Here is a 70,149-nt window from a genome sequence, read left to right as displayed (position 1 = left end):
GATGGAATGCCCAAGGAATGGGATAAGCTCATGGAAGCTGCAAAGATAGTCGCGCAAACTGAAGAGTCATTGGCCGGTCACAAGAACTCTTACACTGAAGACAGATTTTCCAAAGGAAGCTCGCGCGATAACAACAGGCGCAACAAAGGCAAAAACCCTGGATAGAAAGCCAGCCATTCCAGCGGTTATGACGAACGACCTCGATACAGAGAGGATGCGCGAGACACTATCGATCGCATTGGTTATCGAAAAGCAGTCAGGAATGAGAATCGAGAAAAGCACTGGACTCCGCTCATCAAGACACCAAACGAGGTGCTCATGACGGAGAACCATGATTTCAAGGCTCCTAGGCCTATGACGAACAAGAAGGGGCAGGACCCCAACCTGTACTATGACTTTCACAAGGATACAGGTCATCTGATAGATGACTGTATCAGCTTAAGACAAGAAATCAAAAAAGCGCTGAAAAGCGAAAAGCTAAGCCATCTAGTAAAGAACGTGCGCAAAGAAACGCACCAGATTCAGCGCAACGATGATGGAAGAGAGAAAAGGTTAGACGCTTGGAAACGCACATGGTCAACGGACCAAGATAGAGCGCAAGAGATAAAGGCAAGCGACCATTCGAACCTGCATGGCAAGAGAAACAGGTCATCTTCCCGGTAGTACGCGAGGGTCCACGCGCCACGCGCCCCGTCGTCATTACCGGCATTATCGGTCATTACGAGACAGAATACGTATTCATTGACCCGGGAAGTACAGCAGATATCATCTATGAGCAATGCTTTAATCAGTTTGACGACGAAGATAAAGCGAGACTCGAGCCAGTCGACTACCCTCTGTCAGGATTCTGCAACAAAATGGTCTTCCCACTAGGCCAAATCAGCTTCCCCGTCACGCTGTCTGACGGGAAGCATTCAAGAACCACAACTGTCAACTTCATTGTGATGCCTGTCAAATCAAGGCATGATGTTTTGATTTGGAGAGAAACCCAAGGAGAGCTAAACATGATAACTTCCACACCCCACTCAGCGATCGGGTTCCCAACCGAGACGGAGGTGGCAATTATATATGCAAAGAAGGAAGTAACGTCAGCAGAGGATGTGCGCCCGAACAAAGCGGCGAAAGTTTCAACGACCGAGCCAGAAAAGTGGGTTTTAAACCGCAAATACCCAGAGCAAACGGTGACGATAGGCCACGCAATCTCACCAAACATCAGAACGCACCTCAAACAACTCTTGTTCAGAAACATGGACATTTTTTCCTGGACCCCGGTAGATATGACCGGCGTCCCACGCGATGTTACTGAACATTGTTTGAACACTTATCCCTCTGTTGAACCAAAAGTGCAAAGAAGGCGCATCTTAGGGGTGGATAAGACGAAAGCAATGAATGAGCAAGTGTGTGAGTTGTTAAAAGCAGGAATCTTACGAGAGGTGCGCTATCAGAGTTGGGTCGCGAACCCTGTCATGGTTGAGAAGTCAAATGGAGGATGGCGAATGTGCGTCGATTACACCGATCTCAACAAGGCATGCCCGAAAGACTGTTATTCATTGCCAGAAATCGACAAAAAGATAGACTCTCTCGCACCATACAGGTGGAAATGTTTTCTGGACTGTTACAAAGGTTACCATCAAGTCCAGATGAAGCTGGAGGATGAAGACAAGACAGCTTTTCGAACCGATCTCGGAATCTTCTGTTACACAAAGATGTCGTTCGGTCTCAAAAACGTTGGCGCAACATACCAGCGCCAGATGGATAAAATCTTTGCCGAAGATATTGGGAAACACATCAAGGTTTACATTGATGATCTCATAATCAAAAGTCCCAAGGAAGACCAGATGTTAAAGGATATAGAGAAGACTTTTCAATCCTTGCGAAGCGTGAATATGAAATTAAATCCAGCCAAATGTTCCTTTGGTATGGAAGAGGGAAAATTCTTGGGTTTCGTGGTCACAAATGGCGGCTTTAAAGTTAATCCAGAGAAAGTGCAAGCCATCGAGCGGATGCCGCCAACCCGAACAATCAAAGAGATGCAACGATTGGCCGGCCGCCAAGCCGCGCTTAATCGATTTCTATCAAACCATGCTGCAAAATCATATCCTTTTATCAGCACCCTGCGCAACTGTGTTAAGAAGCAAGAATTCAAATGGACGCAAGAAGCAGAAACCGCATTCCAGCAGATGAAAGAATGTCTGATAAAGCTCCCTACTCTGACCGCGTCGTTTGAAAAAGAGCCACTCTGTATTTGTCATCTTCGGACAAGGTAGTGGGGTCGGTATTATTGGTGGAGAGAAATGGAGTTCAGACTCCAATTTATTACGTCAGTAGGGTGCTTACTCATCCAGAAACGAGATATTCCACAATGGAAAAGTTGGTACTTGCGCTGCTACACGCCTCCAGAAGGCTGCGCAAATATTTTACAGGGCATGTGGTCACACTACTCACCAACTTTCACATCGGCACCATATTACAAAAGCCAGAAACGTCAGGTTACCTAGCGAAGTGGGAAATCGAACTGGGGGCCACAACATTCTTTATAGGTCGTGCCCAGCGATCAAGGGTCAAGTCCTAACGGACTTCATCACCGAAGTCCCAGAGGACAAAATCAAAGATTGTGAGATTGTCGAGACTCCCAGAGAAGACAAGTCCGATGGGTTATGGTTGCTATACACTGATGGGGCCTCAAACGAGGATGGCGCGAGAGCTGGATTGCGCCTGGTTAGCCCTAAGAAACATGAATTTACATACGCCATCAAGTTGGATTTTAAGAATACCAACAATGAGGCGGAATATGAAGCATTTTTGGCAGGCCTGCGCCTCGCCATCAAAATGGGAGCTCAAAACTTCCAAGCGCATGTCGACTCACTCTTGGTTTCCAGTCAAATCAACGGATTTTATGAAAGGGCGAAGTTATGGCCTTGTACTTAGACCAAGCAAAAGAGTTGCTTCAAAAATTCAAGTCATACAAGGTAGTGAACATCAATCGCTCAGAGAACAAACCAGCGGACACCTTGAGCAAGCTCGCTTCAACTTCTTTCCAACATCTCGCCAAAGATGTAAGAGTCAAAGTACTAAAAAACCCATCGGTTTTACTGCGTCAAGTAAACGTGATTGAGATAGGGCAGCCATCTTGGATGACCCCTATAATCCAATATTTGCAACAAGGAGTACTCCCCGACAACAAAGCAGAGGCAAGGAAGGTACAGAACAAGCCCCTGCATTATGAGATGAATGGCGGTATCTTGTACCGAAGATCCTTCTTGGGGCCACTTCTGCGGTGTGTGGACCCCCAAGATGCAAAATACTTGATCAGGGAGATTCACGAAGGAATCTGTGGCATCCATGCAGGCCCACGCATGGTTGTCGCAAAAATAATGAACGCTGGTTACTATTGTCCAGGGATGCACATTGACGCTCTAAAGGAATTGCGCAAATGCGACTCCTGTCAAAGGCACGCCCCGAAAACCCTGCGCCCGAAAAATGATCTCATTCCTGTGTCCACTGCATGGCCTTTCCAGCAGTGGGGAATTGATATGGTGGGACCTTTCCCTGAAGCTCCGGGAGCTGTGAAGTTCATAATTGTGGCTGTCGATTATTTCACCAAGTGAGTGGAGGCCAAAGCACTCGCTTCAACAACTGCAATGATGGTGCGCAAGTTTATCTGGGAACACATCATTTGCAGGTTTGGCCTCCCACTCAAAATTGTAACTGATAACGGCACCAACTTTGCTTCTGAAGACCTTCAAAAGTGGATGAAAGAGATGAATATCGAACACACTTTCTCATCTGTTGCGCATCCTCGGGGCAACGGACAAGTCGAAAGTGTTAACAAGAGTATCGTTGAAGGGATAAAAGCCCGACTGGGCCCAAAGAGAAGAGGCTGGGTGGATGAGCTCCCGAGCATCCTGTGGGCTCATCGAACCATGCCGAAAACGAGCACCGACGAAACCCCTTTCAGCCTAGTCTATGGCTCAGAGGCAGCTATACCAGCCGAAATTGGCCTGCCTTCGCCGCACTTGACAGCGGTCAACACAATCGATAACGAGGCAGAACGTCGTCTTGACTTGGATTTACTTGAAGAAAGGCGCGAAATTGCGCGAATTAAAGAAGCCAAGTACAAGACACAGCTGGAAAGGTATTACAATGCAAGAGTGCGCATTTGTACCTTCACTCCAGGAGAGTATGTCTTCAGAGACAATGAAGCTTCAAACGTTGAACGCCCAGGAAAGCTAGCACCCAAATGGGAAGGCCCATACTTAATACACGAGGTGCTAGGGAAAGGGGCATACAAGTTGTGCACTCTGGATGGATACATCATCCCGCGCACGTGGAACGCGCAACAACTGCGCAAGTGCTATATGTAACTACTCTCGGCCTTACGCCTTTACTCACTCATGTTGACCACGCGCCTTTTTTAATTTCCTATGTTGGTTAAACGCCCTTTATGTTACTTACATGCGATGTATGTTGGCCTAAGCGCCTGTTTCTTAATCAATGAAAACATATGCCTTATGTTTTCTTTTATCATGATGACTTCTACGTTACAAATGCATGTTAAACTTTTGATTAGCACGAAAACACTTCAGTAAATTACGAGCTCTTGAGTTATGCCTCCAAGGTCCTCCGCGAACATAGCGCGAGACCGGACAGTTACACTCGCACAAGAGCCACACTTACATTTATTCGCGCTAACTTAACCAAAGTTTCTAACAACAGTGCAATAATTGTAACTGGACAAAGGAAAAGCAAACATAAAGATCATATTCAACAAGCGCAACCGCGCAATGATTACATGACAAAATAACAAAGCATCATTAGTTCAAAACAAAATAAGGCAAAAAGCCTGTCAACGCTATCTACTCATAGCCGTCGCCGCCACCATCATCGTCGTCGTGCTTATCACCATCACCATCGCCATCACCATCATCATCATTGCCCGTTGGTTCCTCTTCATCAGATAATTCAACAGTTTCTGGTGGGTCGAGAATGGCTTTTAGCCGTTGGCACCAATCATCATGCTTCAGTGCCTCCGCAATCAAATCCAACACAGGCAATGATAGATGATCATAAGCCTTTTCAACATGGGCTAACTTAGCATCCGCCTGATTGGTCACTGAGCAATGACTAGTGTCAAACTCTTGTCCAAACGCCTCTTCAACATGCTGCGCACACTCTAGATAACCTCCACGGTGACCAACCGCGCGCGAGGCATCTATGAGAGCAGCAACAACTCCATCCAGTTCTCCAACATTGAGGATAGAGTTGGCCATCTACAGCAAAGGTAATGAATAAGAAATAGGCCTCAACAAATAAAAGCCTAAGTTAAGAAGAGAACCATACCAGAACTACTCCCCAACCACACATCCATTCAGCCATGGCAACCAATGTGTCAATGATGCCTTGAGCCTCGGAATAATTGTTTTGCGCTATGTTGAGGGCGGATGTACTCATGTGTCGCGCCTCCTCAGCCTTTTGCTTGGCCTCCTCAGCAGAAGCAGCTTTTCCCTTCTCAGCTTCAAGGTCGATCTCCAAGGACTCACTTTTGTCAACCTGCTCTTGCAGGCAACGCTTTAACTCTGCAATCTCGAGTCCTTGGCCGCCAGTTCTTTATCCTTACTGGATGCTTGCGCCTTAAGCTCAGCCTACAAAAGGTAAAACTTAGATAATTTGACAAACAAAAAGCATAAGAACGAAGAAGGTCAACACTGTTCGAACCATGAAGAAACACTAGATAAACGACCGGGATCGAAATATCTAGGGGGTTTGGATCTGCATAAAGGGGTTTGTTCTCTCTCACTCGATTCGGTGTTATTGATCTTCTTCTCCGATAAACTCTGCAAAATAAAGCACCGTTAGCCTCGTCAAGGGGAGAAGGGGGTTCTCTCCTTGACCCGACTCCGGCGTGAGAATAAGTATGTGTTTATGAAGAAGAAGAAGTATTGAAGAAGTGTGTGTAACTTGCATTTCATACCTGAATTGTTCTCATATTTATAGCCGGGAGTTTTTGGGCGGGAAAACCTGTTGGTGAAATGCTGACGGAAGATGCTAACTCCGCAAGCGGTTACATTTCCTTCCGTTAAGCTTCTCGATCTGACGTGAGTACACATGGATCGCTGTTTAGATCTATGGCTGGGGGCTTGCCACGTGGAAAGTGTGATCAAGTGGAGGTTTCCTTCCAAACACATGCCATCATCGTGATTTCAGGGATGCCTGAGGTGATGACACGTGTCCAGACGGTTGTAACCGTTTAGTGGTGCACGATTGGGTCATTCTAGAAGGGTACTGCTATAATCCTGTGTGACTCTTTATCGTGTGGCCCCAGTTGGGTAAATAATATCCAAGTCTGGATATTATTAAGCGGAAGTGTTCAACTTAGGATTTTCATCCCTTGTTTATGGAAGAGAGCGCAAGGATTTATGATTTCCTTTTGGGCGCGCGAGTGTTGCCTGCTATCTTTCTTCTAAGTTCTCTTTGTAGGACCAGTGCGCGACCGCGCAAGGTCTAAAGAGAGTTAAGAGATGTGGTTGTGGTATGGTCCTAAGTACTTGTTATGAGGTTTTTGGGACCTTACCCCTTCAAACCTCAACATGCTCCTTAGCAGTTTGCTCATCTTCGACCTTCCTTGTCAGCTTAACAACCTTACCCTCGAGCTCGGTAATCTTGGCGCGCGCTGCATACATACGCTGATTATCTTTCTCACAAATTTTCTTCCATTCAGCCTTCTCCTTCGCTAGAAGATCTTCAGCAGTACGAAGCTTGCCCCTAAGGCCCTCGCGGCCCCATTCCTCCGATTTCTTATCGAACTCGAACTTAGCCTTTTCCTCAGCAAAGGCAGCATTAGCCTTCTTGAACTCCTTAGCTTGCCTCACAAGGTGCTCACTATACTTCTCCCAATCGGCCCGCTCCTTAACCATCGTGCGCCACTCACGTACGATTTGGTGATTGGCGGCGCGAGTATTGGCCTCGCCAACCACATAAGCTTGGTATAGCCCATCGTGACTGCGCGCCCTTTGACGGTTGACCTCACCAGGAGGAAAGGAGTTCAGAAACCAATCACGACATGCACCAAACTCCATGAAAGTATCCCTCTGCTTTAGACCCCAGGGAGCTTGGTGGGGACCGTTACCGCGCGACTCCTCGGTATAAGTCTTATTATAAAGATCACCCACAGTGTCTTTAGGGCAGATGGGAGATTGTGGTAAAAACCCTCCAGCGCCACCAGAACTCGCGCCACCTGCAGCAGTAGTCTTTTCCTTGTGAATAGCAGAACCTGATCCCCCAGTAGTAGAAGTTACTTGAGCACTACGAACGGCGGCATCAGCCTACGCAGGTTTAGTCGGCTCCTCAACCTCAGGACCTTTCCTTTTCTCATGAGCGGGCTGGTCAAGCCCCGTGATATGGATGACCTCTGAACCCTGCGCTTTCTCATGTGCAGTTGTAGCAGCGGCCTCGGTCTCCTTTACATCAGCAGTAGGCTTCTCAGCAACCTTCTTTTTCTCCCCCTCCTTCTCCTTCTCAACAGCCTTGTTAACGGGTTTCCTAGGAGCTTTCTTCTCCTTCTCAGACTCTACCCCAGAAGTCTTGAAAGGTTTGATGGTAACCTTGGGCCTCTTCTGCGCCGGCTCCTAAGGATCTTTAATAACAACACCCTTCTTTTCAGGGGTCTTCTTTTTGGCCTCTGTAGCAAACCAAGTGTTAAAAAGAAGTAACAACAAAAGAAAACAAGGTAGTCAAGAAACTAACCGGGTGAGAATTTATAAAGAGAGCGCAGATTGCTCTGTTTTTCGATCAGAGGAATTCCACCAGCCTTCTACGCAACAGATGCGCCGGCTGTGGTCCCTTCCCTACTTCTTTTTCTGCTGACCAACTTTGCAGCAGGCTCCTCCTCTTATTATTCTTCCTCCTCTACATCTAGCACGATAGAAGACGGAGTGGCTCCAGCATCTGGGTTTCGAGAACCCGCACTCCCCGAACTCTTTGAACCAGCAGCTCCTGTTTTCTTCTCGCCTACGCGCGACAAACCTTCAGGTGAGTCACTGGTAATAACATAATCTTCCAAGTTACTCTGGCGAAAGCGTAGAGTACCTTTATCAGCAGCACCGGTCGTCGCGCGGCTACTCCCACCCTTTTTGCTGGTCACATCAGCATCAATGGTGATAACTTTCTTTTTCTTTGACTTCTTCTTCTCCTCTGGATCAATCCCGAGGTCGCGCAACACACCTGCAAAGATGTTAGACCAGTAACTTAGCTCTCCATTTGAAGATCCCACAGACTCCTCGCTGGAAAGATAGACAATCTCTTTCCCAGCAGAGGTCATAGTGCGCCAAGGCTGGGGGTTAGGTATATGCGCACCTTCGGTGGAAATGGGCGGATTGGCGAAAGCTCTAGTAATCGGATACATAAAATGACCTTTGATTTCTTCATACCAATACTGCTCCCCTGCTTGCAGCGGACGGACCCCCATGGACCCACCAAATGTGGGGAAGGCAACTTGCCACAAATGCGCTTCTACACTCGAAATCATCAAGTTAAGCGCAGAAAGATTACAAAAAAAAAAGAAATTAAAGAAATGACTAACCTCTATCTTCGAACTTCAAAACTGGAACTTCCTTGCTCTATGCTGGCCACTGATCACTCATCCGCGCCGCCACCAGAACGTTTTCACCGAAAACCCGATTAGGTGTAGGATTGAGCTTCAAATACCGACCCTCCTTTTTAGGAATCGCCAGATCCTCCTTCTCAATCACATCAGTCCATAGACGGAAGGTCATGGCAATCGGCGTCACCTCCTCGTGAATGAAGAAGAACTTCTGTTTCTAATCATGGAAACTCTTGAGTGGATTCAGCAAGATCTTCTTAGTTGCTCCCCGATTACCGAAGGAATAGAACCCCATATTTCTGATAAGCTGATAGAAGACCCGGAATTTCTCCATTGTGGGTTCTATATCGTGGGCACGGCATAAAATTCGAAATGGTGAACTCTCACCATTCCAGGTGGACTCATCTGCGAAATATGAAACCCATAATACTGAAGTATATGGGCCATGGAGTTCGTCGCCGGCAACCGGAAGTTGCCCTGTAAAAAGAAGTCCTCAAAAAGCGTGATGTATCCCGGCGGTTCATCAGCAGCGGTCTGGTTTTGACCGGGATATCTGGCATCCCACTCCGGTAGAAACCGGAAGCCTCTTGTAATCTGTTCAAACAAACCCAGGTCCCACTTGAGGACACGGAGGGGACCTTCCTCCCCTGGGTTTTCTTCCTGATGGTGTTCTTCAGCCATTGATATTTAGAGAAGAGACTTCGAAAAAAGCTTGAAGATCTGCTAAAGATCTTGAAGATCTGCTACTACGACTTTGAAGATTTGAAGATATGAAGAAGACAAGGGGAGAGAAAATGGAGCAACAGTAGAAGAAGTAAGGATCCTTCCCCTTCGTCAGATATATACACACATCGCATTTAATGCGATGGGTAAACGTGCCGAGATCACCGCGCACGTGACCAATCAGAAGACGCCACATAAGGCGGGATTCTCGGAGTGACGGTTACCACGCGCACGTGGGCCTCACTCGCCTGACGGAAAGCCGAACCGTCAGGGACAACTTGATGACAGCCGTGTCAGCAGTCAACTCAAACGTCGCCATCAACGACATTTGCACCAACCCATCAGAACTCAAACTTCGAGGGTTTTCCCGCTAAAAATTATTATAAACTCCATGCAGAAGTTACTGAGGGCGCGCAGCCCTGATGCTTACTCAGGCCTGCGCACCTACACCCAACGAACCCGCGCGCTTACAATCGGAAGCGAAGAATCACCAACAAGCAGGCTTAGTAGTCGCGCCATAGCAACTGTTAAACATTTACACGCGCACTCCTACCCAACACAAAGCAAGCATTTTTCGCACTTTTCTTTTTCTAAGTCCAGATCTCCAACCACTTGCCTCGCGCATGGTACAGCACTGGACTGGGGGGACTTGAAGGGGTATGGTCCCAAAAAGCCGCGCAGACCTTCATTCAGGCCGCGCGCAGGACCATACTCCTTATTCATCAGATTGCTTACAGCCAACCTCACGCGGGTTACGTCATCATGTATTGATCTCACGCGAGCTCTCAACAAGAGAAAACACCACATTCAACACTTAGCATTCTGAATAAGAGCCTTCAACCACCCATACCCTGCGCAGGCTAGTAACGTGTTTCAGCAAGGGCCGTGCAGGGCTATGGCGCAGGGCCACTTCAGAAGGTACGAAAGGTATAGGTGGCAGAAGAAAAGAGCCAATCCGCGTCCTCCATGATGTGCTCAATCATGCTCCACGATCGTCTGACGTGCAGGAGACAGACAGTACACAAGGACGCCCATGTGGCACCAATCACAGGGCAGAGACACCTGCCCCACGATCTCCACTTACCTGCTGATGGCAGAGGGACAACAAGGCCGACAACAGTGACACGTGGCTCCATTCATGGTACGCCAGCACCGGAGAACTTCTAGAAGCCACTAACGGTCGATGCCAGAGAGACAAGGAGCATATCCTCTATGTTTTCGCCTTCCGGCCCAAGGCCCATCAGCCCACGTCCTCTTACACCTCTCCGGCTATAAATAGAAACCTCAGTTCACAGGTTAAACATTCTATTCCCTCTACTCTCACTCGTAATGAACCAGGATCTTTTGAAGCTAAACCCTAAGAAATCCCTACTAAGACCTCCCGACCCTTCTCAGGAAGAAACTTGTGAGACTCTACAAGGCTGTTACGACTACCGGTTGTTAGATTTGCTTACAGTCCTCTAACTTCTTGAAAAGTGCCCTAATATGACAATCTACCTTACAGCGTGAAAGTCTAAGGCAACTATGAATTTTAACTTGGTTTAATAGACACGGGATTGATTAGGGAACTAAGACCGATTTCTTACAAAACCTAATCCTAGCTATATACCAAACCGAGACCTATTAATAACCTCAAGCCTTACAGCGACAAGATTAGTAGAACACTTGATCATATAAGATTACCGAATATTACTTCTAAGGTTAGTTACGTAATTTCACCTTAAAGAGTTAAAGATTTATTATGTGATATAAACACTCACCTAAATCTAGAACCCTAGCATGACTCTATTATGTGATAAAGATCGTCACCAAGAATCATACGAAGTAATATTTAATAATCAAACAATATCAAGCAAGCATACACACCAAATTAAAGGTTCCAAAGTTCTTTACTTTTCAAGAAAATCCATAAACCAACGTTATTAATGAATAAAAATCCACACTTTATTAAATATTCATCTTAACCTAAGTAGCATAAAAGAACTAGTCAATAATCATAACCACTAAAAAGAAACAAGTCTCAAATAAATAACAAATCATGTTCATTGGTCCGAATAACATAAAGTAAATTAAAACCAAAGCACTAACTCGTTGTGAACCCGGACTTGAATCTTAATCGCAGCTTTGAATGTTGAACCAATCTTCTTTTTCTTTTGTCTGCGTCACCAAGACTGATGTATCTATAATCTTTCGGCCGTCTGATCGATATTAATTCCCCCCCCCCCAAAAAAAATTGCCGTCTGATGTATATCGAATCCCCAAGATATGCAAATATATATATCGAATCCCCAAGATGTGCATATATATGTGGACGCACTTGGTCGATCAGGGGGATTGGTAAGTATTTGGAATCCATCTCTATTTGAATGTATTGAAGTGATTAGAAATCAAAGATTTTTGGTTGTGAGGGGGAAGCTAAAACCGACTGGGGAAATTATTAATGTGGTTAATGTATATGCTTACAATGCACCGGGTGCTAGGAGGGTGTTATGGGCTGAATTAACGCATCTTAGAAGATCAGTTCAAGGCATGTGGGTTTTTGGTGGTGATTTCAATGATGTAAGGGAACCGGCTGAACGGTGGAATTCTGAATTTGTGGCGTTGAATGCCGCCTATTTTAATGAGTTCATTGAGGAGGCGGAGCTGGTTGAATACCATATGGGGGGTCGAAAGTTTACCTTTCATGCTGACAATGGTATGCACAAGAGTAAACTTGACCGTTTCTTGGTGTGCACGAGTTTTAGAGATAAATGGCCTTCAGCTTCGGTAGTTGCGTTATCAAATGTAGTATCGGATCACTGTCCTATTTTAATGACCACTGTTCCTATAGATTTCGGGCCTATCCCATGTAGGATTTTCAACTCTTGGCTCGAGATTCCGGGTATTCTAGACTTTATTGAGCAAGCAATGGCGTCCTTCAGGTTCGATGGGCCTGCGGATTTACACCTAGCAACAAAATTGAAGTGGATTAAGGGCATGTTTGGGTAAGCTTATTGAAACAACTTATTGACTTATTGGCTTCTTGGAAAAGTCAGGATTTTGTGACTTATTGACTTATTGGCTTTTCCCCCTCACATACACCCTCTTTGCCAAACATCATTTTAGAGCTTATGACTTTTCAAAAAGCCAATAAGTCAATAAGTTGTTTCAAAAAGCTTACCCAAACATGCCCTAAGTTCAAAGTGCGGGCGTGGGTCTATAATTATAAGGCGGTTAAGGAGGAAGAGTATAGAGATAAAATGGCAAAGCTAGAACAATTGGAAGTAGAGGCTGAGGAAAGAACATTGACCCCTACTGAGTTAGACACAAGAGTGGAGTGTAAAAAAGCGATTATGGAGATGGATAGGGTGAAGGTCATGGATTTGAAGCAAAAATCGTGGGTTAAATGGGCCATGGAAGGAGACGAAAATACCGCATTTTTCCATAGTATCGTGAACGCAAATGTTAGCTCTAATCGGATAAACGGGCTATATATTAATGGTGTTTGGGAGACGTCGTCGCCGCTTATAAAAGACACAGTATGTTCCTTTTTCGCGCTTAAATTTCAAGAACCTTTGAGTGTGAGACCGGAACTATTTTGTCCGAATCTGGAGCTACTCACGAATGTGGATGCCGAGCTTCTAGCAGCCTCGTTTTCTCTGACCGAGATAAAGGATGCCGTTTGGGATTGTGCCGGAGACAAGGCCCCCGGACCGGATGGTATAAATTTTCGCTTTATAAAGCGTTGTTGGAGATTTTTGCAGGTTGATTTTGTGAGGATTTTTGAGGAATTCGAGCAGAATGCAACTATTTCTCAGGGTTGCACTTCTTCGTTCATTGCCCTAATACCGAAGTGTAATGACCCGAGTGGCTTGGCGGATTATAGACCAATAAGCCTTATCGGGTGTATTAATAAGGCGATCTCAAAAGTGTTAGCAAACCGGTTGAAATTAGTTATAAACAAACTAATTTCGGAAGAGCAAACCGCTTTCTTGGCGAACAGAAGCATATTGGATGGGCCACTCATTCTAAACGAACTAATACCATGGATGAGGCGCAATAAGAAAGAAGGTTTTATCTTCAAAGCAGACATCGAAAAGGCCTACGATTCGCTTAATTGGGAGTTCATTGTGTCTGTTTTGGGACAAATGAACTTTCTGCAAATTTGGATGAAGTGGGTTATGGCAACGGTTAAAAATGCTAGGGCCTCGGTTCTTGTTAACGGGTCTCCGACGCAAGAGTTTGTTTGCCATAGGGGGTTGAGGCAAGGAGACCCTTTATCACCTTTTCTTTTTATCATCGCCATGGAAGCCTTGACGGGAGTTATGAAGAAAGCATTCTCGGTTGGGCTATACGAAGGAATCCGGTTTACGAACAATGGTTCGATAATCTCACACTTTTTATATGCCGATGATGTGATTTTTATAGGTTCTTGGTCGATGTCAAGTGTCAAAAACCTAAAAAGAATTCTTCGGTGCTTTTATCTTGCCTCGGGGCTTCGGGTCAACCTTGCAGAAAGTAGTGTGTTCGGGGTAAATGTGAATGGCGGGCATATTCAAAATATGGCTAATTTCCTAGGGTGTAGGGAGGGTTCCTTTCCTTTTAAACACTTGGGACTTCAAGTCGGGGCGAATATGAATTTAGTGAAACATTGGAAACCGGTAATCGAAGTGTTTAAAAAGAAGTGTTTAAAAAGAGGTTGGCATTATGGAAGGTGAGTACTTTATCATTTGGGGGGAGATTGACGCTAGTTAAGGCGGTCTTAAATGCACTTCCGACATATTATTTTTCATTATACCGGGCTCCTATACAAGTAATCGATCACTTAGAGAGGCTGCGAAGAGAATTCCTATGGGGCATTACTACTGAACGGGGGAGGATGAATTGGGTCGCCTGGCAAAATGTAATATCTCCAAAGGAGCGCGGCGGAGCTGGCATTGGGTCACTTAGAGAAGCGAACTTGGCTATGTTAGCCAAATGGTGGTGGAGGTTTAAGATTGACCCGGATTCTCTATGGAGAAAGGTAATTTGGAGGATACATAATAATGCGAGAACGTGGAATTTTGTACCCCGAAAACTAACTATTCCGGGACCTTGGAAGCAAATAATAAAAGTGTCCGCTGACATCGGTAGCTATGGGGTGAACTTGGTTGAATGCTTCCAAGCTATTCCAAGTTCAAGGGAAACTTTATTGTTCTGGAAAGAAAAATGGGTTGGGAATGAAGTCTTGAGCAGCAGGTTCCCAGGCTTGTTTAATCTGGAGGTACTGAAAAATGTTACAGTTTCGGAAAGGGTGAAATGGGAGAATGGCTTGGTTGTGTGTGACTTACGTTGGGTGCGGCAACCGTCATCACCAGCTGAATTATCCGAACTGCAGGAACTTATGCAGCTTCTTCATGCGGTGAGCATAGGTTCGGGTCCTGATCGTTGGAGCTGGAAGTTGGATTCGTCGGGTACGTTTTCTGTAAAAAGTCTCAAGAGTACACTGCAGTTTGCAAGGTTTGAAGATATAGGGATTAGTTATATGTGGAACAATTGGATACCATTAAAAGTTAATTTTTTGGTCTGGAGACTAATGTTGGATAGAGTTCCAACATTGGCTGCCTTGGCACGGAGGAATGTATCTATGGGATCGATCAAGTGCAGAATTTGCGAACTAGCCGAAGAAGATGTCGATCACTTGTTTGTTAGTTGTGTGGTCGCGCAATCGATATGGGATTTTGTATCGCATTGGTGTAAAATTTCTGACATTTTTGCGTTCAACGTAAAGGATATCGTGGGGTGGCATAACCGAGTTCGTGGAAGTATGAAGTGGAAAAAATTGATTTACTCTGTCATGCAAGTTGCAGCTTGGGTCTTGTGGAATTGGAGGAGTGAGCTAGTGTTCAACCAAAGGGCTATGTGTTTGGCAGAAATGAAGAAAGAAATAAAGCAGTTCAGTTTTTTATGGGTCACAAGTCATTCGTGCCTAAAGGATCTAAAATGGGATGATTGGATTAATTTTGAGTTAGCAAATATATGTAATTAAATTGGCTATGATTTTTGGCGTTGTACTGTAACTTTGTGGAGTGGGCTAACAAGTTGTTAGTCCTCTTGTTTTAATATATATGCTTTGTTGGCGGTTAAAAAAATATTAGCAGCCGCCTTCTCTCTTTAATTTCGTTGACTTATTGGGCTTGGCCCACCGTATGCACTAGTTCCTTTTAATCACTACCTCTCATAATATGCAGCCCACTTTTGTCGTCTGTGTTGATGATATATTGCTGCTTCCACAATTAATAGATAGTATTCTTTTCTAATTATTCGTCCATCATATCCATATAATATATGCTTTCTTTTGTTTTTTCTCTAAAGAATATTAAATATAATATTCATTTTCTTTTTCCTTGTGTTGCACCCTAACAGTAGAACTGGCGCGACACCCTGCCCAACTGGCTGGTTATTTTCATATTACTCGTTTTTGCTCCATTTGCACCAGGACCTGGTCCAACACAAAATAATGTAATATAATACTAAAACTAAATAAAAACAAATAATACTTATACAAAAACTATACAATTTACACGGGACAAATATGTGAATTTTATCCCACATCACTATTCCCGAATTCCCGTTTTGAATGTTAGACTTATGGTACTTTATTTGGAATGTTTTATGGCTACTTTAAAACTTATGTTTCATTTTAATAGTTATTTACACGTTTTAAAAGAAAGTAAACTAAACAAATCGAATTTATTCGAATTCGAATTTTTAGTCGAATACGAATTGGGTAGGTTTTAATCGAATACGAATCGAATTCGAATTCAAGGAAAAGTAAAAATTATTCGAATAATTCGAAAATTCGATATTCGATTCGATGAACACCAGTATGGGATAAAGTAAAATATGTTTAAAACTGGTTATAAAAAAAAAAAAAAAAAAAAAAAAAAAAAGGTGGTAATGTTCAAGGAACAATAGAACAATACCTGTGTGAGCGGACTTGCTTTGCTAATTGTATGAGTATGAATATAAACATTAATTACATGATAGAAGTAAAAAAATTAACAAATGTAATAAACTTTTGAAGTGAATTTTTGGAATTCACTATAAGTTAAATATTGTTATTTAAATATTGTCTAGTTTGCTCTCGATGTGTTATTAATCCAGGAAGTCATATTTTTGCCATAATTTTGCTGTGACAGAGACTTCTCAGAAGGCTATTCATTCTAGTACTTAGCCTATCTGAGCATGCTTTAATTGTAAAGTTTTCATGTGCTTCACAACTAACACGCAAAAAAACGCAACGATGATCGTTGAGGCGAAACATGTTTTATGAACCAAGAATCTCTCCTAATCACGATCGATGTAAGATTTGCCTAGGGTCAGAGGCGGAGCTTTTAAAGGGCAAGGGGTGCACGCGCCCCTGCCAATATTTCGGTTAGTAACGTAATTTTTTCGATTTTTAGTCCGAAAGTTTTAAAATTATATAGGTCCGCCCCCACCAATTATTTTGTCTAAAAATTCTCTATCCGTCCCAAGTCTATTATCCAAAAAATTTATAGATATTTTCGTATTGAGTTAAAAATTGTGAAGAACAGGGTTATTAGTAGTTTTTTATAATTGTTTTTAAACTTGAAGTGAGTTTAAATATAGTCTGAAACTAGTTTTTATATAAATGAAACTTAAGAGTTCAAATTGGTTTTTTTTTTATGTGTAACAATGGGTTCTTTGAATGAATCTTTTTAATACATGAAGATTATTTAGTTTTATTTGGAGTTTATTATTGTCTGACCCGACCCGAATCGAATAGCCGACCTGAACATATTACCCAAAACATAACGATAGGAAAACAAAATTTTTAGGTCCCATTACTTTCCGCCCTGCGGAACTTTTGGTTAAACACCACCACTGCCTAGGGTGTTACAATAGGTTATGTTAATCTTCTTTGTATCGTTACAGTTCTACATTAAATCAACACAATAAAATTGTGCCAATATCAAACATTCAAACAATATTTCGGTTCAACTTCTATTGATTTAGTTAATAGTCTATTGTTTCGCTTAGTTTGGTTCTATCAATGTTTTTTTTTGGAATGTATTAGGCTATCGCACTTTCTAAATTGGAGAGCCCCGTTGCCCCACTCCGGCCAGACTATGTTATCTTAACCCGGCCCCCGCTGGCTTCAGAATTTGGCTTGGGTGTTCCCCCGGGAAACTATACCGGCGGCTGTCACTTGACAATCGTTGTGCCACCACAAGAGCAGAACTCTCTGGCGTAACACACGGTGGGATGAAAACTCGGGTGGGCTCAGGATAGAGTCTGACACCTCTACAAGAAGGCTAGACTCTATTTATCATTGTCTTATCTAATAAAGTGACACAAATGAGATTAAACTTGAGTCTCCATTGAAAAACCCTAAATTACCCTACCACTAGGCCACAAATGAAATTGGGTTGGCTCAAGATGGGTTTAGAGCATAAAGAGTTAACTTCAAAAAAAACTGTTTGAAAAACATTAATTCTGATGGAATAAAACGAGTTTCTATCAAAATGAACACGGTTAAAGTTGACCGCTTTAGAACGGTCACAAATTTTCACCCATTATATAATTTAAATATACTCAAATTGGTATATTGTATAATCTGATTATCTGAGTATACTTCACCTCTTGGGTTTGTTGTTTAACCACAACAAATCAAAGTTTTGTGAACTAGTTAAGTTACGATAATACTATAGAGTGTTGAGACAACTACTTACTATTATGTTTATTGCGTGCTCGAAGAGAGGTGAATCTTGATATATATATATCATAGATCCTCTACCAAAAAGCCACAATAGCTTTTAAACCCCTTACCACCTGCATCATAAACAATCCACAAAATAATGGTTTATGGTAATCTCTAGGTAGTGTTTGGTATACAGCAATGAGAGGTGGAATGGAATGGATGATTACGAGGGAATGAAGAAAAGCGTGTTTGGTTGGTCAATGGAATGGAATCACCCATTCCAAAATGCATTCCATTCCCTCAAAATCATTCCTTCCACCCCCCATGTTTTTTTTCCATTCCATCCTCTCTTGCACCATTCATCAACAACACCACAACCCACCACCTTCACCACAACCCATCACCACCACCACCCACCACCGACGCCATCGCCGCCACCCGCCACCACCTCACCCCAACAGCCACCGCCGCCGCCGCCACCCACTCGCCACTGTTATCACCCACAACTGCGACCAACCGCTAACGACACTCGCCGCCGCCGCCCACCACCATCGTCGACGCCACCACCACCGCCACCACCAACCGTCGCCGCCGCCACCAACTGCCACCTCTGCTGCCACCCACCACCAACGACCACCTTGCCACCACCACCACTCGTCGTCGCCGCCGCACCGCCACTCGCCGCCACCATCACCACCACCCATCGCCACCTCCGACACCCACCACCGCCACCTATAACCACCCACAATCACTACCACCGACCACCACCACCACCACTCACCGTTGATTTTATTACTCCGTTTTTTTGCCTACCGAACAATACACAATAATAACTCATTCCATTCACACATGGTAACCAAACAAGACATGGAATGGTAATGATCCATTGCATTCCCTCGTCCATTCCATTCCTTCGTCCATTCCATTCCTTCGTCCATTCCATTACCCCATACCAAACAGACCCCTAATTTCATTTTAAACGGAACAAGTTGTAAATTATAAAAAAAAAAAATAGGAAAAATTACAAGTTTTGTCCTTTATCTTTATATCACTTTTCAGGCGGTGTTCTTTATAACGAATGTTGACAGGCGGTGTCCTTTACTAGGTATTTTGTTGCAAGTTTAGTCCTTTACCTAGGTATTTTGTTGCAAGTTTAATCCTTTACACCCAACAATTAACAGGGTTTTTTTAACTGGGTTGGGTGTAAAGGACTAAACTTGCAACAAAATACCTAGTAAAGGACACCGCCTGTCAACATTCGTTAAAAAGGATACCGTCTGAAAAGTGGTATAAAAATAAAGGATAAAACTTGTAATTTTTCCAAAAAAGTAGACTAGTATTTAATGCCTCAAGTTGAGCACCCCTGACAACCCACAAAATAATGGTTTAGTTAATCCCCGTTGTATGTTGTGTGTGTGTTTTACCATGTTATCGTCTCCGTCACAACACGTAACGACAATTACTACTATTTTATAAACGTTTAAAAACCATAACTAAGAGTATTCACATCCCACCCTCTATATACTTTCATCTTGATTTTAGAGAATACATTGAAAAAATCATCTAAAACATCACTTCATCTCATTCTCTGTAATAAAGAACAATTTAAAGAAAACAAAAATAGATCTTTATATTTAGAAACTCAAATCCAAGTCTCTATAAATGAAAAACAATTTAGAGAAAACAAAAGCAGATCTTTATATTTAGAAACTCACATCCAAATCTCTATAATGTATTGTGAGTGTATAAGAAAGAAAAATAATAATAAAATTAATATTTGTAAGTAAGATAAATATAAAAATATTGAATGAGATGTGTAGTTTTTTAAAAGTACTTTTTTTGTTAAATATATGTTTTTAATTAAATTAAGATGATAATAGAATCGACGTGAATACACTAACTAACTAAAACTATTTTTCTCCAAACAAGGATGATAATAACATCGATGTGAATACTCTAATACCACACGGTGTGAACCATGACATTCATGTTTGGGCTTGTGGTTTTTCACCGACGTGGAGGTGGTTTGTGGGTCCATGTGGCGTTTGCTGATTGGGGTGGCTTATAGCGATTGGACCCTAACGACACAATTTAAACGAAAAAAAGATTTTTCAATTAAAAAAATAATTTAAACCACCATGTTTCACGTCACTTTCTTCTACCCAACTCCATTTCATCCTTCATTTTTATAAAACCTTTCAACCTTTTTTTTATAATTTATGTAGTCTTTTTTATTTATTTAAATTATGTAATCTTTATTTTATTTTCCAAAGACGTGCCCACTTGTTAAAGCGATATATCGTCCTTACATTCATCGTTAAGCCTCCGTCAACACTCAATCAACCTTTACTAATAAATTATTATTCTTTATTCCACATTCTCTCCGATCAAATCAAGCAAGAAACATGTCTTCTGAGCAACCGCTACTCACTTCCATCGACACCGACACCGAAACCGCCTACGACCCAACAGAAAAAGTCAACGTCATCTTAACAGACGATGACCCAGCCAACTTCAACGAGTACGGAACCAATACGCCGCCGTTTTCATGGCGCAAACTGTGGCTCTTCACCGGACCCGGGTTCTTGATGAGCATAGCCTTCTTGGACCCGGGTAACTTGGAGGGTGATCTTCAGGCGGGTGCGATTGCAGGCTACTCATTGTTGTGGCTGCTGTTGTGGGCTACGGCTATCGGCTTGCTTGTTCAGCTGTTGTCGGCTCGGCTCGGCGTGGTGACAGGGAGGCATTTGGCTGAGCTGTGTAGGGAGGAGTATCCGAATTGGGCTGCCAAGTTGTTGTGGGTGATGACTGAGGTGGCTCTCATTGGGGCTGATATTCAAGAGGTTATTGGTAGTGCTATTGCTTTAAAGATTTTGACTCTTGGCTTTTTGCCCCTTTGGGCTGGTGTTATTATCACTGCCCTTGATTGGTAACATTTCTTTCTACACTCTGTTTTTTCAGTTTTTTTGTTAGTTACTTGATAATGAACCCTAAAATGTAAAAAATCCAAAGCTTTTTGTCATGGGTGATGGGTTTGGATTTTTTTTTTTTTTTTTTTTGAAGATTTGAAGTGGGGTTTGGGTGTTTCTCAAAATCTGGATATTTGATGGCTTTTTTTGGCAGTTTGGACAAAAAAAAAAAAAAAAAAAAAAAAAAAAAAAAAAAAAAATCTTAGCTTTTTAATGGGTTTGGATGAATTTTTTTTTTTTTCAAGATGTGAACTGGGGTTTGGGTGTTACCCAAAATTTGGATCTTTGATGGCTTTTTTGGCAGTTTGAAATATTTTTATCAGTTTCTCAAGATTTAGTAATTTAATTGAATATATGGTTGCTATAACTTGATTCATCTGATGGCTTTTTTTTTGGCAGTTTGTTGGATTTTTTCTGTTTGTCTCATGTGTGCTTGTAGGTTTGTGTTTGGAATAAATATTTTGTTTGTATTCACTCTTCTTCTTAACAAATTTGATTTCAAGTAGCATGTGAATTTCATTTTGAGCATCTTGGAATTGATATATCTATGATGTATGACCCTCTGAGACTCTGACTATCATAAATTGGGTTTTATCCATTTATTTATATTTAAAAAAAAGAAACTGAAAATTGGACCCCTTAACACAGCATTGAGTCATTTGATGTTTTTCTTAGGTTGTCACATTATGTCTGCCTGTTTTCTTTTATGCTTGTGATTTTCACCTCTTAACATTAATTTATACGTTTGAAATTGGACCCCTTGACACAGTATATTATAAATAAGCATATTTTGGTTAGGAACCAACCCGAACTAAGGATTGAAATAGGATTGTAACCCTGCCAAACCCGGTTTCAATGCGGTCAAACCGACCCTTTGACTTATGTTGACCAAACCAGAACCGCTTCCAACCGAACTGGTTTGTGCAAAAAAACATGTTTATGCAAAAAAAAAACCAGTTTATGCACCTCTAGTTCTTCGCCTAGCTGGTCAGGACCTCCTTAGAACAAAAGAGGCAAAATTTATTGCAATTTATTTCTTTAATTTTTTTACTTGTTTGTTTTGTTTCAATCTCCAATGCAGTTTCATCTTCTTATTTCTTGAAAACTACGGTGTGAGAAAGCTAGAAGCACTTTTCGCGGTTCTCATTGCAGTCATGGCAATCTCGTTCGCATGGATGTTTGGTGAAACTAAGCCCAATGCCAAGGAGCTTCTTGTTGGTAAAAAAAAAAAAAAAAAAAAACACAACTTTTTCAAAAGCTTAACTACTAATTTAAATGTCTAAAATAAATAACATTTTCTTTTGTTAGGTCTTGTTGTTCCAAAGCTCAGTTCAAAAACAATCCAACAAGCGGTGGGAGTTGTTGGTTGCATAATAATGCCACACAACGTGTTCTTACATTCTGCACTCGTCCAATCAAGAGAAATCGACCCGCGGAAAACAGGCCGGGTCCGAGAAGCTCTCAAGTACTACTCAATAGAATCGGCGATAGCACTGGCTATTTCGTTCATTATAAACCTCTTTGTAATGACGGTTTTCGCAAAAGCATTCTTTGGTACGGCAATAGCCGACACTATCGGCCTTGGGAACGCGGGTCAGTATCTTCAAGAGAAATTCGGTGGCGGGGTTGTACCAATTTTGTATATTTGGGCTGTCGGGTTGTTAGCAGCTGGGCAAAGTAGTACAATCACGGGTACATATGCGGGGCAGTTTATTATGGGCGGTTTTCTTGATTTGAGATTGAAGAAATGGTTGAGGGCTTTGATAACACGAAGTTGTGCTATAATTCCAACGTTGATAGTTGCGTTAATTTTCGATAGCTCCGAGGATACGTTGGATGCTTTGAATGAATGGCTAAACGTGCTTCAGTCTGTTCAGATCCCGTTTGCTCTTATACCGCTTCTGTGTTTGGTTGCGAAAGATGATCTTATGGGGGTATTCAAGATTGGCCCTGTTTTAAAGGTATGACATCTTTAAATTCAATCTTAAGCACGAAGATGGTCATATTGTCATGTGTTTGATCATGTTTGCAGACAATCTCATGGCTCGTGGCTGCACTAGTGATAGCGATAAACGGTTATTTGTTGCAACAGTTTTTGGCTGAAGAAGTAAGCGGGGTAGCCTTGACTTGTACTGTCGTAATTTTCACTGCTGCATATGTTGCATTCGTTGTATACCTTATCTGGCGAAGCATTACAGTTTCTACATTCGGTTTCTTGAAGCCAAGAAGCGAGGTATTATAGAGGTTTAAGCGAGGTAAACTTATTATATATAATTATATATGTTAACATAATTGTAACTTTAGCAAGAGAAACCTGTCAAAAATGACGATGCTATGTTGTAGCGATGACTTAGTAGATTGTTATTTTTCATGGCTGGTCTTGTATCGCGTGTTACTCGATTTTAAATAATGTGTATGACAGCTTAACGTCAATGTTGTAACTGATAATTCTGTATCATTGTCAAAATATATGCTTCAGCAACTTTTTTTTATCTGTTTTGAACAACATTTGATTGTTGTTGGTTGTTAAGACAACAATCGTTTTTGATGATGGTACAATCATGTAGGTTAATTACCTGTGTGGATGATGTAATTATTTAAATTAGTTTACAATATATATACTCTATATACTAAAAAACTACTGCCTGTCCCATTTTCATTTGATATTAAAACTGTTAAATAACTAATACACATTATGTACCAATGGAGTGGTGGTCATATTTAAATAATTTGAGAGAGGGAGATCTTGGGTTCAAGTCCTAAAGACGACGGAGATTAAAGAAATTAGTTGTTAAAAAAAACTAATATAGATTATGTAGATTTTATCAAAGTAAAGATGTGTATTACACACGATAGCTTAACGGCAAAATGTTTTAGCCTCTATAAGTCAAACGAAAGAAAAACATATATTTGAAAAACATATTTGTAAGATTGGTAATTCATCAAAAACAACTTATCTAAAACCGGAGATGGTGGGCTTTGGCTACCCAGAGTTGTCTGTGAATGCGGGCGTATCGGATCTTTTTTGCCACTAGATTACCCGCCAGGCTTTTATTCGTTGGCTGTTAAAAAAATACATAAGTTATCTATACCATTCTCCTTTCTCAAAACGTCTATTAGCATATGTGAGTTTAGGTAAAATATAATATTATATAAATATTATATAAATTAAACCAGGTAAATATACTGTATAAATTCACAAAGTATATGTTATGAAATTGCCCAATGAAATCATAAATAGCTTTTTTTCTTTAAAATAATCCATAAAAATATAGTGAGACCTTTACGTCAAGAATAAAAAAAATGAAGTCATGAGGCGAGTAGCAGCAGAAAATAAGGCTTTGTTTTGCCTCTTTACCTTCCAGATCCGGTGATCAACGTCATCTCACCTGATTATTATTCAAACCAGAACGAAAACAACCTCTTCTACCGCAAAAAAAACCGTCACTCACCGTCGCCAATAATTTAATCACAACACAAAAATTTACAATTTTTTTATAAAACACTTCACAATCGTAAGGTCAAATTCCTTTTATCATCCTCAATCATCAACCATTATGTCACAATTCACCACATCATCACCGTCACCCACTACCGGTAGCCTGATGTTATCAATTTTTATGCTGTTCAGTAATCTGTTATTTGTTTATGCGATCGTCGATGATCCAACGGCTGTTATTCTTCTTCCTCCACATGCCGGTAGCAATCGCCACACAATGTTTCTACCTCTTTTTCATTCAAACCCTAACTCTACTCGTGTCTCGTACGGAAAATCTCGTCGTCACCTCCAGAAATTGGATACTCATCGATCTAACGCGCGGATGGCTCTGCATGATGATCTTCTATCCAACGGGTATTGTTTGTTTCACGATAATATTATTAATATCAGAATATGTGTAGTTTTGTTATGTTTGTATGTATTTTTTTTTTTGTTTAATTGGGGAAAGTAGTGATTGTTGAGTAGAATAATTGAATTGACTGTTATGAAGAGTTTTGATTGAATTGGATGATGAATGTTAGGTATTACACGACGAGGCTGTGGATCGGATCCCCGCCGCATAAGTTTGCTCTTATAGTTGACACGGGGAGTACGGTTACGTATGTTCCGTGCTCTACTTGTGAACAATGTGGCAAGCATCAGGTACTTTTAGCTTCGTGGTGAAGTAAATTAAGTTGGTAAGAGGTGAAATGTGTTCGGTCATTATTCGTTAAAGCTTGAAATGTTCGTAGTCGGTGAAACATGTAGCACTGAACACTTGCTGTTAATTATCTGCAGTCATGATCAGATATTGGATCTTACTAGTATTAGAAGTTGTATCATGGACTTTAGACATTTCTTCTATATCTTTTTCTTATGGTTCTGAATGTAAATTGTGACCAGGACCCAAGGTTTGATCCAGATTCATCCAGCACGTATGAGCCTATGAAATGCAATAATGAATGCACATGTGACAATGCCAAGAAGCAATGCATTTACGAAAGGCAATATGCTGAAATGAGTTCCAGCAGTGGTGTCCTTGGTAAAGATATTATATCATTTGGCAACCAAAGTGAACTTTCACCTCAACGGGCCACTTTTGGCTGTGAAAAGTTGGAAACTGGTGATCTGTACACTCAACGTGCTGATGGAATAATGGGTTTGGGCCGTGGTGATTTAAGTCTAGTTGACCAACTTGTTGACCAAGGTGTAATAAGTGATTCGTTTTCTTTATGTTATGGTGGAATGGATACCGGTGGTGGTGCCATGATTCTTGGTGGTATTTCTCCCCCCTCCGGGACCGTGTTTGCCTACTCAGACCCTGTACGCAGGTATGTTTTGTATCTATCTTTCATATAGATACAAAACTTAATACATTTAATGCATCTCACACATTTACTCTAGTCTCGGGCTGGCAACAGCCCATATTACAATATTGAGCTGAAGGAGTTACATGTTGCTGGGAAGCGGTTGCCTTTAAGTCCTAGCGTATTTGACGGAAAGCATGGAACGGTGCTCGACAGTGGAACAACATATGCATACCTACCAGAAGCTGCTTTTCTTGCTTTTAAGGATGCTGTACGATCTCATTCTCTTTAGTTCATCTTCTTGACACTTGATTTCACTCTTATTTGTTTTTTTAATCTTGAATGCAGATCATTAAAGAACTACATTCTTTCAAAAAGATCAGAGGTCCTGATCCAAGTTATAACGACATTTGCTTCTCTGGTGTTGGAAGGTATTGTTTTTGAACTATCGATAGTTATTGTGGTCAAATAGGAACTAATATTATGTATTTGTTACATCAGTGATGTCTCAAAACTCTCGGAAACATTTCCGTCAGTTGAAATGGTTTTCGGGAAAGGACATAAGCTGTCACTATCCCCTGAGAACTACTTGTTTAGGGTAAGCATTTGTATCATTTTTTAAAATTTCTTTTCAAGTCACCATATAATATAATAATAATATCTCAAAAGTTTGCTGTTTGTATGCTCATATTAAAAGCACTCAAAGGTGCGTGGTGCTTATTGCCTGGGGATTTTTCAGAATGGAAAGGATCCGACAACTCTTTTAGGAGGTAATTATCTTCGCCAACAGCTCTTGAGGAGTTTTAATCCCTTTTTCTTTTTCTTTTTTTTTTATTTTACTGTGCAAATTCTTTACCTTTTTTCTTATCAACAATATCGACGGAGTGCAATTTTATGCGTGTTACAGCCATTATCGTCCGCAATACTTTTGTTACATATGACCGTGAACATGCCAAGATTGGGTTTTGGAAAACCAATTGTTCTGATCTTTGGGCAAGACTTCATGATTCTGATGTGTCCCCTTCCGCACCAGATAACTCACATTTAAGTCCAGATGTGTCTCCGTCTTCAGCTCCAACAGTGAGCCCGTATCATATTTCTCCAGGTACCGTAAGCTTCTAACTTTAATGATTCGGTTTAATTGTTTAGTATAGCATAATATGCATTTAATATCATCTGCACAACATGATGCAGGGTCTAAAGTTGGAAGCATAATATTTTACATGTCGTTGAATGTTAAATACTATAAGTTGGAACCCCACATCGTAGAACTTACTCATTTAATTGCGATGGAGTTAAATGTTGACAGTTCACAGGTAAATATTTACAGGTTACGTCTTTTGCTTTCTCTTTAATTTTCTGGCAATTGGTTCACATATGAACTCATAATCGTTAATGTTTCAGGTTAACTTATTGGATTTTACAGCCGAGGCAAATGGTTCTCTTACAATATGGTCCATCACCCCGCCGAAACCTGCTGAATATATGTCCAAAGCAGCCGCATCTGTGAGTTCTTACTTATTTATAGAACTAGTAAATTTTGCCGCGTGTTGCTGCAGCATCGAAACGTAAAGTAACTCGAATTTATACCGTCTAATGAAAACGTATTCTATTTGACCCGACTCTTTTCCGCACAAAATTTACGTCAAAACGTAGACCAACTGAAAACGTACATAAAATAAGCACGAAAAGTATTATATTTGACTCAACGTATTTGCGAAAGAAATTTACGTCGAAACGTTTACCAACTTGAATTTATACCGACACGTACATAAAAATAAGCACGTAAGAAAATCACTTTTTAAGTTAAAGGATGGTACGACGCGTTGCGGCGGCGTCGAAGCATAAAGTAACTCGACTTTTTACCATCTAAGGAAAACGTATTATATTTGACCCGACTCTTTTCTGAACAAAATTTTCCTCACAACGTAGACCAACTGAAAACATACATAAAAATAAGCATACAAACGTATTATATCTAACTCTACTCATTTCCAAAAAAAAAATACGTCAAAACGTAAATCAACTTGAATTTATGCGTACACGTACATAAAAATAAGCACGTAAAACTCGATTATAAAGTTGACGGGGTGTAAGTGCCAATGCTTAAAGACAAAAAAAAAGAACAAAAAGACATCAAAAGAAAAGAAAAAAGGGCCAATAAGAAGGTGCCGTAGACGAAACTTTTGATTGTAGTTATGTATAGTACTTCCAATACTATTTATTTTATGCTTGTTATCTTTGGTGGCAGAATATTATTGCTCGAATAGCTGAAGATGAGATACACCTTCCTAAAATCTTTGGAAAACATCGTATATCCAATTGGTATATTGTATCCGATCCAAATAGGTATATACTGATTGTGCTCTTGTCTAGTTTCTGTTTTCTGTTGCATGTTATTTATATTTTTATATCTTTGAAAATGATATGTAGACCATGGTGGCAAAATCACAAGGTTATGGTCGTAATATTCGTTCTGCTTTTAGTTTTTGGATTTTCGGGTTTTGTGGTATGGTGGCTACAGAGATACAAACGCCAAGTTAGCATTCCTTACAAGCCTGTAGATTCAGCTGTGCCTGAACAAGAACTTCAACCTTTCGGATTTCAAACAAATTACACGGCGTGAAATCTTGACATGTGGCCTTGGATGGATGGATGGATTAACAGGATCATTGCCAACAAGGTGGTGATTAAAGTTTCGCTTATTGATACTGATTACATATACCAAAACTCAATCATGTCTTGTTATAAATTTCTTATAATTAGTGTATAAGTACATGCTTGAATTATTAATATGTGGATAGCTTCATAGTTTAAAAGATGAAGTAAAATAATTCACAGGCTTTTCTTTCTTGTTCCAACTGTTTTTATACATATATATTTTATTAGTTTTTAAATAGTTTTTTAAGTTGTTGGCTCTTCGTTAATGTCACGATGCTGCAACTACTTTGCCAATCATTGTAATCAAATTTAACACAATGTGTCTGTAGAAATAAAATAATTTGGAAAAAGTGTTTCGGGTCAATCTAGTCCTGCTCGGCCTATTTTAACCTGTACCAAAAAGTTACTCTTTTGACTCCATCCATTTTGACATGTTAGCCAAACAAAATGCGATTAATGTTGCTCTTTGTAAAATTAAGCACGAGTGTACGTTTTCATGCCAAACTTGAACCACTACAGTCTCCAGGTGGATGTATGGTTAGTTATTAACATGCCATCAGAGTTGAATTTAAAATGGTGTAATATTTATAGTTTTTACAGATGACAGCTAGAAAGTTACATGATTTGGCTCATGCTTTTTGGCATAGGAGCCAAACATACAGCCAGTCGCGAATGATATCACACTATTAAGCTTGCTAACTGGAAATTGTAAGTGTAGGCGTTTCTGTTGGTTGTGACTAGGCCCGTAAACTGGGTCATAATGTATTGGGTCAAAACGGTCTTGTTACAAAGGGATCACTTTGTAACTAGGGCTGTAAACGAACCGAATGTTCAGCGAACAGTTCGTAAACCGTTCGGCGGGAAGTTCGTTTATGTTCGTCCGTTTAATAAACGAACGAACATGAACAAGAAATTCCGTTCGATTAGTTAAATGAACGAACATGACCAAAGGTCTCGTTTGTTCAATTGTGTTCGTGAACGTTCGGTAAGGTGTTCATGAACATTCGTTCATTTGCGTTCGTTTATGTTCGTGTTTTAATTAAAGATTTTTATACTTTCATATATTTTATCTATACTTTTTATACTATTAAACTTTTATTTATATCATTACCCTAACAATTAAACCAGGAAACCCTCGTTCACCTTGTTTATGCACCATTTCCCTTTCTTTTCTCATTATTTACATCGACGAATATGATCTACCTCCGTTCCACGATAAGGGATTCAAATTCTAGTGCTACTCTCTAGGTCATCCACATTTATCCTTCATCGCGTTCGTCAAATTTATTTGTGTTCGCTTGTGTTCGTGAACCGTTCGTGAACACGCTCATTTCCTTAATGAACGAACATGAACATAAAATCTCGTTCGGTAAGTGTTCATGAACAGTTCGTGAACACATTTATTTCCTTAACGAACGAACACGAACAATGCCTCGTTCGTGTTCGTTCGGTTCGTTTACAGCCCTATTTGTAACAAATGGGTTATTGGATTTTATCACCCCTAACTATTGGCTATTGGCCGCTGCCACTCCCTACTATCACTTTGACGCCCGCCACCCCAAACTTAGTGTATTCTGTCACCATGTCGTTAACTGATCACTAACTTTTGATCATGTTACCATACATTTGGGGTGTCCTAAGATCCCTATGACACCCTCAAAAGTATAGTAACAGGATCAAAAGTTAGTGACCAGTTAACGATCCAATGACAAAACACACTAAGTGTTAAGTTGGGTGACGGACGTCAAAGTGATAGTTGGGGGTGGCAGCAGCCAATAGCCATCAATATCGGGTCATAATGCATCGGGTACTGGGTCATAATGTATCGGGTAAAAACGGTCTTGTTACAAAGGGATCAATTCAACATGGTATCCCATTATCAGATTTTAACAGAACCACAATTCAACATGATTATTTCATTGAACACTACACATCAGTATTCTGATTCTTTTGGAATTATTTTGGTTTTCAGTATTAGATGACATGGGATTACATTGTATAATTTACTCTGGTGCGTGTTTGGACAAAACAAAAATGTCACTGTTGCTGTTTGGACATGCATGGGTATGTTTTTTGAGGCTTCACATATTTTATTAACTATAACACCCAAATAATTCCAAAAGAATTAGAATATTGAAGTGTAATGTTCAATGAAGTAATCATGTAGAATTGTGGTTCTGTTAGAAAGTTTAAAATGTTGTAATGGATACCATGTGATAAGCCTAAGTTTAGGAGTTATGTCATGAAATGACTCAAGAGATATGACACTGATTTTGCAAGACATGGAAGAACAAACACATGACATCATCAGAACAAATATATCGTGTATTTCATGCGTTTGTGTGATGTGCGTTGGCATATCGTATCAAGTGATAACTGAAAAAAAAGCTATCATGTGTGCATATGTAAGGGACTCATGGTTTGTCTCCACACACCAGACGTTCACGTAACAAAATAAACCAAGTTATTTTTTCACATTAACATAGAAACAGTAGGCTTAATTTATACAGCTAACAAAAACCATAGCAAAGATGAAGCGTTTTGCCACGTCAGCTTAATCCAAACTAAGACCTTTCTTACAGAGTTTTCCAAAAGCAACTTCCCAATCGTTAATTTCTTTCGAAACAAGATCCAAGTTTGTTTGCAACTTCACAATTTCTTCCTCCTTTGTTTTCTTCATAGCAGCCGTCTGCGCCGTCTTTTCTTTCAACTCCTGCATCTTCGCCTTTAATCGATCCATTTCTTTCTCCGCTTCAGACTTTTCATGATTGCACTTTTCAAGCTCGTTTTCAACTTCTTTACGCTTATCCTTATGTGGGCCCACTTTGGATATCAATGAAAGTAGTTCGTTTAAACGACCCCGAATTGCGCCCACATCAAACCCATGAGTCTCTAACTCACATAAAGTTTCCAAATTGGCTTTGATTATGTCAACAGAATCATTCAGTTGCAAGTCTTCAAGGCTCTGAACAAGATTCCCATATGTCACCATGAAAGCAATGGCTAAACCCTCACGATAATCCATTTTTGTCTTCTTCAATGGCGAAAAGTGTGGCTTTTGAGGTGGTTTTTTGTACAACTCAAGAGATTCAATGGCGACCCAGATTGGAGCCCGCTTGATAAATGGCCAATTTTGTTGGTAGTCGGCGGTGGTGGTGGTGGTGGTGGTTCCAGCACCAGCACCAACACCACTAGCACCACTAGCGACAATGGCTTGATTCGGTGAGTTGTCAGGAGGACTAATACAGGAACTTCCTATAAATAAGAACCGATATCAAATTATTATTTTAGTGAAGAAACAATACGAAATCTGAATGCAAGTTATGTTGGTGAAAATATTTACGCTTTAAAAGTGAGAGCGCACGCATGCCTTTAAACCAGACTGACAGAGGTGCCTCATCAACATCACTGAATTCATGCTCATCTAGAAAAACATCACCACATAATTAAGTATTTTAAACATGTAATTTAATAAAAAATGACAAACTCAACTTTTTTTAAGCGTAAACCGATCACTTTGGGTTTTATTGTAGAAATTGAAGTAGTACCTTGTAGTAAATCAATCGGTTTATTAACCGCTAACTTTGCTTTTGTTCCTCTCTTTCTTTTCTGATGGCTCTTGCCATCCTCTGCCTCGCGAGTTTGCTGTAAACAACAATGACAAATCAAAGTTTTTGTGAATTAGCTATGTCACGATTTAGAGCGCTGAAACAACTGCTTACTGTTATGTTTATCACGTCCTCGACAAGAGGTGAATCTTGATTAATATCATCACATCCGCCTGTTTCCGAAACAGGCACAATAGCTTTTGTGTTTCCCTTGCTACCTATACCATAAATAATCCACAAAATATTAGATTATGTTCAACTGAATTGAACCGAACCCAACCCAACCCAACCAACCAACACAAGCTCGTTTGGATCAATGACCCGACTGGGCTGACCCGACAATGTGACATCTCTAGTGATCTTAAGTTTCCCACACCTGTTGAAGATTTGGACCTTTTCCCTCGTGAACCATCATCGACTAAATTCGCATTTCTCTTATTTCTGCTATAAGTAACTGAAATATCCACAACAGAACTAGTTTCCTGTGAAGTTTGAAAATAAAAATTGGTAAACCGCTAAAAAGAAGCAGTTGGTCGGAACTGAAGAGGCGTAAATTGCTAACAGACTAACAACTCACAGATCGTGTTCTTGGGCGACTGTTCTTCTTGGTCAAAAGTGAAGAGCCAACAGCTACATTGTCCACATGAGTTATCGCAGTACCACTAGATGGCGTAGTGAAGCCTGATTGAGCATCATCTGATGCATTTCTATCGCCTAGTTCCTCATCTGGTGTCTACAGCAACATCAATTAACAAATAGTACCCATTCAAATGTAACATATAGAACCACATCAGCATTTGACTTTTATAGTCAAACAACCCATCACAATCTTTGAAGCATATATACACCCCAATATTTTTCTCACAAAAAATCAATGTTTGACTTTTACAGTCAAACAGCAACTGACAATTTGGAAGCATATATAAACCCTAATAAAAAAAATTAAAGTTTGACTTTCATAGTCAAACAACCCATCACAATCTTGAAACCATATATAAACCCTAAACCCTAATATTTTCCTTACAAAAAAATACCTACAATCATATTAACATCTACAATAAAAACCCAAATATACCTTCTTTGGTGGGATCAACCAACGTGAGTCAACCCAGTCAACATGAAGCCTCAATTTTGACTTTTCAAACTCATATTCCTCATAAGGGTTTTCAAACGAAACAACATACTTCCTCATTTCACCCTCAAGAATCACCGTTTTCACCACACCCTGCCACCACCCATCTCTATGGTACGCATCGACGACGTCGTACAGCTCAAAATCACCGTCACCGTCACTGTTACTGTTACTGTTACTGTTACCGTTACCCTCCACCACCACCACCTCAGCCTCCTTAACAATACCGTCATTGTTACGGCGAATGTTACTCGGAGGCAAAGGTCTAACAAAGGAAAGGTCAACAGTCTCGATCAACGGGTCATCACTATCTTCTTCGAGCAATGTGGCGTATTTTACTAAGTAACGGGGTTTGTTGAGCTTTTTGGATGATTTTTTCTTGGTTGAAGAAGAAGGTTGGACTTTGTCTTCTAGGACTTGGGCGACGTACCAGGCGCCGTGGAAGCCTGGTTCGTCGCTGCTTACTTCTACGGTGGAGCCTTTGGTAATATCGGCATTCGCCATTGTTGTTGAGAAGGAAATGGGGGTTTTTGGGGATTAGTGTAGTGAAGGATTGGAGAGAAATGGGATGATATTATTATGGTTTTATAAAGGGTGTTTTTATGGCAATGCAGAGAGTGTAGCCCGTCCGTGATACGCGGAATCTTCAATTTGTAAATGATTCATACCTATGAGGAGTATACTAGTATAGTCTTTGTATATAGCGGAATCTTTTTATTTTTTATTATTTTTTTAAAGGGAAGGATATTCATTAAATGTGCAAAAGATAAGAACATGTGTAGTGGTAGCAATTTATAATGCTTTCACCATAGGGCATTATATGACTTGTGGCATCCTAGTCACACTTGGGCATTATAACAAAAGTGGTGTAGTGGGCATAATGCCTATAATGCCCTACCAATCATTAAACAAAAAAAAAAAACTATTTTCTCATTGGCTAGTCAAACCCATTCAAACCTTCCACAATTCATTTAGGCGTTTTCATTAAAACGCCAAACCCATTTTTTTTTGCCCTATAATGCCCTATGTAATGGAGAAGGGGGCGTTTTTTTTGCCCTATAATGCCCCATAATGCCCCACTACACATGGTCTAAGGGCAGGAGCAAGAGGCTGTCACCAGAAGTGTTCAGAATGACACTTAAATTAAGATTATAGGGTTCAGTGTCGACATTAAGATTATGACATGAGTTAAGTAAGCTTTGGGGGTTCAGTTTGACGCCAACGGGTTTGGTCAGGCTGTAATGACATCGATACCGACACTGATACTGACTACTTAGAAGATTAACTTGGACCATTATGACACCCTAGGCAAATCCTACGTCGGTTTGTGACTAGGAAAGATTCTTGGTTCATAAGACATGTCCCGCATCTTAAATCACCAATGCGTTTTGGGCTTTGTTGGATGTGTAGCACATGAAAATTGCACGGTTAAACATGCTCAAGTAGAGATTTTATCAAACACTTGGTGGACATTATTTACAAGGTTATCACGATTGCTTGATTTACCCGTTAATTATCATGTCATTATCAATCAACAAAGTTCATACATTCATTTGCATCAGGTAACACAAAATTTCCAGCTATCAAGGCTAATATATTAAAAGAGTGAATTTCAAGGATTGTCCTTTATCTTTATACTCATTTTCAGGCGCTGTCCTTTATGTTCAAAATTGACGAGTTTTGTCCTTTATGTTTTCATATCATACATGTTTTGTCCTTCAGCCCTAACCCAGTTAGTTTTTTCAGTTAAATTTGGTCATATGCAAACACATGAGGGCATTTTTGTCAATTCAAAGGTTGCAGAAGCTTTGAGCTGTAAATCTGTCGTTGAACTTACCTTTGAATTGACATAAATGCCCTCATGTGCAAAGCATATGACCAAATTTAACTGAAAAAACTAATTGGGTTGGGCCTAAAGGACAAAACGTGTATAATATGAAAACATAAAGGACAAAACTCGTCAATTTTAAACATAAAGAACAACGCCTGAAAATGAGTATAAAGATAAAGGACAATCCTTGAAATTCACTCTATATCAAAATCATCATACAAGAATTTGAGGTTTATTTTCTATGTCAAAACCCACTTCATGGCAAATATGAACATTTACCGAAATCTTCTAATTTACTCAAATACACCTCATATACTAGTTAGTATGATGATTCTACTACTTCAATTTACATTCATAATCCAAAATTTTATTATAGGCTTTCATCATTCAAGATCTTCTATATCATAGAAAACCCATCAAATGGGATTCTACCCCACGCACACATATAGCCTGGGGTTTTTTGTTTTTTTTTTTCTTTTCCTTTCATTTTTACTCAATAACATAACTTTCTCACTTGTCCAACTTCAACCCATTGGGTTTAGTTAGTCACTTATTTGGTCATGACCCGCTTACTTCCACTGATAGATAAATAATGTTAACTATATTAAATATTTCTAGTTGCATATTTCATGTTAAATATCATAATAATTAAGAAAATCGAAATTTAGTATTGTGGGGGTGTTACATTAACCTTAGTCCAGTGTATAAATAAAGTTCTCTCAAAGGTTCTTGTTAATCGACAGAAGGTAGTGATCCACCACCTCCAACTCTCTGTTCGATTTTTCAGATCTAACATGTTCGAGTTTCAAGACGTGGCTAAAAAAATGATGGTTTGGTGGTATAAAACGAGCAGATTGACAGCTTGGGATCTGGCAGATCGATGGTGAGAGGGTTTTGTTTCAGCAGCAGGTAGAGAGGCGGCGGGTGACGTCTAGGTAGCGCGTGACCAGATCTGTTAATGCTCTGTTTCTTTTTTTTTTTGGTCAAATCGTGGTGGTTTAGTGGTTGCAAGAATGGACAGGAGGAGTTTGAGAATTTTGTTGCTTTTGTATAATTTTGACAATTTCTATTATACTGTGATGATTTGCTTGTTTAGACTGTGGGCATATTATAGATATGGAATTAAATACATTTGAACTGATTGTGTATCTTAGAATTAGTTTGGTGGATTCTGTAAATAGTGATAATGGAGATTTGTAGATACAAAATTAAATACATTTGGGATAAGGTAGAAGGAGTTGGGCGGTGGTGCTTCATCGGAGGAGTTGGGCAGATATGAGCAGATTGTGGCGGCCGTGTTGCTGGAGAAAGAAGCGGTGTTTGTTAGGGAGGAGGAGATACCAGAGTTGGGCGGTGGTGCTTCACCAGAGAAGAAGACCAAATGGTGGAGGTGGCTGGTGAGTGGTAGGTGGGTGGTGGTGGTAGGGTAGTTAGAGAGAGATGAGGTGTATACATGTGTGTTGTTTGTGTATATATTTATAAATGCATATATATAACTTTTTAAAACATAATTATTTTATTTAGGATAAAAAGTCCAAAATACCTTCTTGTGGGGTCCATTTACTCATATTTAACTATGAAACTAACTGAGTTAGGGCTAAAGGACATAACGTGCAAAGATTTGCAAACATCGAGTACGTTTTTTATACTTTTTGAAGACAAATGACACACTTTGCAATCTAGTGTCAACATAAAGGACGATTTTTGTAATTTACTCTATTATTTAGCGCGCAACGTGTCGCCCCATGATCCGTTCTCACCATTTTCACACTTTCAATCTTTTCACCTAATCAAACGTATACGAGTGTGCTTTGTACCAACAAAAAATCAAACGTATATGAGTGTGCTTTGTTTCATTTGTATGTTTAATTTTAACCTAGAAAGTAAAAGGAAATAAGAGTTAAACGAGAAATTTTTTGTTTGTGTTTATTCATTAAAATTTAATGTCTTTGAGTTCAGTTTTATTTGTTAATATCATTGAACACGGATGAACGTTTGTGGACATCTAACTAAAAGTAAATGAGAACACATTATTCAAAAATATTCAATATTTTAAAAGTGAATAACAATATCAAAATAATTTTGAATGAATATTTAAACGAACATAAACAAAGAACATTATAGAAACAAACTAAACAGACATAAATGAATGTAAATGAATAAACACAATTTGTGTTCATGTCGTTCATTCAGTAAATAATTGAACATAATTGAACTTTTCGTCGAAGATTCATGAATGATTCTATAAACGTTCAATCAGTTTACAAATCTATCTCTAAGCCTAGAAGAACCATAATAATCATGAAGTGGGTCGAGTCTTTTAACAAATTTTCATTTATGTATGTTGTGTTTGATGTTAAAACCAAATTTGATATTGTTATTTTAGTTTGCATTTAAACTTAAGACCGATGAAAAGTTTTAGTAAATGTCTCTTGCTTTATTTTTTTTTAGGTTTGTTTAATGTGATTCTTTTTGTTTGTATTATTATAAAGTGCATATTTAATAGAAGTACAGTGTTGATTAGAAAATATAAAGAAAGAAGTACAATGTTGATTAGAAAATATAAAGGAACTTATAAAAGAAGTGTAATGAGCTGGTTAACCATATAAATAAAACAAAGAAATATAATAAGCTGATTGAATAAAAAAATTAAAAAGAAGTATAATGTGTTGGTTAAAAATTAAAACAACACACATTTAGTACATATTTTAAAAATATGCACCTATTTAGTTAAATAAGTTTCCATAAACTCTCATTTTTTAAAAAAGTAAAAAGTAAATACATGGTTCATGTGATTTATTAAAATTTTGGATTTCATAGATGGTTCATATAGTTTACACTTTGTAACACATTCATTCCCCAACTTTGCCAAAAGTCCATATGGTTTGCACTTAGTTATCGTCATGTTCCGTGTCACATGGAAGATTCGTGATTATTATCTTGCCTCATGAGACGGGGGAGAGTGTGCATATATAAAGAATACAAAAATGAATAAAGCAACGATGGTATGATTACAACACTAACTTTATATTTATTAAAACAGAGACGATCACAGACTAATGGCAGGTAGACGGGCAACAAGCTGCGCCACTACCCCCTTCTGAATAGCAAACCCTACCCTGCTAAACACAAAATTATGCCCCTTAACATGCGCGGTGTTATTGCTTACCATCCGCTGAACCCGCTTGAGGAACCGCAAAACGTGTCTTCCCCCATTGGCAGTGGCACTATCAGAGTATCAGTATCAACCAAAGAACATGAAAATTTTCTTCGGTTCAATGATGAGGGACTAGTAGAGTTTCATTCAAATTAGCCAGTCAGATTTCTTTAATGCATAAGGTTTTATTTAACTACACAAATAAATATGCATGTAGTCATATTCCACTTAATCGTCTTTACAAGTTAATTTATAAGGCAATAATTATATATGTCAATCAAATACAACTACCAAGCTTTGAATGAGTCATTACACACACTTGTATGAGACCAAATTGCTTTATTAAAAACCATTGTTTAAACATCACAAAGAGTGTTTTTGATTATTACCATTTCATGACTATAACGGTTTAATAAATAAATTTTGCCTATAAGTTTTGTCTTTATCTATAACTTATCAAGTAATTAAGAGGCTGTTTGGTAACTTCTGAATGGGTAAGTCCTAAACAAGTAAGAGGTATGAACCATTAAGAACCTGTATAATGCTTAATCATTCAGAGATAAATGTCTGACCAATTCAGAAACCATTAAGTGCAAAATCAGTAATAGGTCCAAACCATTAAAAGTCCATTAAAAGCTGAAACAAATAGCCCCTAAAACTCATTTAACATGTCAAGAGTATTGGACTGCATTCTTAGACTAGGTTTTATTAGTGTAAGCCTACAGACTCGATTAGGTTTCTAGGGTTCCTTGTGATCTTTATATATCGTAATCAAACATATCAATAATATCAATCAAGTCTTTCATATTCTTACATGGTATCAGAGCCCGTGCTCTATACCGTTTCCGCCGCGCCACACAAAAATATTAAAACCCTAGCCGTCACCACTTGAGAAAAACCCTAGACAGGGTGGCGTGCCGCCACTGCCGCCGCCCTGTCCGGCCCCCGTTCGTTTCCTATCATTCTTTTTTTTTTCTTATTTCACGTTCTAAATCACCGTGGCCATCAATCTTAGACCACGGTTTGATCACTTAGATCTACGGATCTATATTCTCTCTCTTGTTGCCTCTTGACCATGATCACCGCCCTTCGCTCTCTATCTTTCTTGGGTCTACGGATCTCACTTCTTTTTTAAGTCCTCGCCTGACTACGGTCATCCGTGTTCGGTTCGACACACAGTTGCACGACCACGGTCACCAGATGTCTATTTGTTTCTTTTCTTTCTTTCGTTCACCGGTCCACGGTCCGCCGCCACCGATCTCAGCCTATCAAACCACGGTTTGACCATATCTCTTTCTTTGATCTATGAATCTCACTTCTTTTTGAAGCCGCGCCTGACCACGGTCACCGGCCTTCACCATCTCTCTTAGACACACCGCGCTCGACCATGGTCGCCGGTTGTCTTCTACAGTCTTTCTTCCTTGTTCGTCTTGTCATGGCCGACTGAGATCTTGCTTGTCTTGTGTTATTATTCCGGGAACTAAGAAACTAAAGCAGTGGAAGCCGTACACCGATTTAATGTGAAGTAGAATACGGATTGTTATTTCTTTTGGCAAAACCAGGTTTTTTGGCAGAAATTTGGACCTACGAGTCAAGAACCGAGATTAAGACTAGTTTATTTTTATTGTTTTGTTTGTTTTTTTTTTTCTAGTCTAAGCGTTCGATTTTCTACCGCTCAGACTGCGGGGGAGTATTGGACTGCATTCTTAGACTAGGGTTTATTAGTGTAAGCCCACAGGCTCGATTAGGTTTCTAGACTCTAGAGTTCCTTGTGATCTCTATATATTGTAATCAAACATATCAATAATATCAATCAAGTTTTTCATATTCTTACAAAGAGAACAATCTCAATTTTCATATATGTTCTATAATAATTCCATTATGTAATTATCTTTCTTTTACTTTCTTCTATTTTTTAACGGCAAATTTCTTTTATTACTATCGTCTGTGAGACTTGAACACAAGACCTCCCATTCCCAAAGCATTTAAAGGCTTTGTCTTTGCCAATGAACCACCAATCATTTATAAATTTTACTTTCTTCTATAATTTTTAAAATATGCTAAAAGGAAGGACCTAAATAATGTTATAAAATAATTTATAAACTTAATAATAATATATTTGTATATCTGGCAAAAGATTGCCTCAAGTTAATCGAGTTTTGATGATATTATTAAAAAATAATTAAATAGTCCAAATGGGTTGAAGAACAGTAGTCGAATGATGACGAGGGACAACAATATCATATCATCTGGAAAATCAAACAAAGATCCAATCACAACACCTCCTATATCCAACTGCTCACAAATTGAAAGAATATTATTCAAATTCAGACCTCCACACAACAATCCACCAAATCTCCACCGATATCCGTACGCAATCCTTCAGGTAACTTAGCTCATCTAGGGTTTCGTTTTCTTACTGTTCTTAATCGCTGTTAGACCCATTCAATTGCTGCAATTAACGCGTTTTAATTAATGTTTCGGTCAATTAAAACCTGCAATTGACAGTCCAAATTGATCGATTCACCTGTTTGTTTACCTATTGATTACTTATTGTTTTGTTTTACACTTGCACACAAGGTGTTTGTGCATTTGCCTAAAAGAGATATTCATCAGTGGAGGTTATTATAAGTTCATATCACGAGCTTGCAGAGATAGGTTAGTGATGTTTGTGTATATTTTCAATATGGTTGATAGTTTAGTGGCATTTTGGTTATATGAATATTGTTATGGTTGTTTGTTTACATAGGTGAAATGGAGATGTCACTGTTAAAGGCACTTCTGAAAAACATTTCTGCTTTTCTTCATTTGTCGGATAACAAATGTAGTGAAATTGTTGAAAAGTATTACATCAAGAATGAACAAGTGCTTAAGTTGATTAAACCGGTGCTCGAGTCTATTGTTGATGCTGATGTGGCTTCGGATCAAGCGTTACAAAAGGAATTTGCGGGGATGAGTCAGTCTGTCGATGAAGTTCGGGAGCTTTTTGAAGAATCGCATCCGTTAATGAGTAAAGTTTACTTTGTATGTTCTAAGAACCTGCACGGCTGCACTTGTTAGTTTCAGAATAATACTTTTGTTGCAGAGGTTTTTGACTTGTTTTTGTTGTTTTTAAGGTTTTGAAGGCCGAATCGTTGGTTACAAAAGTTCAAACCCATTGTCTGGATATCCTTGAGCTGCTGCAATCATGCGAAGGGCTACCTGTTGAACTGAGTTCAGCGTCACTTGAGGTACCGTCACAATTTCTGGTTAAAACTTTTGATTATCAACTGTATACTTCTTTTTCTTACGTATGGCACAATTGTTTGCAGCACTGCGTGCAGAAAATTAAACATATGGGATATGAAAAGCCATCGGCAATTATCTCAAAAGCGATAAAAGAACAAGTGGAGGGTAACGAACCCAGCTCAGGTATCAGGTCAGAAATTGCGGATTTGCTTAGCTTAAAGTCAAATCAAGAACTTTTAATCGAGTTGGTAGCCCTCGAAAACTTAAAGGAGGATGCCGAACAGTTAGAGAAGATTAGGGATGTAGAGTATATCGAGGAAATGATTAATCTTGTTACTCACATGCATGATTGCTTTATTGAAATGAAACAATCACAGAGCTCTAACACTGTACCGATACCACCCGACTTTTGTTGCCCGTTATCACTTGAACTCATGACTGACCCTGTGATTGTATCTTCTGGTCAAACATATGAACGGGGGTATATCCGTAATTGGATTGATCTTGGTCTTACTGTTTGCCCTAAGACGATGCAAACCCTTGTCCACACTAATCTTATTCCTAATTACACCGTTAAGGCATTAATCGCAAGCTGGTGCGAGTCGAACAACGTTAACCTGCCAGACCCTGTGAAGTCGATGATCCGTCAGGAAGAAGCTTCGCTGATGAATCATGTCCATTCATCTTCGGAAGATTCGATGCCTGAGCTGGAAAACGAGAGTGTTGAACTAAATGAATCCGGGGAAAGAATTGTGGATTTGGGTGGACCTGCTGCCATATCGCCGCCAAGAAACGAATCACCAGGTGGCGGTGGAGCGGATGACGGGTCGGTGGAACACTCGCATGGTTCAAATGAAGAGTCTTCACCACAGGTGGTGACGGGAAACAGTAGTGACGCTTCAGGGGAGGTGATGGCAGAGGCTCACCCCGCCATGGCCGCCACGAGTGCCGCCCCACAAACGGACCCGCATGAATACTCACCGAGGTTCCGAACCCGACCACGGAATCCGATATGGCGAAGACCGTCTGAAAGATTCGGACCGAGAATCATTTCTTCTGTTCCTGAAACCCGGTCCGATCTCGGTGAAATTGAAACCCAGGTAAAAAAATTGATTGATGACTTGAGTGGCACTTCACTTGATACGGTAAAAAATGCCACTTTCGAACTCAGATTACTTGCGAGACACGATAAGGATATTCGAAACGTCATAGCAAACTGTGGGGCCATCAACTTGTTAATCGGCCTGCTCTATTCACCCGACCAGAACATCCAAGAAAATGCTGTTACCGCGCTTTTAAACTTATCAATAAACGATATCAACAAAACCACAATCGGTAATTCGAACGCGATCGAACCGTTAATCCACGTCCTCGAAACCGGGAGCTCAGAAGCCAAAGAAAATTCCGCTGCGACACTATTCAGTCTCTCGGTAATTGAAGAAAACAAGATAAAAATCGGGAGGTCGGGAGCCATCGGGCCTCTCGTCGATCTACTAGGAAACGGGACCCCAAGGGGAAAGAAAGATGCAGCTACGGCTCTGTTTAACCTATCAACATTTCATGAAAACAAGGGGCGTATTGTGCAGGCAGGTGCTGTTAGGTTTCTTGTGGATTTAATGGACCCTGCAGCCGGGCTGGTTGATAAGGCGGTTGCGGTTCTATCGAATCTAGCTACGATTCCGGAGGGTCGAGCTAGGATTGGTCAGGAGGGTGGGATACCGATGCTTGTTGAAGTGGTGGAATTGGGGTCAGCTCGAGCGAAGGAGAATGCTGCTGCAGCACTTTTACAGTTGTGTACTAATAGTAACAGATTTTGCAACATGGTACTTCATGAAGGAGCTATTCCACCGTTGGCAGCTTTGTCACACACGGGTACCCCGAGAGCCAAAGAAAAGGTGTGTTTGACTGTTGTCTGTTACTTTTTCTGCATATAGGTCAGTTTTCTTTCTTTTTATTAACATGAAGTCGGAATGTTTTTGTTATCTTGCAGGCTCAGTCGCTTCTTAGTTTCTTTAGAAATCAGAGGCATGGAAATGGAGGGAGGAGATGAGGGTTGGTTTTTCAAGTAGGTTTTGTATACTGGTGTAAATTTAGTGTTGATTTGTGACAGAAAAGAAAAGGGGAAACGGGATACATGATTTTTGGAGGTTAGTTTTCTCATGATTTTTATGAAGTTCATACCTGTTTTTGCATAGGTTTATTGTAGTTTTGTGATTGTTTTTCAGTATTGATCATAAGGACGAATGACATGACTAATAGTTGAAATTTGTTCTCTCTTTTCATCACTGGTCGTTTTGTGATTCTATAAAATTTTAATATGACCATGACCATTGTCTCGTTAGTTGGTCACCCCCACACGTAAATGAACTTTTTGAAAAAGGCTTGTGCTGAATGTAACCCCCTCGTGTCAAATTGGTTACTATACGGGTTGTATAATAAGGCGAATGTATGTATACGGGCTCTTACACGAGCTGTATACAGTATATATAGGGCAAATGTTCATATACAGGCCGTATAAAAGGATGACGTGCCTATGCTAAGTCTTACCATAGAGGCATTTTAGCAAAATTGCAATAATCAAACTAATAGAGGGCGCATTGAGTAATAGGGGTACTTTTAGTTTAGCCACCCCCTATTGAAATATAAGTTTTGCATTGATTTCTTGTGCCGTCAACAGAGAAGTGAATTCTAATCAGATGTTCCGACTTCAGAGCACAGACATATATATTTTTTAATGACAATGCTTATTATTACTACCCCTATTAAACCAATAATCATAAATTATAAGTGGGCTAGGCTAGCTGGCCAGCTAAATTTATTTTACACAATACTTTTCTTAACCAAAAAGGGTATGAAATATATTCATACACAATTTATTTTTTCTTCCACATGGGGAAAGCAGGTAGCCTTCCAGCGCAGCTACCATTTATTATCTTTCCATGTTCCGAATAAATATTAATTTTCTTGCTTATATTAAATTAATTAAAGTTCCATTTTCAAATAAGAAATCTAATAATCGAACATATGAGATGACTTGGATGAGATATGGGCTAATAGATGGATATAGCATAAGCTACTCCTAATAAAAAAATGTTTTAATCTTAATCGAAAAATATTAAATACGAATCGATAACTATTTCCTTTTGAGATTTCTTTATTTACTTGTCCAAATTTACCATTATTTTCGCTTATCTAGTCTATGGTGTAAACTAGAAGATCCGGGTCAAACCTGCGATTACTTAAACAACAACTTCTCACTTTGACTTAAGCGAGCTCAAGCCAAACTTGACTCATTTCAAACTCTGTGACTAAAACTTGAGTTACACTAGTTTACAATTTATTAGTTATTTTTATTTATATATAAACATTATTTAGTTAGAAATTTATACATATATAACATAGTATATAATATATATATATATATATATATATATATATATATATATATATATATATATATATATATGTTTTTATGATAACTAGGTTTAAAAAAGTTCGCCGCGTTGCGACGAATTTCTTTTGTTATTTAGTCTGTGATTACATGTGTTTTGAAATCACTACGAGCGTGTTGCGAACGGAACTGCTGCCAAGAATAAAAAGAAAATGTAGAAAAAAACACTAAAAGATAACCGTAAGAAAATCAACCAAAAAGTTGTATGGTAACGATGTTGTTCGTATGAAACCTGTGGTCAGAGATGAGTAAATTGTTCTGGGTACCGGTACCAAATTTGCCGAACCGAAAGATCTTAAGTACCAATTCGGTACCGACTTTTGGCGTTCCTGGTACCGGTTCACTACCGTTTTTTACCTTCATATACCGGTACCGTAACCGGTATTTTCGGTATCAGTACCGATTCTCTATCGGTTGGCACCGAGCTCATCCCTACCCCTACCCCTGAAACTAAAAAAAGAAAAAATTAAAAGTTGAAGAAAATCAACAAAAAAAAGTTGTACGATACCGTTGTTCGTACGGTAACCGTGATCAAGGATGAGGAAATGGTACCGGGTAGCAGCACTGAATTTCCTGAACCAAAAGATTTCCAATATCAATTCGGCACCAACTTTTGGCGTTTTCTGTATTAGTGCCGGTTTTTACCTTCATGTACTGATACCGAACAGGACCGTATCGGTATTTTTGATACCAGTACTGGTTCGATACCGGTTGACACCAAACTTATCTCAACCCCTGATATTAAAAAAAAATTAAAGTTAAAAATTAAAGAACATAACTATTATTATATTATAATATTAAAAGAATGAAAGTATTAAAAAATCTATATATTATTGTAATATTAAAATCACTATTCATTTCGATTCCTTTAGTAATATATAGTAATAATAATAATAATATTTAAAAAATAAAAGTATTAAAAAACTATATATTATTATAATATTAAAATCACTATTTATTTCAACTTCTTTATTAATATATAGTAATATATAGTAATATAGTAATATATAGTAATGATATATACTAATTAGTTACGCAATCATAATCACTAGTTTTTATCTTTTTTTTAATTAAATAATATTTTTATACTTTTATAATTACTTTTTCTCTTTCTTCGCTTACAACAACTTTCAAAAATATTTAAAAATTAGGGTGATACTATACACACCCCCCTAATTCCTGATTACACCCCCCTATAAAAACATCACATCCATCAATCATTTGGTTTTTGTTTTTAGTCTTTTTTTGTCTTTTTGTTGTCTTTTTTATTTTATTTTATTGTCTTTTTTATATTTTTGCTATTATTATTATTATTATTATTATTATTTACTATTAGTAATGAATTATTATTATTATTATTATTATTATTATTAAAATTGATAAAAAAACGTGGTGGTTTCAAATTATTACTTCCTTTTACTTTTTTTATATTAAATCCAAACATGGTCAAACATGGTCATTTTTTTTTACCTTTTTAGTGCTCAAACATGGTCACATTGTCGTTTCTGCTATGTGGTGATATTAAATATTTGAGATTTTACACATTGAACACTTATAGTTGATATTTGGTGATATTAACTGAAGTTGAGAACTTAGTTGAGAACTTACTTCAGAAAGCTCTGCTATGTGGTGATATTAAATAGCATTCAGAAAAGTTAAAGAGATGTCTGGATTTTCTACAGATCAGGTATAGTTTTTAATTCCCATGTTTCAAGTTTCAACTTAGTTATATAATCTAGCTAGGTTAAGGGTCTTGTTTTAGTTTAAATGGGTTTGTTTGGATAATATATATTTTGTAACTACTCAAGCTTGTTCACCTAAATTTTGTAACTAATATTAGTTCACTTTTAGGTGTTCAAGTCTCGTGAAGAGTTGATGGAATGGGTTAGAAACACCGGACGTAGTCTTGGTTACGCTATTGTGACTAAAAGATCGAAAGCTAAAAATGGCTACGTGTCTAAAGTTGTACTTATGTGTGATCGTGGTGGTGTGTATAAATCAGATAAAGATTTAAGTAGAGAGACCGGCACTAGAAAGATAAATTGCCCGTTTGAAATGGTAGCGAAATTTTCAAAAAAGAATGGTTCTTGGACGTTAAAAGTAAAACCTGGTGAGCATAATCATCCACCCGGAGAATATATGGAGGGACACCCAATCCTCAAACGATTGACACCTAATGAACACCAATTGGTGGCAGAGTTGACGGGGAAGGGTGTGTTCCCAAAAGATATTTTAGGTGTTATCAAGGAGCGTGATGAAAATAATGTCTCTACAATTAAAAACACATATAACGCACGTGATAAAATTCGAGCAACGGATCATAAAGGGAAATCTTTGATGGAGGTGCTAATGTCTCATTTAAATGATAAAGGGTATACTTTTGAAATTTCTACCAATAGAGTTTCAAACATGTTGGAAGACTTATTCTTTGTTCCTAAAATCTCATACAAGTACTTCCTTGATTTTCCACATGTGTTGCTTATGGATGTCACATACAATACGAACAAGTATAAATTGCCTTTTCTTGAAATTGTTGGTGTAACTTCTACCAACAAGACAATCTCCATAGCTTTTGCAGTTATGCGTAAAGAAACAGAGGAGAAATATCTTTGGGCATTAAACTGTTTAAAATCAACTCTAGATGAGAGGAGCATGCAACAACCACGTGTTATAGTTACGGACAGGGAGTTAGCTCTGATGAATGCATGCGAGAAAGTTTTTCCGAATGCTACCCGATTACTTTGTAGGTGGCACGTTTCTCAAAGTATATTTAGAAACTGCAAATCATTTTTCACCACGGATCATGATTGGAAAATCTTCAATATAATGTGGAATGCACTCGTTGAATCTCAAACGTGGACATCATTCCTCCAAAATTACAAGCAACTTCAGTCAATGTTAATCCATCATCAAGGTATGTGAATGGTAACCATTTTATAATGGTAGAATTGCAAGGAGAGTATCCAATTGCCACGAGTTCCCAGAAAAAAAAATAATTACAATTGCACACGTGAATGGTAACCATTTTATAATGGTAGAATTGCAAGGAGAGTATCCAATTGCCAGCACAAACAACCTATGGAAATTAATGAGAGAAAATGATGCAGCTGGCTGGGAGAATATATTTGAATCACGTCAAAATATGTATAAGTCTTGGATAGCACAACCTGCTACATTTGGGGGGAGTATAGATTAAACCTCGGTATGTAAATTATTAAATGATAATAATTTTGTAAAAAAGTACTTATTTTTATATAGCTTTTGTTACAGCTATAAATATAATTTGATAAATTATAACAATAAAAACTAATAATAAATACTATATCATAAAAACAATAATAATAATAATAATAATAATAATAATAATAATAATAATAATAATAACTAATTAATAAACAAATACAAACAAATACTAAATAACTAATCCTTAAATAAATGAATAAAAAAAAGACAACAAAAAGACAAAATAGGCTAAAAACAAAAACCAAATGATTGATGGATGTGATGTTTTTAATAGGGGAGGGGGGGTGTAATCAGGAATTAGGAGGGGTGGGAATAGAATGAGCCAAAAATTAATAAGAGTGAACAGTGCTTCTCATATGTATACAGACGAACAGTAACATTTTCTCTTTCAACCACTCACAACGTTTTTTTGAACGGCAAGTAACGATGTGCCAACCACCGTGACACCGGGCGCTGTGGGCAAGGTCGACTACTCGACCGCCGCCAGCCTCTTGGCTCTCCCAGATGCGCGGAAATCCGACCTCCACCCGCCCGAAGGCACGACAGTGGAATAATCGGTAAAACCTCGCCTCCCATCCAAGACGAACCGGCGCCACCCGTATTCGCCCTTCACCTGGATACCACATAAAATAATGTGGAGAGTGGGAGTTAATCCTGGATCACAAGAAACACTAAATCTTTCTACAACCACTCACTCACAGCTAATCCTTAAAATATAAGTAACACTCACCATTATGAATGCTGTTATATAAATTTTAGCTCTGTATAAATGAAATTCAAACTTGTTTAAACTTAATTTAATTCAAGCTTTCAAACTATCTCTATTCAAATATCTTACATCCCTTAATTTAGTTTATACCACCACAAATAAATTTTTTAAATGAGTGCACTAACGTATCTTTCTTTTTTCATACACTTAATAAGTTTCTTCTCATTTAATTTAGCAACACCTAATAACCACGTCAACAAAAAAGAGAGGAAGATCCCCTTCAAGCCCCAAAAAGCATAGGGTGAGAGGGGACGTGGAGCGACACGTGACAATCATTTTTTATTTAATATATGTTAAAAAATAAAACAAAACTTAACCATCCAATTAACACCAACCATGTCATCAAGCCACCTGCCCATCAAGACCGAACGCTACCACCTCCATGCCACCTCCACACCGTGTAAACTTATATTTACAGTCGTAGCATTCATTAAATGGTCAAATTTATAGAGATCCAGCTGTATAATTGGTCTCAACAAACCACACTTATTGTTCTCTCTCAATGCGTACTACATTAATTAACATGTTTAAAAATAGACAATTTCATTTAGTAAGCATCTGATATTAGTAATTACTCATAAGAGACGTAGTTAGCTAATAATGTACTCGTAACTTTATTGTGTTTTGTATTTTGTTAAGTTTTTACAACATATACTGGCTTATTTTATAATCATAGAATCCTGCCGTTCAAAGAAAAATAAAAAATATACTAATGTTCATAAGCATAATGTATGGCTGTACGCCAATAATCTATTTATTATTATTTGTTTGATGACATAACAAAAAAAAAAAACAAGAATTGGTGGTCTTTATTTATTATTATATGTTTGATGAGACCATATGTAATGGTGAAGGAAGACCCTTGGGCATTATCGTCATGTGGTGGTTCGGTCAGTAATTGGATATTATGAGGCGTTTTTCTAAAATGAGTGTAGTGGTATAATGCCTAATAATTAATGCCCCTTCTAATGATTACCCAATTATTATTAATTTTTTTTAATTAAAACCAATAATATTTCGTTGGCAATGGCATGATTGGCCCAAATATCTCGACCCGGCGTTTGATTTGGAACGCCCCAACCCAAATTTTCAAGAAAAACGCCCATGGGGGCGGTAGAAGGGTATTATGGGGCGTTTTTTTTTTGGGAAAAACACCAAAAAACTCCTCACTACGGGTGGTCTGACTATAACAAAACAAAACAAGAATTTGGTGGTCACGAGTTTATTTAATGCATAGTAAAACGACACATTTCTTTGCAAGTGTTATGAAAAGTCATCGGTTGGTTAACGAGGGCATATCACGTGGCAGGTTGTGTTTTCTTTTACTTTTTTTTTACCACCCAGTTTACGATAAAACACAGGGAGAACACGTGTATAAGACAACGTTTACGGCTTTACGCCTAGCCTGGTGGTGAGGTGTGTTGTATGTAGCTGTTTGACCATATCAATGTAAGGAGCTAAATGCCCTTGTAAACGTGTCAAATTAGCTGTTATATCAGATTTTCATAAATACATCAAAAACATTATTTATTTCTTCAATCCTATAAACACTCTTACCAATTACTTACACTTTTATTTTTATTTTTTTTATTACTTAACTAAATAATTTTAGAAATGCTAAATTTTGGTGTTTCTCGATGCTCATTTTTGCAACTATGTTATTATTGTTATTATATCGTGTTTATTTTTTAGTCGGTGATTGATGCTTCTTTTTTTCTTTTCTATATAGCTTACACTTGTAAAGTTGTGATGCACAAGTTTATAAAGTACAACATTTGTTGGTGATTAATTTATTATTATGTTTTTTTCAAAAAAAAAAAAAAAAAAAAAACAAACAAACAAACAAAGTGCTTCAAATGTATTAAATTTTATTATGTAATTCACTTTTTATAAACTTTGATATAAATTAACAGACGTATGACTGCTGACAATTTTGGTTTTTGTCGTAGTGGTACAAAGATGTTGGAAAATATGTTCTTTGTTGTTAAGTGGTGAGGGTTAAGTCCTTTGTTGTTTGACAAAATATGTAGATTTAGATCTAAAATTAGCGAGTGTGTGAGTTATCTGTTCTATAAAATTACAACCAGCAAAAGAATTATGATTCTACTTATAAGACCGCGCGTCGTCAAAAATGGGGCGTTTTTAACCCCCAAAACGCCCGAAACACGCCGCCAAACGCCCCCCAGGGCGTTATTTTTGGTTTTTTTGTGTTTGGCGTTGTATTCCATGCCCAAGCCCTATTTCGATGGTGCAATCATATTTAATCCTCTTCTTCTTTAGCCAATCAATTTTTTGAATGTTTTTTTTTTATTTATTTAATTCTTTACACCCCTTTTAACGTAATGCCCACATCTCCACTACACCCATTTTAGAAAAACGCCCCTTTGTTGATTAGGACACGTGGCGGACAACGCCTAAGGGTAGGGCGTTATTCACCCCAACCACTACGCATGGTCTAAGTATCAAACCCTTTACATACATAAGTAAAATTTTTATTGATTTAACATTAAGATGTCCACAGAGAAGCACCAAGTAGAAATAGATCCATATTTGCACTCTGCAACAACAATAATAATAATAATAATAATTTCCTTTTAAATAAAAAGTTGAAACTAAGGGCATTTGGATTTGCCCTTAGAGTTCTTCAAGTCACGATAGCAAGGGCACTCTCCCTTGTCTGCATAGGGACTTGAAGGAACACAACCCTGGCATTTCCCGCAGCAAATCCCACAATACTTCAAACACCGTTCTTTGTATCCGGCGTTCGCGCACCTTTTCTCGCACTTGTCATCGCATCCAAGCGTACCTGTATAATAAATTTCAAATTAAATCAAACAAGTTCAAATATACATGATTTAAAAAAAAAAAGGAATATGGACAAGTTTGATTACTTGGAATAGGGGAAGGGGCTGGTGTAGCTGCGGTGGGAGCGGTGGCGATGGTGGAATCGACGACGGAGAAGGAGGAGGTGAAGAGGAGGAGGGTGGCGATAAGTAGAATCGAAAATGGAAGGTGATTCATTTTGTTGGATTATGGAGTGATGGAGTGTTTGTACCTTGTATTTTATAGTGATCATTGAGAAGTCGGTGGGTTTAGTTTTTTATTTTATTTTTTTATTTTAGAGGTGGGATAAGACTTTGGGACAAATAGATCATGGGTTTGATTCTCACAAGAGGGTTTTCCAAAATTTATTGGGTTTCCTTCTGAATTGATGTATACGCGTTATGCCTAGTGAAGATGGATATGATCGGGTGGTTCCGCTAATGGCACGATAATACTCCAGTGGTACGTCAGTGATCCAAATTTGCTGTTTTTTAAAAAAAAAAAGAAAATAAAGTCGGTGGGTTTAGTATAGTAAACCACATGGATGTTATTAAATAACGTACTAGAAGGATTCATCATTCAACAACCCCACAGTCCTTTTGACCCCTTTAATTACTTTTTGAAATTGTCTCCAAGCGAGTATTGGTTAGCATATCTCTTCTCTATCTAAGGTAAAAGGAGTTGATAAATATGATTATTATATTGAAATTTGAGCTTTTGGAGATAAAAAGGAGTAAATTGCTAAATTCGTCCTTGAGGTTTGACTCAAATTGCTAGATCAGTCCAAAATCAAGTTTTGTTGCTAAAATAGTCATTGGACCTAATTTATGTTGCTAATTCAGTCCACTGAAAGGGAAAATGATTGGACTAAATTAGCAATTTGAGTCAAACCTTAGGGACGAATTTAGCAATTAACTCCTATTAATTGGACTAAATTAGCAACATAAATTAGGGCCAATGACTATTTTAGCAACAAAACTTGATTTTGGACTGATCTAGCAATTTGAGTCAAACCTCAGGGACGAATTTAGCAGTTTACTCGATAAAAAGATTAGGTATTGTTTTCTACGAGCGGGAAAGGGGACGAGACTCCTACGTGCCGCGACAGGAGTGTTCACCTCACAATATCACGGCCCTCGCGGGAGTCTCCACACCCACCATTTAAGTTTTTTATTTGTAGAACAATCTTTCAAATTTACAACAATCTTTCATTTCTTCTAGAGTTCAACACAGCCACCATTTTTCATTAATTATCTCTAAAAAAAGGATCTAAAGAGATCCCAATCTTTATTGTTTGGATGACTAATGTTACTCTCTCAAACTCCTACATTTAGACTAAGCGGTATGGGGGTCGGCTAAGGGTCGACGAGGCCCGGCGCCAGTCCCCCACGTCGCCCCCCTCATCCCATCCCGGCTAATCCGGCTCCCCACAGACGACTACGACGGGCCAAGGTTCAAATCTATAGCCGTTGTAACGGCTATAATTATTAAAAAAAAAAACCTTTTTCACTTTAAATATATACACATTCTTTTTCCATTTTTTATACCATTACCTCAATATTTCACCCATTCTTCTCACATTCTCATCCATTTTTATAAAAAAAAAACACTCTCATTTTTATACCAATGGCATCTAATTCTTGGTGGTCCTCGTCTTCTTCGGACGAAGAGGAGATGTTTTTCGCAAACGCTGTGGTAAAGGCGACGCAGATTCTTTTGGAGGAGGAAGATGACTCGTCTGAAAACGTCATTACCAGACGAATACGGATTAACAGAGACCGCCAAGGTTTGTCATTAATAAATTTTATATATTTATATATTTCCTCGTATTTATATATTTTTTACGACAGGAGCGCACGAGAAATTGGTGAACGATTATTTTTCGGATGCACCCCTTTACAACGCCGACATTTTCCAACGAAGGTTCCGAATGAGTCGCCGATTATTCACACGGATTGCTGATGATTTGGCGGAGCTAGACCCGTTTTTCACGCAACGACCCGATGCTCGGAATTATGAAGGGTTCACCACGTTACAAAAGTGTACTGCGGCCATTCGCCAACTGGCGTACGGGACAGTGGCCGACGCTTTGGACGAGTACTTACACATGTCGGCAAGAACTGCGCGGGAATGTTTGTATCGGTTTTGCCATAATATGGTGAAACTGTATAACAAACAATATTTTCGGAAACCCAACGCGTATGATGTTCAACAGTTGTACCAAGCTCATGAAGCAAGGCACGGGTTTCCAGGAATGCTTGGTAGCATTGATTGTATGCATTGGGAGTGGCATAACTGCCCGACTGCGTGGCGAGGCCAATACACGCGAGGTGATCACGGCCATCCAACCTTAATACTTGAGGCCGTGGCGTCACAAGATTTGTGGATCTGACATTCTTTCTTTGGGCTCCCTGGTTCACTCAACGACCTCAACGTGCTATACCAATCAGCGATCTTTAGCGATGTCGTTAATGGAACCGGTCCGGACACCCGTTTTACAGTTTCAGGGGTTGAGTATAGACGCGGGTATTATCTTGCTGACGGAATATATCCGTCTTGTTCTACAATTTTCAAGACAATTCCATATCCCGAGTACGAAAAAAGGAAAAAATTCACCAAGCGTCAAGAAGCTGCAAGAAAAGACATCGAACGTTGTTTTGGTGTTTTACAAAAAAATGGGCCATCCTTCAACAACCGGCACGTGCTTTCACACCGAAGAGGTTGCGCCTTTGTATGTACGCTTGCCTTTTGCTCCAAACATGATTATTGAAGATGAAGGTCGGGCGATTTGTCAGTATGATGAGAATGCATCTAACGGTAATACTGTCCCAGTAGATCCGACGCAACAAGATTTAAACTCGTTCGCGCTAACCAACGACTACACGCATACAAACCTTCAACACAATTTGGTAGAACATATATGGAACAACGTAAACGTCGGGGACGGTGACGGAGACGAAGACGAAGACGAGTAGTTTAATTTTTTTAAATTTTTAAATGTTGTCTGTTTTTATAAATTTTAGGTTATGTAGTTTTTATTTATGTTATGTAATGGATTTTATTATCTTCTTTTATGTGTTATTTATATTTAGATTTTAAATTGCTTTTATAAAGTTAAATAAATAAAAAAGTTAAACAATAAAAATTAAACATTAAACTGTAAAAGTTAAACAAATAAATTAATTAAACAATAAAAAAATATGTGGGGTAGCCCCATCCTCCACCCCCCTCAAAAGTGAAGGAGGCCCATCCTCCATGGGATGGTGATGCGGCGCCTATGTGGCGGCCTGAGGATAGAGCTCTCCATACCCTTTAGTCTTACAAATAAATCACCCTCTACCAAGTGAGCTAGCCTGAATCATTTAGCTTGGATTACGATCGAGGAAGTGACTTTTGTACGTGCTTAGATCAATATGACTGAGGATCGTGATACTGGTAGTGTTTTTTATAATATTATATAATGTTTTATTATTATTAGATACCTCGTAAAGTTTTTGAAGATGTGTTTCAAATTATTTTCACACCACAATGCAACGTGAAGTATATCACACGAATCATCAACTTAACTCAATATGTAGGGATTTTGAAACAGAAGATGATGAGGTTTCATGTCATCTACATCATCGTGTATAATCAAAGGGTAGATGGTGCAAACAAAGTCGATCTTTTGAATACAACTAATTGTTAAATATTTTAGTGTAATTGGGATTGACTTGGTGACCAAAGTGAATTATAATACACATCGAACAAGTTAGAAGGTGCGGAAGTGCATGCTTGTTCGAGTAGCTATAATTTTGAGTGTTCGGGTGGAGTCTCAAATGGGGGTTTCAAGGGGCAATGCCCGCTTGGCTAGGGTCCGCGGGCAACGCCCCTGGGAGCAGGGTCGAAGGTGTGGCAAGGGGTCTCAGCTTGGCTGTGGTTGAAATACAAAATTAGTTTAATACAATTGCTTTATTGAAAATGTCTTAGAAAAAATATTTTCTGAAAATATCATTAATTTTCAAGATGCAAAAGTAAGGTTGTTTTTAAGGCAATTTAAATTAAAAAGATAGCTGCATGTTGGTTGTTACCAGTAGATCATTCCCAAATTCGAAACTTTTTCTTTGGTTACACTTCTGGTTTAAGCCGAATTCTCATACACACATACTAGTTCTTGTTCTCGAAATTATGAGTTGTATCCGATTAAATTATTCGGGAGAACCACCGAAATAATTTGATCTAAAGTGATCACACGCATCTCAAATTATCCGTTATTTACAAAAATTCCCCAACACTAATGGCCAATATCGTTAACGTCACCTGGTTTGTCCATATGGCGACTCGGGATGTTGTAAGAAATTATCAGGGGTTTAAGCCATGGCTAATGTAATGTTCCTTTTTGTGATTATGTAATTTTTAATGTTGATGTTTTTAACAAGTGTGAAGTGTGTATGGTGAATGATTGGTATTGCAGATTAAATGGTGAAGCTGAATGATGAATGAGGTGGTGCTATGACGTTAACATGATTTATGATGTGTATAATACATGATCCATATATATTTTTTTTTGAAAAAGAAAATATTAAATTAACCGATTAAGGCAGCATCATTTGAAAAAAAATTATAAAAACAGAAAGTAAATGACAAAACGAATTATGACTTAAAAAAAGAAAAATATATCAAAACTAAATATAATTATAAAGTATTATATTATAATATTAAAATAATAAAATATTAAAAAAATTATATATTATTTTAAATTTTAAATCACTATTCATTGTCGTTATGTAAAAGAAATATAAATATACATATAAATAATATAATGTTTTTAGTTTCATTTAAATAATATAATACATACTTACATGTTATTACTAAATGAATTAAAACCAAAAATCGAACTCTGTATGACTTTATAAAAGGTAAAAACGATCCACTAAACTAATGAAGTGTTCGTTGTTTTTATAAATTTGTAGGATTTCTCTGCGTGAGACGGCGGGAATTTCGTATATGCACAAAGTATAAAATAACCTTTACAATAGTATCTCGCATAATCAAATGAAGGTTACAAATATGTAGTTGTGAGCTACAAAGTTACATTGCGTTACTGTACCACTTTGGTACAGGTAGTGAAAAAATATTAGAAATGATTCGTATTAACCCAAAAACCATGAAAATGGATATCGCCAACAATGTTTTTTGGTTGGTATCGGTTCTTTTCGGTAAAAAATTATGTGTGTCGTAAAATAAAAAAAAATTACAATGGTTTAATTACAAAAAGGTTTTCTTATGCAACCAAAACAATAAACTTGTGATATGTTCAAAAAGACATTGACACATGTTTTACATTGATTGAAAACCATAAAAACAGATAGTAGTAGTGGTTCCGATAGCACCGATACCAGTTCAATGTTGTTCGGTCGGATTCAACGTGGCACCGGTAATGTTGGAATGGTATTAGTTTGGTTCGTCACGACAGTGGTACGTTACCTACACTCACTATAGAAAAGATGTTCTATTGTGAATACAACTCCGGTTTCTATGACATTTATACCAGAAATCATAAAACAATTATGTTTACCACTACTAAAGTTGTTTGGATGGTGTACATCACGGTAAAGATAAAAAAATCAATTACATTTGCCGCTTACGATTTTGAACAAAACGTATATTCAAACTTAGATTAAAAATAAGCATGTGTAACCATATATTCAGAATTTTATAAAGCATATATCTATACTTTCTATAAAAGGAGAAATCCAAGTGACATAAGAAAAGCTGATGTGTCAGCAGGAGAGCATGTCCAACAAGGCTTTTCTTTTGTCATTATTACATCATAAAGCCTAATATATAAATCACTTTAAAATACATTTAATGCTCTATCAAACCACTGCCTTGTGTATTTTCAAATGTTAAAGGTCTGGCCCACATTCCAAAAGGAAACCACTGCCCTTCTATAAGAAAGTAGCAGATGCTTCCTTTGGCAAACGTATACCTAGCAGCAGATGTTTTGAAATTGCGGGTAATTTGAAATTCAAAATGCATGGGGATATGTAATTTTAAATTAATGCATGTCACTCACTCACTTCTGTCAATCATCTTCTTATATAAACGTGTTGATGCGTGTTAGTGTGTATATGTTTTAGGTGTATATTTTAAGCCCTTTTACACTTTTTAGCCAAGTTTTAAATTTATAAAACACGATATTTACTAACACTCAACACACATATGGGCAAGTGCACCCATCGTGGACGTAGTATAGTGTTGGTAAGATACCGAGGTCGTCCAAGGACACAAGAGCTTTTAGTACTGGTTTATCCTCAACGTCTAATCAAATCAAAATGATAGAAAAAGATTTTTAAACTAAGAAAATAAAACTAACTAAAATGCTGAAAAAAAATAAAAGTAAAAACAGATAGACAAGATGAATCACTTGGATCCGACTCGTGTGTTAGTGTAACCTTTGATTATTTTCGCACTTTTGCACTTGTTTAAGAGATTATCTTAGTTATTGTAGTAGGCCCCTCTTTTGAAGGTGACGTTACCCTCAACCCAGTAGTTTGAGTCAGCAAGGATACAATCCTAAAGGGTCAGATTATTGAAAGATAATTAATTAAGTTATTAATGCATAATGTGGTAGGCCCCTCTTTTGAAGGCGACGTTACCCTCGGCTAAGTAGTTTGAGTCAGCAGGGATACAGTCCTAAGTAGCCGGGTTAAAGTTTTAATAGTAGTTTAACTTATGAGGGGATCAAAGAGTTTAGACCCCCGCCATCCAATACCTTTGGGTATTGAAGGAGGTCCTACTAAATTTGACCCAGGTCCTTTGCAGGATCTATACACTGAACAATGGCAAGACTCTTACCAAACCGTTCCCTTAACCCCCGACCAGGTAGCCAACATACCTCCATATAGACCGTGGAGATATGAATGGTGAAAATCTTTTATTTTATATAGACAGTAAAATAATGCCAAGACACCACGGACAAACGATAAGGAAGAATCACCTTCAACATAAGAAACTAGTAATTAAAGTCATTAATACAAAACCAATTAAAAAGTGCAAAAGATTAAAAATAAAAAGTATTACACTAAACATTTGTCTTCACCAAGTGATGTAAGAGACTTAGGCAAATATGGCCTTTGATTGTCAAGAACTCTTACGATCAATCTTGGATCCCGAGACGACTCACACACTCTATGATGGACAATGTATGATGGTGGTGGATGATGGTGTTATGGTGGTGGTGGGTGGTGGGTGGTGGGTGAAGTGTGAGAGAGGTGGTGTGCCAAGGGATGAGTTGAAATGGCTCCAAGCACTCCTATTTATAGGCTGAACAGAAGCCTGGGCACGGCCCCGTGTCCATCTAACACTCTCTCTCTTCATTAATTGTAATTCGCAATTACAATAAATGCGCCTGCAGCAACCTGACCACGCCCTCGTGTCCGCTGGGCACGGCCCCGTGGTGGGCGATAGAAGCTTCTATAGGTTTGTCTTTTCTGCTGCTTCTTGGGCACGGCCCCGTGCTCGCTGAGCACGGGGCGTGTTCAGTCTTCTGGTTTCTCTGTTTTGCTTGGGGAGATGCTGTTGAGGGGTCGGGCATATCACTTTTGTTCCTTTTCTTGTGTTTTTGTTAGATTTTGCTGTCTTTTTGCTTCTTTTATTATTTTGAGCTCATTTAATCCTGAAAACACAAAAGGAAGACAAAACCATACTTTTTCCAACATTAGTACTAAAAAAGGGTTATTTTTAAGCCACAATTGATGTAATTTATATGTTGCATTTTGTGCACATCACGTGTTCTCTACTTTTGTATTTTCAAACCACATTTCTAATGTATCTCTCCCTCAAATCCCTTCTTCTCAATACTCGGCATTTGTTCATAGAGGATAAGAGAAAACTGAAGCTCTCCCTGTCCCACTTTCAGAAAAATTTTTGGAGATACGTGGTTTGCCTTGATCATGGTAATGTGATATATATGATTATGTTTGTTTTTGTTTTTTATTTTGATTTTTAGTAAAGTTTTGTTATCTGAGTTATGACTAAATGATGATTGTGAATGATCTGCTGCAGATGATGATGATTGTTCTACGGTTGTTTCCAGTGTCATTGTTTCAACATCGTTTAAAGTATGTGTTTTTTGCTACTCCAGTTTTGAAATTTTGAATTTTTAATTTTGAAGTGATATACTCTAATTCTCGCTTTATATTTCAGTCTAATCATAGTTGTTTGAAATTCATACAATCTGCTCCGGGTTATTATAGGTTTGTTTTAAAAGAAGCATAAAGTTAAATTAAACACAAAGAAATATTATTAAATGTACATTTAAAATAATTTTTGCTTATGACTAAATGATGATTATATATGATTTTGGGCAGATGATGATGATGTAGAACCCGTAGTAGTTCCTACTAAACGCAAGAAAGGATCTGCTACTGCTGTAAGATAATATTTTATCTTACTAGAGTAATGGTCTTTCCTGCCTTTTTTGTATTAAAAGAAGCATAAAGTTTGGTTTAAAGCAGTTCTTTATGAGCAAAGTTAAGGATTGAGTATGTGAGGACAGGGCTACTCTTCAACAGCTGAAGAAGTGTTTTCATGTACTGCATCTTGGTCTGTTCACGAGAGATCAGGTTTCTAGAAACCTGATTTGGATGCATTGAGTACTTCCGTGGAGTTCATGGCGATTGTTGAAGATATACATTGATGGAGTTTAAAGCTAAAAGTACTAAATATTAAGCTAAAAGCACTAAATTTGAACTGTTAGGTTCGTAAATTTCTTGGTGGTGTTGTTAGATTTTAAAGTTTCATGCTTTTTTTAAGCTGAATAAGTATTATTATGTAATTTTTAATATCATCTGATTATTGCAGATCGGTACTTTTGATGTAGAAGTGAAATCGGTACTTTTGATGTAGAAGTGAAATTGTTAACAAAAAGAAGGAACTTTATAATGAAATGAAAGAAAGGCGAAGGAAAAGAAATGGGCTCCTTCGGTTACCGTTCTATCCGCTTTGAGTTTAATTAGATTATTATGTTGATGTTGTATCTATTTCTGTTAGTGTATAGATCTGTCAAAGTTAAAGTTTGTCAAAAGAGAATATCTGCTCTAAATCATCATCTGCTGATCTAATGGCTGTTTGACTTGCTACTGGTAACAACATCTATTGTTGCCTAATAGAGATTTTTGAAGAATTTCCTCCTCTCAATTGCTAAACATCTGTTGTTGCCAACATCTATTTGACTTGCTCCTGTTGCGAACAGGAGAGGCTTTAACAGATGTTCGTAATATCTTTGTATTCCAAATGAATAGATTTGGTATCTGAGTTATGACTAAATGATGATTGCTGATGTGTCAATTTTTTATCTGAGATTTTTTATCTGAGTTAAAATACATTTAAATTCAAACTACTGCTCTATATTTAAAGGTCAAAGGTCTGGTCCACATTCAAGAGTGCAAACTACTGCCCATAGCCAACAAAGTATAACTTAGCAGATGTTTCCTTTGGCAAACATATACCATAGCAGTGGTTTTGAAATTGCCGGTAATTTCAAATTCAAAATGCCTGGGGATATGTACTTTGCAATTAATGCACGTCACTCAATCACTTCTGTCTTATGGTAAAGGCGTCTTATAGGTAAATGAATAGGTTAATTGTAATTATAATAACGTGTTTAATTTTATATTTTTCCAATGGAAATGTATTAAAAGCCTAACGACTGCCGCATCATATTCTTTCGTCTGACGATGTATTTAGTCATAACCGCCTTCATTGGGTATATAAAATACATTGGGCAGAGGTTTTGATCATTACCGTTTTCATCCATCTACTCAATCATCTTCAAAAGTTTTTTATTTATCAATATCATTAAAATTTCTTTTACTTTCAAAGACGCATTGGTTCACTGCAAAACGGAAAAATTTGGGTTTCAAGTGATTGTTGACGAGATTTTCACAAGGCTCTCTGCAGAAGATATTGGCCGTTTCAAATATCTTTCCAAGAATTTTAAAAGGGAATTGTCAAGTCATGGATTTCAGATGATGCATGCTCTCCGAAGTGGAGATTCAGTACAAAAGAAACTACTCTCCTTTAAAGACACGTCAATTGTCGTTGACGACATAGTTGCTGGTAATTTGGATGTTGTTAGAAGCAAAACCTTAAGTTTTCCTAACAATGTCCACCCTAGCTTCTTATGTATTCTATCGTCATTTAATGGTTTGTTGTTAGTTTGCAATGAAGGGATTTGCTGTCAGCTGATTCTTTGGAATCCAACTACCAGGCGCTATAAGGTTTTGTCTGATGACTACTTCAATTACAATCATGATCGAAACTCTGATACTGGTGGAATTTATTTTGATCAGTTTAATGATCTGAAAGTGCTGAACATCAGATGTTACCGTAATGTAACTGCTGCTCGTGTTTACTCACGACGTCGTGAGTCATGGAGAACAATAAATTTCGGTAGCGTAAACAATTATGGTTCAAGTGGTTATTCATGGTCTACAGGAGTTTATGCTGATAAAACCATATATTTTATGGTTTCAAATTATTGGTATCCACTAGGTGAGAGGAACATCGTTGCTTTTGATGTTCTGAGTGAGACTTTCAGAATGTTTCGTTTTCCAGAGAGTATTGTAGTCAATCCTTGCCAAGGGCATTTTTTTACCATCGCAAAGAGGCTGCATTTGATTGTTATTGGAAAGTCTGCTGAGCTAACTGCTGATTTGCTCAGATATGAAGAAGAAGGCTGGATGAAGGTGTTTGTTTTCAATAATCCTCGTGTAATTGATTATGTAGATAGGCGCCGAAGGACTAATATAATTGAAGACAGCAAGTGGCTGATAACAAGCATCTGGGGGGATATGATTGAAGTTGATCTGAGCAAAGAACTTCTGAAATACCTCCAACATGTTGACAACTACAATGGTCCGAAAGGAGCTTTACTTATCAAGACTACTGTTGCACCAATTGATTAGGAATTAGGATCCTGTATTTTATTGAATGTTGTTTGCTGTTTTAACAATTGTAGTTTTTATATAATTAGTTGTGTTAAAATTATTAATCATGTTTGTTATTTAAATTAAGTAAATGAATATTTATGTGTGAGAGTGTAAAAGCTTTTAATATTGGCAAAGGTCTGTTTAAATGATCAAAGCTCTGTTATTGGGAACAGATGTTTCAAAATAAAACAGTGGTTGATACATCTGTTGACCTAAGTCAACAGATGGATGAACTTTGTATGTTGTTTTGCCCATTGATTTGGAATTAGTATGCTGTATTCTATTGATTGTTGTTTGCTGTTTTGAACTTTGTTTATTATATAGTTACCTCTGTTTGACACTTGTAGTTTTTATATAATTAGTGTGTTAAAATTATTAACCATGTTTGTTATTTAAATTAAGTAAATAAATATTTAGTTTTGAGAGTGTAAATGCTTGTAATATTGGCAAACGTATGTTTAAACGATCAAAGCTCTGTTATTAGGAACAAATATTTGAAAATAAAACAGTGGTTGATACATCTGTTGACTTTGGTCAACAGATGGATGAAAACCGATGTTTGGAACTACTGTTAAGAAAACTGTGGTTGAAACCGCTGTTTGGTTAAAATGGTGGTTTAAAACCACTGTTGGGTTAAAATAGTGTTTTGTGGAGGTTGAAGGGGATTGAAACGATTGTTGGGTTAAAAGATAGTTTTTTTGGAGAAGGAACATGCTTGAACTACTGTTTATATAATGACTGTTGTTAAAGCTCAGTGTTTTAATCCATTGATAGTTATAATCAGCTACTGTTTTCATTTTCATCACTGTAAACTACTGATGTGTGTTGGTGTATATATAATTTAGATATATAATTAAGCCCTTTTTTACACCTTTAGCCAAGTTTTAAATTTATAAAACACGATATTTACTAACACTAAACATACATATGGGCAAGTGCACCCATCGTGGACGTAGTATAGTGTTGGTAAGATACCGAGGTCGTCCAAGGACACAAGAGCTTTTAATACCGGTTTATCCTCAACGTCTAATCAAATCAAAAAGTGAGAAAATGTTTTTAAGCTAAGAAAATAAATACTAAATAAATGCTGAAAAATAAAATAAAAATAAAACAGATAGACAAGATGAATCACTTGGATCCGACTCGTGTATTAGTATAACCTTTGATTATTTTCGCACTTTTGCACTTGTTTAAGAGATTACCTTAGTTATTGTAGTAGGCCCCTCTTTTGAAGGCGACGTTACCCTCAACCCAGTAGTTTGAGTCAGCAAGGATACAATCATAAAAGGTTGGATTATTGGAAGATAATGAATTAAGTTATTAATGCAAATTATGGTAGGCCCCGCTTTTGGCGGTGACGTTACCCTCGACTAAGTAGTCTGAGTCAGCAGGGATACAGTCCTAAATAGCCGGGTTATAGTATTAATAGTAGTTAACTTATGAGGGGGTCAAAGAGTTTGGATCCCCGCCATCCAATACCTATGGGCATTGAAGGAGATCCTACTAAATTTGACCCAGGTCCCTTGCAGGACCTCTAAACGCTGAACAAGGGCAAGACCCTTACCAAACCGTTCCCTTAACCCCCGACCAGGTAGCCAACATACCTCCATATAGACCGTGGAGATATGAATGGTGAAAATCTTTTATTTTATATAGACAGTAAAATAATGCCAAGACACCACGGACAAACGATAAGGAAAGATCACCTTCAACATAAGCAACTAGTTATTAAAGTCATTAATACAAAACCAAATAAAAAGTGCAAAAGATTAAAAATAAAAAGTATTATACTAAACACTTGTCTTCACCAAGTGATGTAAAAGACTTAGGCAAACATGGCCTTGATTGTCAAGAACTCTTACTATCAATCTTGGATCCCGAGACGACTCACACACTCTACGATGGACAATGGATGATGGTGGTGGATGATGGTGTTATGGTGGTGGTGGGTGGTGGATGAAGTGTGAGAGAGGTGGTGTGCCAAGGGATGGATTGGAATGAAGCCAAGCACTCCTATTTATAGGCTGAACAGAAGGCTGGGCACGGCCCCGTGTCCGCTGGACACGGCCCCGTGCCCGTCTGACACTCTCTCTCTTCATTAATTGTAATTCTCAATTACAATTAATGCGCCTGCTGTACTTTCGCCACGCCCCCGTGCTCACTGGACACGACCCCGTGGTGGGCAATAGAAGCTTCTACATGTTTGTCTTTTCTGCTGCTTCTTGGGCACGGCCCCGTGCTGTCTGAGCACGGGGCGTGTTCAGGCTTCTGTTTTCTCTTCTTTGCTTGGGGAGATGCCGTTGAGGGTTCGGGCAGTCTACTTTTATTCCTTTTCTTGTATTTGTGTTAGAATTTGCTGTCTTTTTGCTTCTTTTGTGAATTTGAGCTCATTTCATCCTGAAAATACAAAAGAAAGACAAAAAACACTATTTTTCCAACATTAGTACTTAAAAAGGGTTAGTTTTATGCCTTATTTGATGTAATTTATATGTTGCATTTTACACACATCAAATACCCCCACACTTGAACTTTTGCTTGTCCTCAAGCAAAACTCTTTAAATGTGGCTTACACTCCCAAATGGAATAGGTAGAAGAGAAGGTTTTGGCTTGTCATAGAGTGTCGGGAATCCAAGATCTTTTTGGGTTTCATTTTTATTTATTTACAATCCTATTCGTTATGATTTATTTAGAACGTTTCATAGGATAAATTACTTATTTGGGCATAACATGCCTTTTTAAAATTTTATTTATATACAAGTTCACATACCTCACGGGAGAAATCACTCAACACTCGGCCGAAGGTGTAATTTTTTAGTGAATCACTCGAGAGCGGCATGGAGCTTACGTCTTCCATAGGCTTGCCAAGCAATCAATCCTCCTCCTTTTTAACTTTATACCTTTGTAAATATCAAGAGGACTTTTTGGGTGAAGGGTTAGGCTTGGGCTAAAGGTGGGTGGTTGGGTTAGTGGTTAGTAAAAGGGCGAAAAGCTTAAAAAGCGTCGGTTTTCGTAACAATTTTTTTTTTGTGACTTTTTATTTTGAAGTATTTCTCCAAACAAGCTTTTGTTTGTATAGCTTTGTTTGTTTTTAACTTCATCATCATCATATATATATATATATATATATATATATATATATATATATTTTAGTCACATAAAAGAACGAGCTTGCGAAAAACCGAGCTTGTTACTAAAATAAGGGGAATAAAAAGGGTTTTTTTTGGTGGGTAAAAAGGGTTTAGGGTCATGAAATGAAAGGTTTAGGCTCAAAGGGGTTAACTAGGGGGATTTTGGGTAGGTGGTAAAAAAAAATGAAAAATAATGGTGTAGAAAGAAAAATGGTTAGTCCTAATGCCTCCATCATTTACTTACTCGGGTTTAAGTTGGTAAGGACCGGGAATGAATCGTCGTGGCAAGTTCTAGAGTTGTAAGAACCAAGCGGCTATTCACACAAGAAACGAAAAATGAGCATTTAGTCTAAAGATGTAAATTTGTATGCTCAATAAAGGCTCAAAACTCACTTTTGTGGGAATGGGTTTTTAATGTGATCAAGTATATATAATTAAATTTTAACTAGACTTGTTATGCCGTTTCATAATTTTCTTATGTTGGTTCTTGTTATCACGACACTTTCGGTTGTAAATTTTATAAAAATATAACCTTATTAATCTTGTGATTCCCAACTTAAACTTTAGACAAGAAAAAAAATGAAAATTTTTGAAAAAAATTTGGGGTGTTTAGCGGTTCCAATAGAGTTTTGTGTAAGGCTTGTTGTTAGGACTTGCAAAATTTCAAAGTGTTAGTTCCCCCCCCCCACACTTAAATTACACATTGTCCTCAATGTGTCCCAAAAATAAATTTTTAGGTTGATTGGATGTGTAATGTGGTGTTAAAAAGCAAAGATTTGTGTTACTGGCAGTCTGGACACGGCCCCGTGGGGACCGGACACGGCCCCGTGTTCAGGTGCCAGTAACAAAAATTAAAGAAATGAGACAGAAGCCTGGACACGGGGGCGTGTCTGGTGAACACGGCCCGTGTCCAGTTACCTGAACTGGGCGTTTTTCTGCAGGTGGCTCAGCACGGGGCCGTGTTGGTTGAGCACGGCCCGTGTTGAGCCTTCTGTGATGGAGATTTGTGTCGAGTTGCTTCGTTCTTTGTGCATGGGGCCATTTTTCTCGTTCCCTTTTTCATTCATTACCACCACGAGTGTGTTTTATTCTTGCAAATTAAAACTAAAAGATTAAACTAAACTAAGGATAGTTCCGCGGAATGCCTCCGTGGTGCGCCACGTTTATAAGGGTCCTTGGCTAGACCCAATGCGAGGTTATATGTTTTCTGAGTGGGATGCTTGGCGTCCCATGTTACACCGTCGGAGAGCAGCATCCAAGCTCGAATCAATAACCTTCATGTAATTGACCGGGTCGTCGTCCTCTATTCTTTTCCCAACTCCGAATTTTACTTCATCATCCCCATACCTCAAGGTGAGCGTTCCGTCATTCATATCTACCACCGCTTGGGCGGTGGCAAGAAAGGGTCTCCCTAGTATGAGGAGGACCTCGGTGTCTTCCTCCATATCGAGTATGACAAAGTCGGCTGGATAGACGAATCTGCTTACCTTTACCAGGACATTTTCGATGACACCTTATGGAAATTTGACGGAGCGATCAGCGAATTGTATGCTCTTTTTTGTAGGACTCGTGGTTCCCAAGCCGAGTCTTTTAAACATTGATGAGGGCATGAGGTTAATGCTAGCCCCAAGGTCGACTAGGGCATTACGAACGGGGGATTCCCCTATTGAGCAGGGAATCGTGAAGCTTCCGGGATCGATTTTCTTTTGGGGAAGTTTATTGAGTACGAGGGCAGAGCATTCTTCGCCTAAATTGACTAATTGCAAATTTTCAATTTTCTTTTTATGCGTAAGGAAGTCCCTCATGAATTTAGAGTATTTGGGCATTTGGGTTAGGACCTCGATAAAAGGAATATTGACATGCAATTGCTTTAATAGACTTTCGAACTTTGCGAATTGCGCATTGGTCTTTTGACGAATTAACCTACCGGGGTACGGAACTCGAGGAGCTTTGGTAGGCTCTGGTGACGGAGGGGAGTTCTTCTCCTGCAGAGGTGGGGGTATTGTTTCTTCTGTTGGCGGCGGCGCTTCTGCAGGCCCTACGGTGCGGTTTCGTAGCGTGATGAGGTGAACTTGCGCTTTTGGGTTTGTTTCGGTATTGCTAGGTAATGCGCCTTGCGGTCTCTCGGCAAAATTTTGAGCTATTTGATTTAATTGTTTTTCTATGTTTTGAATACTAGCTTGTTGATTTCTAAAATTTGATTCTAATTGTAGAAATCTTTCCGAGTTTTTCTTTTCAGTGTCGGAGATGAGGCGAGATACAGTATCTTCAAGCCTTTCTCGTCCACTTTGTTGTTGAGTGAAATTTTGTGACTCATTTCTTGGTTGTTGAAAGTTTGTTCGTTGGGTTTGTTGGTTACTACTATTGCCGGGTTCTCTCCAACCAAGGTTTGGGTGATTTCGCCATCCTTGGTTGTAAGTTCCCGTTGGGGGACCCGACGGCCTAGGTCTATTATCAATGTAGTTTACCAATTCTTGTTGATCGTCCGTTTCTTTCATACAACTCCAATTTTCATGTGACCCACCACACCCTTCACAAGCCATAACCGAGACTGTTTTTGACATTTCTAACTTTTTTATTTTTGAAGAAAGGGCCTCGATTTGGGCTTGTAAAGAAGTGCTTTCATCGACCTTATGGGCGCCCGGGGCAATAGATTTATTCCCCCGGGGGGTGTGCCATTGAAAATTGGTCTGAGCAATTTCCTCAATTTGATTATATATTTCGTGCGTGCGTCGATTACCTAAAAGTCCCCCGGAGCTAGAATCAAGTGTCTGCCTTGTGTGTGGTAACAATCCATTATAGAAAGTGGATACTTGTTGCCATATCGCAAGGCCGTGATGTAGACACTTGCGTAATAACTCCTTGAACCTTTCCCAAGTTTCATATAAGGATTCTCCGTCCTCTTGTGAATATGTATTAATTTCAGTCATTAATTTAGCAGTTTTAGCGGGAGGGAAATACTTATATAGAAATTTTTGGGCTAGTTCATCCCAGGTGTTTACCGATCCAGCTGGGAGGGCGTTGAGCCAAGCTTTCGCTCGGTCTTTTAGTGAGAAAGGAAACATACGGAGGCGGATGGCGTCATTTGATGCTCCGTTGATCCGAAAGGTATCACATATTTCTAAGAAATTAGTGATATGTAGATGGGGATCCTCGTCCGCAAGCCCATGGAAGGTTGCGGAGTTTTGGAGCATTTGTATCAAATGCGGCCGAAGTTCGAAGTTATTAGCTTCAACATTCGGAGCATTGATAGCGGCGCCTAGGTTACCTACGGTGGGTCGTAGATAATCCATAAGGGTACGTTGGTCCGCCATTGGAGGTGGATCACCCGAAACCTTTTATGTCCTTATTAGAACTGGAGCTCATACACTATGTAAGATTGGCGTCGGGTTCCAAGTCCTGCAATAAAAACAGAAAAGAATGCTGGTCAGAAGGTTCACCACGGCCCCGTGTTCAGCGAACACGGCCCGTGGTCGGAGTTACAGTTAATGTTTTCCAGATCCCAGTTACTGGAAGTTGGACACAGCCCCGTGTTGCACCGACACGGCCCCGTGGTCAGCCTTCTGTAACTTGGAAAACTAAAAACTGCCAGTAACGATGCTGGGCACGGCCCGTGCTGAGCTCTGCAGAAGCCGAAAAACTGAGAAAATCCTAAAAATTAAAAAGAAAAATAAAAAATATGATTAGGCCGTTGATTCCTAACTTTCTTAAAATCCTTGTGTCCCCGGCAACGGCGCCAAAAACTTGATGTGTGTTGGTGTATATATAATTTAGATATATAATTAAGCCCTTTTTTACACCTTTAGCCAAGTTTTAAATTTATAAAACACGATATTTACTAACACTAAACACACATATGGGCAAGTGCACCCATCGTGGACGTAGTATAGTGTTGGTAAGATACCGAGGTCGTCTAAGGACACAAGAGCTTTTAATACCGGTTTATCCTCAACGTCTAATCAAATCAAAAAGTGAGAAAAATGTTTTTAAGCTAAGAAAATAAAAACTAACTAAATGCTGAAAAATAAACTAAAAATAAAACAGATAGACAAGATGAATCACTTGGATCCGACTCGTGTATTAGTATAACCTTTGATTATTTTCGCACTTTTGCACTTGTTTAAGAGATTATCTTAGTTATTGTAGTAGGCCCCTCTTTTGAAGGCGACGTTACCTTCAACCCAGTAGTTTGAGTCAGCAAGGATACAATCCTAAAAGGTTGGATTATTGGAAGATAATGAATTAAGTTATTAATGCAAATTATGGTAGGCCCCGCTTTTGGCGGTGACGTTACCCTCGACTAAGTAGTCTGAGTCAGCAGGGATACAGTCCTAAATAGCCGGGTTATAGTATTAATAGTAGTTAACTTATGAGGGGGTCAAA

General features: G+C 38.6%; 8 protein-coding genes and 1 non-coding gene across 10 annotated transcripts; 7 read left to right on the top strand and 2 right to left on the bottom strand.

Moving 5' to 3' along the window:
• Positions 1-11,587: 11,587 nt before the first annotated feature.
• On the top strand, positions 11,588-12,310 carry LOC110907471. The gene has a single exon (XM_022152451.1). It carries the CDS (start codon positions 11,588-11,590, stop codon positions 12,308-12,310), a length of 723 nt encoding a protein of 240 aa, XP_022008143.1.
• A 7,975-nt stretch (positions 12,311-20,285) lies between these two features.
• Positions 20,286-23,466, top strand: LOC110903996 (metal transporter Nramp3). Its single transcript, XM_022149800.2, has 4 exons — positions 20,286-20,934; positions 22,056-22,192; positions 22,283-22,935; positions 23,007-23,466. Exons 1-4 carry the CDS (start codon positions 20,411-20,413, stop codon positions 23,214-23,216), a joined length of 1,524 nt encoding a protein of 507 aa, XP_022005492.1. The 5' UTR covers positions 20,286-20,410; the 3' UTR covers positions 23,217-23,466.
• An 803-nt stretch (positions 23,467-24,269) lies between these two features.
• Positions 24,270-28,613, top strand: LOC110903997 (protein ASPARTIC PROTEASE IN GUARD CELL 2). Its single transcript, XM_022149801.2, has 12 exons — positions 24,270-24,827; positions 24,995-25,115; positions 25,356-25,783; positions 25,874-26,030; positions 26,108-26,190; positions 26,261-26,357; positions 26,457-26,529; positions 26,667-26,864; positions 26,954-27,075; positions 27,164-27,265; positions 28,011-28,108; positions 28,193-28,613. Exons 1-12 carry the CDS (start codon positions 24,532-24,534, stop codon positions 28,383-28,385), a joined length of 1,968 nt encoding a protein of 655 aa, XP_022005493.1. The 5' UTR covers positions 24,270-24,531; the 3' UTR covers positions 28,386-28,613.
• A 2,254-nt stretch (positions 28,614-30,867) lies between these two features.
• On the bottom strand, positions 30,868-33,823 carry LOC110903998 (DUF724 domain-containing protein 2). 2 transcript variants are annotated; one of them, XM_022149802.2, is made up of 7 exons: positions 33,104-33,822; positions 32,606-32,761; positions 32,405-32,510; positions 32,143-32,246; positions 31,969-32,065; positions 31,764-31,844; positions 30,868-31,675 (listed from the first exon to the last, which is right to left on the bottom strand). In XM_022149802.2, the coding sequence occupies exons 1-7, from the start codon at positions 33,662-33,664 to the stop codon at positions 30,975-30,977; spliced, it is 1,806 nt and encodes a 601-aa protein (XP_022005494.1). In that variant the 5' UTR covers positions 33,665-33,822; the 3' UTR covers positions 30,868-30,974. The 2 variants fall into 2 exon arrangements, with proteins under 2 accessions (XP_022005494.1, XP_022005496.1); XM_022149804.2 differs by lacking the exon at positions 31,764-31,844 and having other exon boundaries at positions 33,104-33,823.
• Positions 33,824-40,205: 6,382 nt separating this feature from the next.
• Positions 40,206-43,661, top strand: LOC110903999 (U-box domain-containing protein 2). Its single transcript, XM_022149805.2, has 6 exons — positions 40,206-40,534; positions 40,729-40,806; positions 40,898-41,172; positions 41,265-41,378; positions 41,460-43,271; positions 43,367-43,661. The coding sequence occupies exons 3-6, from the start codon at positions 40,903-40,905 to the stop codon at positions 43,424-43,426; spliced, it is 2,256 nt and encodes a 751-aa protein (XP_022005497.1). The 5' UTR covers positions 40,206-40,534; positions 40,729-40,806; positions 40,898-40,902; the 3' UTR covers positions 43,427-43,661.
• A 2,829-nt stretch (positions 43,662-46,490) lies between these two features.
• LOC110907473 (PKS-NRPS hybrid synthetase CHGG_01239-like) lies at positions 46,491-48,023 on the top strand. The gene is made up of 3 exons (XM_022152452.1): positions 46,491-46,514; positions 46,679-47,741; positions 47,866-48,023. The coding sequence occupies exons 1-3, from the start codon at positions 46,491-46,493 to the stop codon at positions 48,021-48,023; spliced, it is 1,245 nt and encodes a 414-aa protein (XP_022008144.1).
• Positions 48,024-51,315: 3,292 nt separating this feature from the next.
• Positions 51,316-51,888, bottom strand: LOC110904000 (peamaclein). The gene is made up of 2 exons (XM_022149806.2): positions 51,731-51,888; positions 51,316-51,645 (listed from the first exon to the last, which is right to left on the bottom strand). The coding sequence occupies exons 1-2, from the start codon at positions 51,858-51,860 to the stop codon at positions 51,452-51,454; spliced, it is 324 nt and encodes a 107-aa protein (XP_022005498.1). The 5' UTR covers positions 51,861-51,888; the 3' UTR covers positions 51,316-51,451.
• Positions 51,889-53,288: 1,400 nt separating this feature from the next.
• On the top strand, positions 53,289-54,054 carry LOC110907474. The gene is made up of 2 exons (XM_022152453.2): positions 53,289-53,448; positions 53,513-54,054. The coding sequence occupies exons 1-2, from the start codon at positions 53,289-53,291 to the stop codon at positions 54,052-54,054; spliced, it is 702 nt and encodes a 233-aa protein (XP_022008145.2).
• Positions 54,055-68,595: 14,541 nt separating this feature from the next.
• LOC118486955 lies at positions 68,596-68,702 on the top strand. The gene has a single exon (XR_004880122.1). It is a non-coding gene; the product is annotated as a small nucleolar RNA R71 (small nucleolar RNA).
• The last annotated feature ends 1,447 nt before the right edge of the window (positions 68,703-70,149 follow it).

This window comes from Helianthus annuus, chromosome 14 (genome assembly GCF_002127325.2).
Source record: "Helianthus annuus cultivar XRQ/B chromosome 14, HanXRQr2.0-SUNRISE, whole genome shotgun sequence".
Classification (NCBI taxonomy): Eukaryota; Viridiplantae; Streptophyta; class Magnoliopsida; order Asterales; family Asteraceae; genus Helianthus; species Helianthus annuus.
The sequence above is the reverse complement of the archived record's forward strand: the minus strand, read 5'-3'. Positions and strand labels throughout refer to the sequence as shown.

What these genes read in the sequence shown, in the direction of transcription:
- LOC110907471 (XM_022152451.1), top strand. Translation starts at nt 11,588, where the DNA reads ATGCAAATATATATATCGAATCCCCAAGATGTGCATATATATGTGGAC.
- LOC110907474 (XM_022152453.2), top strand. Translation starts at nt 53,289, where the DNA reads ATGGCATCTAATTCTTGGTGGTCCTCGTCTTCTTCGGACGAAGAGGAG. An exon ending in GATTAACAGAGACCGCCAAG is followed by an intron (nt 53,449 to 53,512) that starts GTTTGTCATTAA and finishes TTTTTACGACAG; the next exon opens with GAGCGCACGAGAAATTGGTG.
- LOC110907473 (XM_022152452.1), top strand. Translation starts at nt 46,491, where the DNA reads ATGTCTGGATTTTCTACAGATCAG. An exon ending in CTGGATTTTCTACAGATCAG is followed by an intron (nt 46,515 to 46,678) that starts GTATAGTTTTTA and finishes GTTCACTTTTAG; the next exon opens with GTGTTCAAGTCTCGTGAAGA. An exon ending in AATGTTAATCCATCATCAAG is followed by an intron (nt 47,742 to 47,865) that starts GTATGTGAATGG and finishes TTATAATGGTAG; the next exon opens with AATTGCAAGGAGAGTATCCA.
- LOC110903999 (XM_022149805.2), top strand. Translation starts at nt 40,903, where the DNA reads ATGGAGATGTCACTGTTAAAGGCACTTCTGAAAAACATTTCTGCTTTT. An exon ending in TGAGTTCAGCGTCACTTGAG is followed by an intron (nt 41,379 to 41,459) that starts GTACCGTCACAA and finishes AATTGTTTGCAG; the next exon opens with CACTGCGTGCAGAAAATTAA. An exon ending in CCCCGAGAGCCAAAGAAAAG is followed by an intron (nt 43,272 to 43,366) that starts GTGTGTTTGACT and finishes GTTATCTTGCAG; the next exon opens with GCTCAGTCGCTTCTTAGTTT.
- LOC110903996 (XM_022149800.2), top strand. Translation starts at nt 20,411, where the DNA reads ATGTCTTCTGAGCAACCGCTACTCACTTCCATCGACACCGACACCGAA. An exon ending in ATTATCACTGCCCTTGATTG is followed by an intron (nt 20,935 to 22,055) that starts GTAACATTTCTT and finishes TCTCCAATGCAG; the next exon opens with TTTCATCTTCTTATTTCTTG. An exon ending in TGCCAAGGAGCTTCTTGTTG is followed by an intron (nt 22,193 to 22,282) that starts GTAAAAAAAAAA and finishes TTCTTTTGTTAG; the next exon opens with GTCTTGTTGTTCCAAAGCTC.
- LOC110903997 (XM_022149801.2), top strand. Translation starts at nt 24,532, where the DNA reads ATGTCACAATTCACCACATCATCACCGTCACCCACTACCGGTAGCCTG. An exon ending in TACTCAGACCCTGTACGCAG is followed by an intron (nt 25,784 to 25,873) that starts GTATGTTTTGTA and finishes GGCTGGCAACAG; the next exon opens with CCCATATTACAATATTGAGC. An exon ending in CCCGTATCATATTTCTCCAG is followed by an intron (nt 26,865 to 26,953) that starts GTACCGTAAGCT and finishes AACATGATGCAG; the next exon opens with GGTCTAAAGTTGGAAGCATA.
- LOC110904000 (XM_022149806.2), bottom strand. Translation starts at nt 51,860, where the DNA reads ATGAATCACCTTCCATTTTCGATTCTACTTATCGCCACCCTCCTCCTC. An exon ending in AGCCCCTTCCCCTATTCCAA is followed by an intron (nt 51,646 to 51,730) that starts GTAATCAAACTT and finishes TTTATTATACAG; the next exon opens with GTACGCTTGGATGCGATGAC.
- LOC110903998 (XM_022149802.2), bottom strand. Translation starts at nt 33,664, where the DNA reads ATGGCGAATGCCGATATTACCAAAGGCTCCACCGTAGAAGTAAGCAGC. An exon ending in GTCGCCCAAGAACACGATCT is followed by an intron (nt 32,511 to 32,605) that starts GTGAGTTGTTAG and finishes CAAACTTCACAG; the next exon opens with GAAACTAGTTCTGTTGTGGA. An exon ending in ACCGATTGATTTACTACAAG is followed by an intron (nt 31,845 to 31,968) that starts GTACTACTTCAA and finishes ATGTTTTTCTAG; the next exon opens with ATGAGCATGAATTCAGTGAT.